Genomic DNA, 72,089 nt, shown 5'->3' with positions numbered 1-72,089 from the left:
AAAGCCTATCAGGGGTGTAGAGATTCTCTTGAGCCGGTCGGCCGACAGTCGCATCCGAGAGAAGGTCGAGTAAAATAAAATATTCGTCGAACTTTCATTATCTACAAAGATCCTTCTTACATCATAATTTGCTATTGTTGCTGAGACAACAACAGCGTCGTCATGGGGAGTTTGGATACCCCGAACATCTTCATCTGTAAAAGTAATTACATCGCCTTGGCGCAGCTTCTTCGTCGGCTCCGCCCCAGCAGTCGTCCCCGGGCTCAGTCGTTTGGAGATCATGTTAATGACCCCGACCGTAGGCTGGTTATTCGTTGCCTCTTCAGTCGGCTGGGGTCGTCGGTCGGCGATGGGTCGAGTCGGCGGGTTCCTCCAGAATTTGTCGAGATACCCTCGGCGTATGAGGGCCTCGATCTCATCCTTGAGTTGGATGCACTGCTCGGTGTTGTGACCATGGCCCCAATGGAATCGACAGTACTTTCGCCGATCGAGGCCCTTTGCCTTCAGAGGCGGAGGCCGTCGCAGATATTCCTCCCCTTCGATCTCCATCAAAATCTGCGCATGAGGAGCAGAGAGAGGAGTATAGGAGTCATACCTGAGATGCGTCGGCCTCGGACTCCGCCGTCGAGGCGACCTCTGGTTCCGTTGCTGGGGTGAGACCTGTTTGCTGGTCGGGGGCCTGCTAGGCTCGGCAGGGTCCCGACCCTTCCTTCGCTTCTCCTTCGGGCCCTTGGCCTCAGTCAGGTACCGATCGGAAGCTCCTTCGTCCGCGCGCATGTACTTGTACGCGCGCTCCAGCAGTTCGGCGTATGTCCGGGGGAGGGTCTTATCCAAGGAGTAGGTAAATCGGGACCCCCTTAGCCCCCTCTTCATGGCTGAGATGGCCATGTCTTCGTTGAGGTCCCGGACCTCGAACGTGGCCGCGTTGAATCGCGTCACGAAGTGTCGGAGCGTCCCATTTTCTCCCTGTTTGAGGAAAAAAAGGCTGTCCGAGGTTCGTGGCGGCTTCCAGCTGGTGTTGAAGTGGACCACAAAAGAATGCTCAAACTGTCCAAAGGAGTGAATACTTCCTGGGCGAAGGTCGGAGTACCAGGCCCTGGCAGCTTTGCGAAGTGTGGCGGAGAAGCCGATGCAAAGAAGGGCATCGATCGCCCCTTGGATTGTCATGAGAGCCTTGTAGCTCTCTATGTGGTCAATTGGGTCAGTAGAGCCGTCATAGGGCTCCACATGGGACATCTTGAACCGACTAGGAATCGGCTCGTCGAGGATGAGTCGGGAGAGAGGTTGGACGGTCTGAAAGTCGACGTCGTTCGAAGACTTCTGTCCGTCCACCTGCAGTTGGGCAAGCCGACGGTCGATCTCTTCGAACCTGCGTTCGTAGTCATCGGCCCGTCGGTGCTGAGAGACCCCGGGGGTGGAGTCTCCCGATGAATCCGAGAGGGAGGCAGACGGTGTTCGCGGCCGCTTCTCCTTCCTTACTTGTTCCAACTGGGAGGGAGACGACCGTCGAGACCGAGGGGTATCAAGCCGCGGCCGCCTCTCCTCCTCTCAATGGGAGTACTGTGACAGCTGCTCCCGAGGAGGAGACGGAGACCGACGCGGGCGCCGGCGGCTGCTCCTAGAGAGCATCAGGTGTGCCGCCGGTTGCTCCGCCGGCGAGTGCAGCAACCGGATTGGTTGTTGTTGAAGACTCTTGACCGCATCCGTCAGCACGATCATCTGCCGCACGATCGTCGCGATCTGTGCCTCCGTGGTCACCACGGGATGCGGAGAGCTAAGTTTTGCCATGGAGGGTGGGGGAGAGGCCTCTTCCCGACGGAAAGAGCGCCTCGCCGATCTGGTGGCCCTCGACCGTTGAGCTCTGATTCTTGTCATCTCGAAAGGATGTTTCGAGTTCTGTGGGGGTCGTAATCCCTGTCGATGCCCCCTACCTGGCGCGCCAAAACCTGTTGCGGCCAATCCCCTCGTCGCCTGGTCGTCGGGAATGAGCGCCTGCAAAAGAAGTCCGCACTGACCGGAGGTGACTCCGATGGGGACCCTCCGACGGTCAAGTCAGAGAAGAGACTAGGCAACAGTAGAAAAGAATCAAAGAGCTCAGCGAGAGAGAGAGAGAGCGAGAGTTAGAGAGGAAGAGTTCAGGGGTTTCGAAAGAAACCTCTCCCAGCACTGTTGCCTTCCCCGTTTTATAGTAGAACGCAGCATGGCGCCGTCATTAATGACGCAGACAATGAAAGAATTGTTAAATCGCCGAAAACTGTCAGAGTCGCCGTGAAGCTGTCAAATCGCCGTGGGGCTGTCAAATCACTAGGATTGACCCATGCCTTAAGTGGGATAATGCCCCAAGGCGGCTGTGCTGCACACCGCTGTCAGGACGGATAATCTCCAACAGTCGTACGGCGTTTGAAGGAGCCGACCGACTGTATGTCGGTGCCTGGTTAAGAAATGTCGGGTGAAAACCCAGGGACCCTTCGATGGTCAGTCGGACGCGTTGCGGGAGTCGAATATCGGGCTCCACAGTTCGACCAGTCGAGAGCGGAGAGAGTCTGCCCGACCGACGTATACTCGATCGATCGGTGTCGGCAGTCGTCAGTCGGCAGAGTCGGACGCTGGTCAGGCGGGCCCGATGGTGAGTCGGCGTGAGAGGGACCGATCGGTATATCCCAATAATGGCTATTGTCTCTGTTAGGCAAATGCCTACAAGGCTTTATCAACCAAACTATACGAAAGAATACTTCAATGAACAGAACTCTTACCGGAAAAGACCATATAAAGCAAACAAAAATCAGCAAGTCACGCGGTATAGTTGGGCATAGAGAGACATTTTCTCAAGAGGTAACCATACTAAATGTTGCATTAATAACATGAAGAAATCAAACACTTGGTACAAGAAACAGTAAAGTCCAGGGAACCTAGCAACCTAGCTGAAGAACCAATGTCAAATTCCTCTCGAATCCTTCACATATGATGTTCAATTTCATTTCAATATATACCCAAGGATCCACTATTAAATTTATGTTAACTATCAACCAAACAACATGGTCCTGCCATGTACATCGTGTTTCTAACGGGAGAATTAAAACAAATCCAAATTCGACAGATTTAATGAGATACAATTTTTGTACCATTACTTCTTTCCTTCCACCTTTTTCTCACTATGATCTATCCACACAAACACAATACTGCAGCTGGTTTTTCCATCTTCACACACTGATATAACACCGGATAAACAATGCAGTTCTTTCATGCCAAAACAACAATTTTGCAGCAATAAATTTATTTCTGGTGATAAAAATAGAACAGTCAAGAAACAATCTACATTTGGTTTAAATTAGTGAAAAATGTAACAGTACACATTGCAAATGTTCAGCCATTTCACAACAAAATTCATAAATACAACTTAGGATGCGTCAAGTTTTCTGGGCATCCTGTTTTTCAGAAAATTGTTGACAAGTTTGAGATGTGCATGATAAGAAGCCCGTGAAATCCCTCAGTATGAATCTTAGTGATTTCTTTCTTCATAATTCAGATATCTTATATTTGCAGATACAGGAAAAAATTGATAATAGATTGTTGCGTATACCTCTAGATTATTTGAAATGGATATAAAGAATATATTTATTAGCTACACATCATGGCTCTGGGTTTCAGAAATCGGCGGAACCAGGAGTTCTGGGGAAAGGAATTGCATCCCGTATGTTCTCAATTCCAGTTGCAAACTGCACAAGTCTTTCAAAACCCAATCCAAATCCAGCATGAGGAACTGAAACAGGCAAAACAGCAGCAAAATTCACTAAGAATTCCATTCATGAACCAGCTAAAATAGTTTTTTACAGCAAACGCAAAGTTCAAAAATCAAAATATGAAATAAAGCACAAGTGGAATGCTACAAGCTACATATTTTTGGCATAATGAGCAGGTTCTCTTACAAGTGCATCAAAAATTGATGCACCAGAAGCAAATAAAGGCAGGTGTGAAGGTGACTTGGTTCAATTGTGGTGCAGAATGTCATGATTGAAGTCATCAACCAAGTTAAGGAATCAAGTCATTAAATATGTTGGACAAAGTCCTTGGCGAATTGAAAGCCATATAAGAAAGCTCCTGATAAGTAGGAATTTTAAGGAAACCATCAAAATCAGAATATCGGATAAATTCCTTAAAATATCAAAAAATGGAAAGTTTGAATTCCTCAGAATCATAGATAATCAAAAGGGTGCAACTATCAATTTCCATAAAAAATTCAACAACATTACTCTAAGCAGATGATTTCCTCATCATTTATGCCTAAATTTTGTCCTGGTTTGCATATAGCTCCACGAAAAATATATAAGCAGATTTGTGCTTTGTAATTGTTCTAAAACATGTTGGCTTATGTAGGGATACCCAAAGTGACTGTAGTTTAGAACCCCACTCACTCTATCCTAGCATAGGTCGATGCTGAGCCTACCTTGGTGCATGCCCGAAGGGATGAATACGAAGCAAGCATCCGACCAAATCTTTGGGGGAAACCAACTACATGCCCACACCTTATGTTCCAATATAGGAATTGGTTTGAAGAAGTCTCCAACCAAATGTCATATAACAGATGTTGGTTAGGCTGGAAAGCATTCTGCACCCAACCTGCTTTCCAGATAATCTACAATTAATTGGAAGCCAATTCTCGTCTCAAGCAACTGTGGTTATTTACCAGAAAAACAAAGCATTAAGACACCTGTTCCAACTCTATAATTCATTCTACTATCATTTTGTTTCTAGTACTTCAATTTGTTAACCTTTTTAAGTTCACCATCTAATTTTTTTAGTACTTAATCTGCAAACCTCTTCTAGGAAATAAAAATTCCACTCAGTTTGAGATACCTTCATGCCAAAGTAATATGCCATAGGACCTGTGTCAGGCATATTAAGATATGAACCATGCTTATTTTGAACTCATCAATTATAGCATAATTGTTTCCCATAGATATTAAATCAACATGAAGGAAACAAATAAATCATTACCATGTTTAATTTGCTTCAACATAAAGAGCAAATTCCAAGGGTGTGTAAGAAACCGTTCAGCATACCATCCTTCTTCAATTTGCACATCTTGTCTTCATGTACTTTCTGTACAAATCCTGACAGTAGTTCTACATACCCTTCTTACAGGGGCCATTGAGGAAAGAAGATTTTCACATCCAACTGATGAATTTTTCACTGATTTTGAGATGGCATTGGTAGTGTAATTAAACAACCATACAGACACCAATTTTGGGCAAACACCTCATGGCAATGGGAGCAAACATGGATTTCATGACAGCTCTGATTGCTTTTGGTATGGAAGTATGGAGAATTGGAAGGTTCACTATTTTCCTCCCCTCTAATCTCTCAATCCTCTTCTATCAAATTACTTCCATTGCTTTACTCAATCTTTATCCCCTTTCTTTGCTTTCTTGCTCTTTTATTTTTGAACACCTGAAATCAAAATGGTTGATAAAATATGATATATGACCCTCGCAACCATAGAATCAACTCCAAAACTTTCATACTTACAGCTACCTATTATTGTCATTCTCCCACAAGCCTAAAGCTTATGGACCTCAGACAACTCTTTATCAACACCAATACTTATGACTTTATAAACATGTCAATGTGCAGGTCTAAGACTAGAAACAAGAGAGAACCGGATATTCTCGAATCTCTCCCATCAGTTTCCAAATATACTAATTTGACATTTCTTAAAAACATTCTGATCAGCCTTGAAATCATAAAACTCTTTCAAATTTGTAACGTGGATTGCCGAACTAACCTGAACCAGATGGTTTGGCCCAACCCAAGCAAGCCTGAGACAGTTCAACCTCTTGAATCAGTTCAATGATGTTTCGTAAACCCCCCACCCGATTGCTTCTATCTGTCCTTGAAATACCTCGTTTGCTCATTTGCTCATGAGGGTTTCATGCTCGTCTCACCCTCACCCACCGCCACCATCGCACCTAGGAAAGCTTAACCAACATATCCCCCTCTCTCCCTCCCTCCCTCCCTTCTAGGTAAGTCCCACCATCTCCCTCCTCTCCCTCCCTCCCACCCACACTATCTCTCCCCCCTCCCTCTCAATTAGGGTTTCCCTCTCTCTCCCCCTTGTCTCTCCATCTGTCTCTATCTCTCTCCCCCCGCATCCATGGTGCCCCTCCTCGAATCCCGACATGCCCCCTCTCTCTTGATCTCAACTGGTCCCCTTTCCTCCCTTCCTCAATCTCCCTGTCACTCTTTCCCTCCCTCTCTTCCTCTCTCCTTTTTCCTCTCCCCCCTCTCTCCCTCTTTTCCATAGACGTCGGAACATTATGGTATGTAACAAACCAATCACCAAGCGATGCAACTTCTGAAAGTGGTTTGGCGAACCTTGATTTATAATGCTGATACAGGACACTAAGCCTGCAAAAGTGCTCCCTTGTTAACAACTCCACCTAAAATCCAACCCTTATAAAATTTCTGCAAACCTTAATTCTTATTTCTACATTTTGCAAACATAAACACTGAAGGGTCATCATGTGAATTATCCTCATTCCTTTCAACAAAAATGAAGCTTCTTTTAGGGCATATAGCTGCATAGTGCCTTGTAATCCTTGCCAATTACTATATCTATATTTTTATGTTATGGAAAATATCCAACTATTGCTTTTGTATTAACTTTAAGCTTAGGCACAAGAATGACCTTGCAAGTGTTCCTTTTTTGTTTGATTACTATTGGCATCTTTCCATTGTTACAATAAAGCATGAACTTTGAAAAGCTAACAAATGGTTGTTTTAATCCGATGGACCATTCCTGATGCCACCAATGAGGTTCCCTTTCCCCATCAACCCACAGAATTATCATCTCTCACCTAAGTTCGGATTCAAGTCGTGCATGAAAGGACTTGCCTATCAGACATTAACCTATTGTGTTGATAAACCATGACCAGCTGATCAGGTACTAAGGACGACACTGGAAATGGACATACAATTTTAGTTGAGGGATGTGAAAGTGGCAAGATAACCAAAGAAAGCTGGAAGAAAATGGTAAGAGATGATTTGAAGAATCTGACTTCTGACAAGCAATCAGGTCCTTAACAGGAAAAAAATAGAGAAGCTCGAATCATATAATTCCAGAAAAAAAAACTAGATGGGAAATTAGTTATTGATGCGCAAATGTCATGAAAATAAAGTGCTGGTCAGTATGCATGATGCGGCATTTTATACATCATTCAAGTGCCTTCTTAGCACATGACAGTAGCATGGCATTGGCTGCATGCCATGGCTTGGCTGCAGCAGCACCATTTTGTGCCCCAGCATTGGCATGACACAGTACTTACCTACCAATTACAAACCACCATGCCACAATGCAACAGTGCAACTTATTGCATGATTTTTTTTTTTTTTTTTTATCTCAAAGATGAGTAAAACCTCTGACCTGACCCAAAACGTCGAAGATCAAGGTACCACCAGTAGCTATCTTTATTGAGATTTAACTCCTCTAGACGACTCCCAAGATATTCAAGGCGTTCTTCTCTTTGGCTTCCACCAATAAGCTCTCCCACCTAAAATGAAAATACCATTATGCTGAAGTTAACAAGAGCACCTTAACAGAGAGCAAAAAAAATATAATGCCTTGAGATGCTATGGAAGAGAATTGATACATCGGGTGCCAAGCTCCTACAATGCATTTAGTTAGATATACTTCACTAAAATTTAGGGCAGGGACTCAAATTTGGAAAAATGCACACTGGCACCATATCGACACATGTTTTTGACCTCTATCTTGCTGTCCTAGCACCAAGACTTGCACTAGTACCATACTGGTCCATATCATACTAGCAAGGTACCGATACGTGTACCAGTGCGGATACTTTAAAGCTTGATTTATGGTATTTATTTCCAATGCAAGTTGATGGTTGTAGCTCACTGAAAGACTTTACAATGGACTACAGCCTCAACTAGGTACTAAAAGCACTGCATCTAGGAGTGTCAAAGGGTCAGGTTTTTGGCCACATCCATATCCAAACTGAAAATATATTTGTGAGGTCCAAACTCAAACCCACACCCAATTGAAACTCTACGCCCACACCTGATATTGGGCACAAAAATATCATGTATCAAGTCGGGTTTAAGGTAAAAGTCAAGTATTTAACAAGTTATTTTGCTACACTTTTGGAATTCTTTTCAATTTTTTAATGCATCCAAGATGCCACTTCATGAATTGCAAAGCACGAAAAAAAATAATGATACAAAAAATAAAAAGTATCTATCTAAAAGCTGTTATCTATTCATCATGATTTGCATCAACAGTCAATGCATGTACAGGGCTTCTATTACACCTACACTTCAAGAAAACCACAAATGCATTTGAATACATAATGAGAAATGAATTTTCTGAAAATTTATTCTCTTACTACTACAAAAATATGCAAATGAGACATATAATGAATGCAAGACATAGAACAACAATTTTTGTGGCTTACCCTAGGAACCAACAAATCCATAGCAGCAACTGTCTTCCCATCATCATTTTGTCGCATATAAAATGCTTTAATTTCCTAAAACAATTTAAACATTACAGATAATGAGCTTATCGGCAACAATGACATGAATAAGGTTAAGCCTTGATGTAGGACATACCTTAGGATAATCACTGATAATTACAGGGCGGCCAGCAAAAGCAATTTCAGTGATATATCGCTCATGTTCACTTTGCAAATCCAACCCCCACTTGACCTATCAAAGTTGCAGCATTCATGTAAAATTTTTCCTCTCTCTCTCCTCTCTGTGTGTGTGTGTGTGCATGTGCGTCCATGTGTTCGGTTTGGGAAGTGGGTTCTTCATAGTTAATTGAGAAACTTCTTGTAGCAAATGTCTACCAGCAAATAGAATGACAGAAGAAAAAAAATGGTTCCTTGACAAAGTCATAGAAAGAAGAAACCTAATTCCAGAAGGAATCCAACACAAAATATCAATTCAGTAAACCATGGTACAATCATTGTGAGCAGTAGAGGCGTTTTGTGGACAAAAGATGAGCACGTGCAAGCAGAGAATGTGCCTACCCATGCCTATAATAGTTGGCTACATGGCTACTTTCTTGTAAATCAAAATAGTAGGATGTAGATCTTTTTAATTGCTTTGGTCAAGCTAACCACAAATAATACCAGAAATAATTATATGAAGAAAACTAGAAGATTCCAATTGTTCAAGTCAAACGACTGTATTTTGTTATCTTCCATATGAGGTACCATATGATATCATTATCAAGTGCTAGCAGGAAATTTTAGTGTATTTGACTCAGTCATCACATGAAGGCACATCCAATTTTATTTTTATGTGCCTCCAGATTGTACTGGCCTACTTTAGTTATGGCCTAAAAGAACTGCATGCATATGAATTTGATGTAGTTAGAAATTTAGAATTAGCACTGAAATAATGGAAAACAAAACAGTTGAGAGGAAGTACATAATTGACTTAGTTCACATCAAAAGGTTTTACAATAATGAAAATTTGGACAGTGTTTTTAAGAATAAAAGTTGAACCTTGTAAATATTCAAACATCAAACTATATCAGAATTGCAATGTTATTCCGCAAGCATGATTGTGGCGATCAGCATGGACTAGCACATTCCAAGCCAGCATCTTACACCAGCACGGTGCTGGCTGCACACCAATGTACAGCATGCCACAGTGCCAGTGCATACCAAACATTAACATTGAACGACACAGAACCATCAGATGATACTTTACGTGATTAGTAGTTACATATACCAGTTATAGTCCAGCAGAAGATGAAAAAAAGTACAGAGCCAGGTGGTATAATAAATGCGTAGTTTAGCCATGTTATGATAGATTATCAGTTACAGTGTTATCGTGAGGAATCATAAGTCAGCCAAAGAATTCCCAGATGAGTTGGTCCGGTCCCAGGTTCATAAAGTAGAGGCTGTGCGCTCAATTTCCTGAGGTGGTTCCATGGAAATGTCTCTGTCACAGGTGGCAAAGAAGGTGGGTTCTAATGCAATCAAGGTAAGATTTGAAAGCATAAATAGGCAAAGATCTAGTGCAGTCAGGCACAGTAAGAGGGAGATGGTTGGGAGCAATTTGTTGGTCTATAAGAGCCAATAGATATGCTTGCTCAAACCAACTGGTGAGTCATATATGGGGGTTTTATCAGGTTGAGCTATATTGTTGTGGTCCACAGGCTAGATAATCATACCCAAACCCAAAAAAGGAAAAGAAAGCAACAAGCTAGAACATTTGTGTATTAAAAGTTTGGCATGCATTACCGGGAACTCAAATTTCCTTTTCGCACCAAGAAGAAGTTCAACAGCATCAGAATAAGTCAACTGAACAAAGTCCTTTTCAACCACATCCTGCCAACAAGGAAAAAAAAAAAGAAATATATATATATATATATATAATGCTTTCCACGATGTTCATCTAAAGCCTTGAGAAGCAACATCAAGAAATACAGCAGAAGATTTATCCAAGAAACCATGATGCATGCTTTTTCCTTTTTGGCAAGTATCAGAGAATGAAAGGTTAGAGAGCATTACGTTCAATCTATTTATAATTCCTTTCTCAATCCATGTATTAAAGAAATCCATGTCTTCTTTGCAGTTTTCAAGAATATACTTTACCTGCAAAACATCGAAACATCATATTAGTCACAAGAAACAAAAAACTAATAAAGGAGTTGTTTATTAAAAAAGAAACACATATTTAACATAGACAGATAGCATATACCAGACGACAATAGATGTGAAGAGGAAACCTACTACATACTGGAGATAGGCAGTTGCACAGGCCATGTCATCATTCAGGTCCGCAAAGGCAAGTTCAGGTTCAATCATCTTTGCAAGAGAAAAGACAATGTAAGAGAAGCAGTTCAAAGTTTTGAAAACAAAAAAATATATGATGCTTGATTAATGAAATGAAATTAACTGAGAAACTTCAAGTACCCAAAATTCAGCTAAATGTCTTGAGGTGTTTGAATTTTCTGCCCTAAAAGTAGGACCAAATGTGTATACCTGGAAGCCAGCATTGTTTAGTCATCATGTCAACCAACTCACAAATTATGTATGAAGAAAGACTAGTCAAATCACTCAAATTTCTACTACATGAAGGCTTAGCAGAGGAATGAGCTCATACATCGCAAAGAGCAGATGCATATGTTTCAGCATTTAGTTGCCCTGATACTGTCAAGAATGCAGGTCTCCCAAAGAAGTCCTAGAAGCAGAGGAGAAGAAATCATTAACAACATAATTCCAATGATTCCAAGGTCTCTACAGCATAAGTTACAAGTAACATAGATTGCACAGTAATAGGCAACAGTTAAATGTCGTCAGCATGCATGCATGTGCAATAAGTATGTAGTGCTCCTTGGGCTCTCATGACTGCCTGACCACAGTTCCCAATATCGCACCCTCAGTTGCAACCAGCATGGCAACCATAAGCTGGATGCATATATAACCCCACCTTCTACTTTTCTGTATCACAATCCAGTGATCATGAAAAGAGTTCTGTTCTCCACTATGACACAATACCCAATCCATTGTGGAAATTCCATTGCCAAAATATCCAAATCAGAATATTGACAGGATTTTCCAGTGAATAAGAAGAGGGTTTTAAACCGGGCACTCCCTGCTGGGAAATAAATACCTCATAAAGTCATAATAGATTGATCTACATAATGCCCAAAAAATATATATGTATATATCATTAAGAACAAGGTATAAAAGTGTGAACACATATTTCAATGCATGGGATATTCAATAATGTTTATGTGACATCAAATGGATTTCAACTAATTCCAAATCAGTAAATCAATACCGCATAGCCTTGATCCAAGTTTACAAAAATTTACAAATTTAATTATGCTGCTTGACAGCACCAACCAATGCAAAGCAATAGAAATTTACCATTGGGTGTGCCATACCATACCAATATTGAATCGAACTGACCCCCATACCAGGTAATGTATCAACACTATACCAGCATGGTGCCGGTATGGGGTCCGATACCGAGATGGTGAATCTTGATGCTATCAATCTACAACTCAACATCACGAAATCATTTTTGTTCTGGTAAATTAGAGGACTCATCTATATCAAGTCTTCTTGTTGTTTGCATTCCTTATTTAGCAAAACATAGAAATGAAAAAATTCACGAACTGAAATTAGCTGAATGGAGCAGTTCCAGCAAGTATGATGCAACTAATCATTCTTTGCATCCTTACTTTGCAGGTTGACAATAAGGCGCAGGGAATTGAATTCTCAGCTCAGTTTTAATGTCTGTCACCATCTTTCTATGTGAATGTGAACTTGTAACACTAGAATACTAACTCCTATCCATCATTATTATCAGGTTGACATGAAGGCACACGGAATTAAATTCTCAGCCAAGTTTTAATGTCTGTCCCATGTTACTATGTGAAAATGAACTTGTAGCACTAGAATACTACAGATCTTAACTCTTATCCACCATTATTATTTATGTTGAACTTGTATTGAGTTGATGAACACCAAACTTGAGGTATTTCATGTAACATATCTGGGATTTGTAATAGATAATTGCAGTGTTAGTGGATTTCAGCATGTCAGAGTATCAACATTGGACCTATATTCAACATTCCCTTTTTATATGATGTGGACATGTGCCTGTGAAAATTAAATTTGCAGCATGGTAGCTGCAATATATGCAAAATTAAATTTTTGCAGTCATAGGATGACATTGACGTGCCTACAACATATTCAAGAAAAGTGAAGTTATGAAGATATATAAGCAGGCCGTCTTCAAAGTACAATTGATAATATTTACCAGAATCTGCCAAATAAACAGTGCAAAGCTTGGCCAGGGTAATAGACTTACCTGTGACCAATCAATTTTCCCATCCTTAGAAGTAGGAATAGTATTGACCAAGGAATCAGTACCTTCTCGAGTGTTAGGAATCTGTCAAGAAAAGAATCGAAGGGTAAACGATGACAAAAAAAAAACTCGCAGTTGACAATACAAAATTAAAAACAGCTTCTTTGTTAATCAATTAAAGTCAAAGAAAGAACTAGATGATCTTTTTCTATGCTGAGTCCAACAAAAGAACAGTGAACAGCATAAACAAAAAACCATATTCGCTACCCTACCATAACCATACATGAGCATAAGATTCCTTTGAGTTCCTGCAGGCGTTTCTCAAACTTCTAGCATGAGAAACTATTCCACTATGATCTAGAAACTCCCCCTCATGAGAAAAAGGTGGGGAAGGGGGGTTGGGAACAACACCAACACAATCCCCACCGCGCCCACAACCCCCCCCCCCGGTGGCACCCACCCCCAACCCCAACTCACAATATATATATCCATTAAATGAGACAAGGGAAATAGCCAGAGGGATAAAAAGGTTCAATCAGAAAACCATAGCAATTAGAACATTTTTTAGAGTACAGATCTATTTTGTTCTCAAAAAATATCTCATCTACAAAATTTGAAACCCATAAGCTTTCAACATCCATATGTTAGCCCTTAAAATTCCTTTCTAAACTCAAACTCTTGGTTGATGGATCAAGTCCTTGCAGCATAAGTACTTCCTCTTAGAATTATGAGAACCTCCTTGAGGGTGTCACATACAGTCCTTGTTCTCCCTCATCATTAATTTCTTAGTTTCCCCTAATTAGTTGGCTTAATGTAGCTCATAAATGCTCTATTTCCTTCTTGTCTTTTTACATCTCTGCATCAGAAAACCATTTCACTAGGCACCAGTCATGGGCAACTTTACATAAGCCCTTATTTAATTGCATATGGCTTACAAGTTTAGCTCTTGCACATCTGTAAGTTCAACTCTTGTGATTTTGGACGTTCTAGTACCATGCTGCACTGTGCTTAATTACATGTAATTAATCATGATCTTTATCCTTCTCTATTTCTAAATATATTCCTTTTCATTTTCTTAATGCTATCTACCAGAATACCTAATAAAAGAGAAACATCTATTAGTAGATAGTTCGGTCTTATTAAGGCAGCAGAGACTACTATCATGGTTGGGATGCAGGGACTGCTTACTCTTTCCCCACACACAAGTTGTGCTCTAGCTGGCCTCACTCCTTCCCATCCCTTCTCCCCCATTGGCCATCTCACCTCCCCCCCCCCCCCCTTCTTCCCCTCCACTTCTTCCAAAAAATGGTCAGTATCTCCTTCCTCCTTATAAACGATGTGCTAGACTGCCAACAGACTGTCAAGCCTCTCATAAGTCCAAACCTCATAGCTTCATCTCCATTTCTTCCCATCCAGAGAAATCAAAAAGGACATCCTTAAGGTTCCAAAACAAAGTTGCCTTTTTTGAGCAATCTCATACATTTTTAAATTTATTCTCTGCAAAGTTGAACTATATTCATTTTTGTTTCTTTCACAGCCATTTCCTGTGCTCTAATATCAACTTATGAATTTTCCATAAAAGCACTCCTTTCATGCTCTTGCTTATGGTCAACTATGAGATGGCTGCTCTATTTGCAAGATAACTAGTACTCTATCCTCCCAATCACGATTCCCCCAACAGATCACATCTTATGCATGAAGGAAAACCATGTACTTGTCCACTATCAGCTCCAGATTCCAAACTCTATGATGTACACTAATACACTATTGTACAATATGCATTCATAGGTAGCTAAAAAATTGACCAACTTAATTGAAAGTAGTATTAGATTAAGCAAGCACATTATGCATAAATATTTAGAATTAGCTATTGGCCATTCTAGGTGCAGCAGACTACAGCTTTAAGACTATATCATCATATTACATACTAATACAAAACACTAAATCTTAATCCTGCCAAGTTCGAAGTACCACTATATAGAGGCATACTGATCACATGCTGCACCATGGTACACCCTTGTACTGGCTCACAGTTTATCGATACGAACAGTACTGAATGGTATGTACTGCAGGACATAACTTGGTACGCCTCAATAGGGGGCAATAAGTAGAGGGGTATGGTCGACTAACGCTTAGCCTCACAAACTCCATATAGATGGGGATAAGACTTGGTCACGGTTGGTTGATTGAGATTTTGTCTGAAACCTCTAGCTATATATGATAGAATTATGCATGTCCCATCCATGGTAACCATACCAATTTTGGTACCTGCATCAGTACCATGCTAGTATGGTGTCGGTACGGGTTGGTTCATGGTACTGGCACTTGGTACACCTAAATCGAGTATCAAGTTGCCACCGGTATGGTACAGTTTGCTCGGTACCAAGTAGCACAGTCCAGTACAGCAAACCATGGATTCCAATCCAAGTTTACCCAATTACGAAATGTAGTTGTTGCCAACCCTATCACACTTTGTCTAGATAAGGTAGAACGATAATTATACATGATGAATAAGTTAAAAAATTTTGGAAATATGCCAAGTTAAGCTATGACATCATTCTCGAAAATATGGCTGGTAAAGGCATCAATATTTATGTGTAAGTTTGCCAAAATAATTAAATGACATTTCACATGTATATGATCGGCAACAAGGCCCTATAGATACACATGCACACATACAAAGAATTGGACTAAAGTCATAGTAGTAGGATTTAAGCCAAAATCATATAAAATGCATGATGAGCCACATTGAGAATCTCCAAGGTCAAGTATGATTTAAAACATGTTAAATGCCTGAACAGAGTTTTTATAAAGGTTTCCATGAGCACATATGAATGGTACAACTAGGGCACCTAAATGGATTAAATGTCGTATAATGGAAAAAGTACAATGTTGATCATCACATGCACACCTTTAGACACAATTGAACAAAAATTCTTCCCAACCATGTTCAAAATAAATATCCTAATGTTGAAATATCCTAATACAAGCCCTCCAAAATATTTGCATTTTGTATTTAAGCATTTTAAATATCATAGGTCATGATCTATGGTATGAATTATCAATTTAGATGTCCATTATGCATTTTTCTCAAGATGAAAAGCTCAGATCCATGGACCAACTTCTTAAACTGAGAACAAGATATAGGAACATGAGGACCACTAAACAGAAATCTAGGAAAGTATGGAGCAATTGTTGCTTAAGGAGAGGTTAGATAGTTCGAATAACCTCAATCAGATATAAGGGCCATGTAGTTAACTGGAAAAACATCTCCTCTATACATTATTGGATGTCCAAGTTGCATTATTCTTTGGCACATGCATGGACTACTCAGATTGGCTCAATGATTGATTTACAAAGTAAGCAGCACATGGATGCTATTATGCCATGATATCAAGGGGGAAAAGGTTAAAATGGTTTTTAAAATATACAATTTTAAGTAAATTATTATAATTATTGAAAGTTTATTGATGATAATTTGATTAAATAACTACTGGAACCAACACCCCTATCCCATCAAATGGGCTAGGGTGTTTGGCTTTACAGATTAAGATTAAGGTATGATTCATCAAAAAGTTTGTGAATATGCTACATCCAACTCTCAATATGATGATGAACTAGTGCTAAATTCCTCACCCATACAACTTCAGATGACACTGACATCTAATAAAATCTCAAAGTCTACTGGCAAGAAAACCTACTCATCAATAATGTAGTTAAAGCTCATGCAACCAGGAAGAAGCTTGCCAAGACTCCATATTCCGGAAACAGCCTTGACAAACAAGGGTTGTCAAGGCTCAAAAAGAAAACGTATGTTCTTTGAAACATGATGAAAGATTATTGAATTTATACTTGAAATTAAAAATATTGAAGAAAATATGTTTAATGTATGAATATGTGCATGTATCTGTGTATACTGAGAAATGAATGTGTATTTATATAAAATATTCTTAATAATGTGAGTATAACCCCAATAAAAATGCATGAATTATTTTAAAATTTTAGTTCAAAGAAAGAAATAGATACCAAAGTAGTCACGCAGAATTGTTCCCCAGCCCCTTCACAATCTGAAGCAGTAATGATTGGGCTTGAGATCCAAACAAAACCATTTTCCTGGAAAAACTTGTGAGTAGCATACGCCAGTGCATTCCTCACTCTTGTAACCTAAATGAGCACCAACAAAACAAAGTTACTGCATTTCCACTGAACTACAATGATCTGCATTATAAAGTCACCTATCATGACGTGCTAGTAAAGTTAGATACATGAATTGAAAGTTTAAAACCTGTCTTTTCACATTATGAAGCAATGAAAAAATTTAGATAAAAAACTGAAGAAGTTTCTGCTTGCTACGTGTTGTAACACCTCAAATGACTGCACATTATGCCTATTGCACTGAACATTGGCCAATATGGCACAATTTTGTTGATAATATGAAACGTTGGCATGGGCATACATAATTATTGTAGTTCTTTAGAGATATACAAAGTTTTGTGCGGTGCATAATTAAAAGAAGAATGCTCCTTGATTGTGATGTCATTCAAATTTCAAACACATTCTTTTGAAAATATATATGAAATTAAACATTGACGAAAACATCAAAAAAACAACAACAGTCAAGGTAACAAAAATATAAACAACTAAGCTAGCAATAGCATCAAATAAGATTTTCAACCATTGCATCTATAAGATAAAAATAGTAACATTAAAATATGGTTCGCAAAGAGTAAGACCATACTGCACCAAATGTATTTGTCCGAGGACGAAGATGAGCTATGGATCTCAAAAATTCTCTGGTTGCTCTTTTCTTCTGGATAGGATATGTCGTGGGGTCGCTTTTCCCAATCTGTGATAAGAAAGAAGGGTGAAACATCTAAACATATTTCATAAAAAAGAAGCAAAATTAGGAAACGATATGTGCATGTGCATGCACTTGTAATTTGTAATATCTCTAATTACCTACACGGCTCAATTTCATTCTTTACAGAATTTCAACTACCAGAAATTTTCTTTACTTTTCTTTAAGAAGTTTATTAAAGATACCAGAGTGTGAAATAGGTTCATTACCGTGACAAGTCTTGCAACTTTCAACTCCACTTTCTGCTTTGATCCTTGGCTACTTACCACAATACCCTCCACAAGTACAGATGCACCAGTTGTGACAGCACCTGATTCCACCTAACGGCAAACCAGCAATGTAAATTTACAAATTTTGTGATTATAGTGAAAGAGATAATGTAACATCTAGAAACAACATGGACCAAGTTAGAGCTCAAAAATAATATCATCATATAAATGAGATATTTTGGAAACAGTGGTATGACTTAGAATGATTAGCCCTTCTACCCCCTCGACGTGTTAGCCTTAAGAATACTTAGTCAAGAATTCCTTGAATCAAGTTTAGCCACACTACCAATTGCATGCGACACCAATTAAAACGTTTCTTCACAAAAATTAACCTATAAAACTAGGTAGCAATTACCCAACATAAACTTCTATACGATCACTCTTCTGGTAGAGCCAAATTCACAAACTCTCAAAGGGACTTGATAGAAAGCCACAATTCCATCAACCAATGAAATGTTCAAGGTCACATTTGTTTTTTGCCAAACTTTTTTATTTATATGTATCATAAATACCCCCACTTTTGGTTGATCTTGTCTCTTATTTTTCTCAATGATGAAATAGAATATAAAAGAGGCATGCATACGAAAATGTAAGCGTATATAAAGGAGTCAAGCATCTAAACAGACAAATAAATACCTGATCATAGCCTTCGGCATCAATATTCATCACGCATTGCAAGTTGGACAGGCAGGAGCCATCATTTACCTGGAAAATCGGGAAGTCACACGATATTAAGTGATTTAGTAAAGTGATTTTGTTCACAGGTTTATTAAAATAAAGAAAAAGAAATACGATAGTTTACGACTAGCTATGTGCAATGCTTGCATGCTTCTGTAACACAGGCTAGGAGTAGATTATTATTTACTTCGGTAATGAAGTGCGGCTGATTATAACATAATTGAACATGTATAAGGCAAAAAAAGATGTATATTTCATCTATTACTCTATCTATTCTATTTGATAAGAAGCTTTTGCAAAACAGCTTAATGAAAATTTGAGTAAACGATATATCATGTCTTTAATGTATGTGTAAAGACATGAAACCTAAGGTACAAAAGACATCCCCAAATGTAGTATGATAACCATTTGAATATAGTAACTGCTGAAACAGTATAAAAATATCTCCATTAGATCAATTGATCAATTAGAAAAATCTTTGCAAAATATATTCAAATAATAATTTCCTAGAAACTAATAATTTGGATCATGTCATGGGACCCATGTAATCACAACCTATATTAAATAATATTTTCACAGCTCCATGTAATCTAAATTCTCTATTTTTGTGGGCCATTGTATGTCATTAAGAAGCTTTATAGACAGTATTGTAGTTATGTCCTCCTCTACTAGCACTCTTCTAATTTCTTAAACCCTGGAACATGTTTTAATTGAGTGTATTGATACCACAAACTATAGTTTCTTCCTTTTCTACTTGTCTTTACAAGTTGTTTTTTGTTGTGGGGATGGGGGTGCTTTTGACTTATGGTTCAAAAAGCAAGAAGTTTGTCGAGTCAAATCAAACCATATACTTAATTTTTCTTGTTTCCCTCACTATTTTTGTCAAACCTATACTTTTTAATCTTGTATCCAAAAGCAAAGATACTAGGATCCCTAGGTCAAAAAGGTAAAGTCTTCGAAGTGCCCAATACTTGAAATCTATTGGCATATTGCACTTTGACAAGACAGTATTATAGTGAAGATACTGAAGATAACATATTACATACGAGCAATAATTTTAACTCTCAAACTCGTGATTGCCCCAATAGATACCAAAAGTTTGAGGTGATTTAAGTCTTCATGTAGAAGAGCTTGAGTTGGTGTGTTTCGTTTGTTCTAAAATATAGATCATTTACTATCTGAATCAACCTAGCTATCAAACTGTAGTGGTGTGCTGGCATCAAAAGGCATCACTAGTTAGAGATACAATAATGAGAAGTCTGGTAACTGACTTGGTGCTCAGCCACAATAACAGTGTGGAAGATAGTATCATATTTCCTGTTTTATATTTTATTCAAGATGTGAGAATCTCCCATGACAATATTAAAGCCAGCAATCATCGGTAAGATCACTGGCTTAATTAGGGTATGTGGAAGCATAGAGCTCTGGTGAGGTGGAAAAGGCAAGGGGAGCAATATGAGATTGGAACTATTAATCCTTGCCTTAACTATCTGGGGTTGGTTTTGTGACTTCCTAAGTTGTTCTGTTAAGCTTAAGATATATTTGGTTTCCGAATCCTTTCTCACAACTTCCATCGGCATAAGCTTAGGCCTCTCCCTTCTTTCTAGACCCTCTGATATAAATTAGAACAAATCTCATTATCAGATCCTCATTAGAACTTTATTAGACATGTCCTTGCCATCTTATTCAGTTCCTCTTCATGTTGCCATCGATAGGCACAACTCTTAGGACTCTACATTTTATCACGACATCCTTCCAAGTTTTATCCCATTCATCTCATCCATCGTTCATCCTGTTTTATTAAGCCCTCTTTCTTGCCCAGGATGCTGAACCACATAACGTTGTTAGCATTATCTTCTTCTTTATAAAATTCCCTTATATATATAGATACAGATATACACATATGCTTCATATCGGTAGATACATAAGTAGGCATATTGAACCTAGTGAAGTAAACCACAGTCCGAATAGAACAAAAAGAAGAAGACTTTACGAGCAATGACAGGCATGAGTTCATTCAATTTATGTTCAATTCTTGAGGTATTACATCCTCACCTCAATGAACGTCACGCTGCTCTGAACCCGACAAGTCCGTACCCAACCTCTGATCGCAAGCGCCTGCCCTAACCGGTCCATCCCTTCGTCAGGTCCGCCCTTCACGTCAACAATCCTCAGACGCTTCCGGAACTCCCGAATCTTTTTGCCGGCCTCTGCCGCCGGCTTCTCGCATGCCTTGGCATCAGCGGGGAGAGTTCTGCTGCAAAAGAGTCTCCATCTTGGAGCGGGAGAGTCGGGAGAAGGAGCGAGGACGAGAGGGCGGTGGAAGAGAGGGGAGGGACCGCGGAGGAGGAGCGGCAGAGTGTCCGGAGAGCCCGCCGGGGTTATTGATTGCCGGACGGTGGGCCTAGGGTTTCCGGTGCGGCAGAGGAGAAGGAGGCGAGCGGCGGAGCGGTGGCGGATGAGGAAAGAAGAGGCGGGGGCGAGAGAAGCCGCGGCGTTGGCGGCGGCCGCTGCCGCTGTCATCTCCTCTCTCCCTCACACAGCCTCTCCGGGGAGTAGTCCTAATCTTCTGTTACAGGCTCTCCCTCGGTTTTATTTTTAGTCTGGGCGTGCACTCCCTTGCACGTGATCTCCCCGTGCAGGATCATGGGGACCGTTGCCATGTAATGTCGGTAAAACGGATGCGAGTTTAGTTTGAAACGGACGTTAGTTATTTTTACATAAAACCCCTTGTCGTGTGTAAACGTTATGCACGATCTCTACGCCGTCTGTTTCTTGTATTGTTTCCTTTTGTATTTCTTTCTCTCTCTTTTTTTTTCCCTCCTTTTTTTCCTTTTGTTTTTCATCTTCTTCAGTTGACTAAGACCTGGTTTACAACTGCCTATTTTTTGTTTTTCCACTTTTGTACAAATATTTCTGCTACAATTTGTAGATCTGTACAGTACATAAATTATTCGTATCACCCAAATACAACCCAAAAGAAGTATATACAGAGCTTGCAATGATGTTTGATTAGTTGAGTCTTCAAAGCAGGTGATGACACAGGAATAAGGCATAAAAGGAGACTCCATCAGTGGTTCAATACAGCAAACATCTTTCCATAAGGAAACCCTATGATGCTTCATGTCAGTATAATATATTTGTACCAACAGTCTTTGATAATATTTGAACTGAAGCACCACAGATATAATCTTCAAAAGCCCTCTTTCCATCCTATTTAACAGCTGCAGATTGAACCTCATAGTGGCTTCCAACAAATACAATTGAAGATCTGATAATATGGTTATTTGAACCCTGGCAGTTGAAAACAGTGGCCAATACAGATTCAGTTGAGGTGATACCCTCGTAGTCACCTGTGCACTCTCTCCCTCAAACCACCAGTTGGTTTTTTGCTGTTGTATAAATTCACCATGTATTATTTCCTCACCCCTCCTTTTTTTCCTTGTCACGCTATGAATCTTTACATACTATGCTCTTGCTGAACCTCTTTTCTTTTTACTACAATAATAAGGACTATGAACCAACATATTAACATCTGCATTCTATCATAAAAGTTTTGAGTAGTAAGTGGAAGAAAGTCCAAAATATCTGTACTCCGGATAGAGTGAAGGGAAAGGAAAGGAAGAATGTAAGAGCAATGATTTGTTTTGAAGCTCAAGTGATGATATTCCTGTGAAAGGAGCATGATGATAAGAAATGATGGCCAAGGTGATTTTGAATGTGAACCTTGTAGCACATAACTCCATGGCTCTATACACATATTCCTGCAAAAAAAAATGATTAGTCCAAGGTAGCAACATAATGTCATAATCATATGTCTACTGAGTAGAAAACTTATGTTATACTTAATACTTCCTTTGGAAAGCAACTCCAAAACTATCCGCTTGAAGAAGGTTTAGACAACATGAATCAACCTCATTTATATTATTTCACTGAAAATCACCATCCTTAACCTTGCTCGCCAAATAGTCTGCTACCTAGTTCCCCTCTCGATATATGTGGTGCAGTGTAAAATCTTCCATTATTACCTTCTAATTCCAAATGTGCTTCAGAAAATGAAAATCATTATATTTTTGGATTTGAAAGTTCTCAATCCAATGTATAATAGTTACAGAATCTCCTTCCAATATAATATAAGTAGCATAAAATTTAGTTATAGCAGCACACATACCTAGCCAGATAGCAATCATTTCAACAAAAAAAATGGTGACATTATATAATTTTTTCTCTCTATTTGTAAAAATTGAGCTGAATGATCCTTAAGCACATAAGCAGCAGAAGCCTTATTGGAATCAAGTAAGCCATCAAAATTAATTTTAATATACACATAGGGAGGAAGTAGCCAAGAGACACAACCATATCCACTCTGTATAGCAGAATTAAGATTAGTACTATCCTAGTACCAAGACGGGTGCCTTTCTGAATTATTAATAAAAGTCATGGTTTTACAATAAACTTAGATTGGAGTCAACAAAGCATGCTCAAAGATATAACTATTTCTCTCATGCCAGGTGTTGGTGCAAAAATTCGCTTGCACCGGAGAAGCTGGAGTCGAGGAAGTCGCGGTCACCGTCGGGACCTGCAAAGGAAGTCTAAACCGGAGGTGGGGTTGCTCCGGCAAGACCCTCCGACGCTCAAGTCAGTTCTCTGCCTCAACAAGAATGGAGTGCTCGAACGGAGAATTTAGCAGAGTTTTTAGATGAAAAATGAGAGCTTAGAGAATAACGTATCTGGGGTCCCCCTTTTATAGACGGAGGGAGCAACAGACTGATAACAATGTTTGTAACCGTCTGGCAGTGGGCTGCCCATGGTCAGGAGGACTTTGTGACGAAGAGTAGTGGGGTGGACTCGTGGCTATCACCGGGATGTGCCACGTGGAGCCTGTCGCAGAGAGTGGAGCGACGTCCGTTGTCGCGACTTGTCAGAGGGTGGAAGAATCGTGCGGTATCCGTCGTAGGAAGTGGAGCAGGATCGTGGCCATTATTGTGGCCTGTCAGGGAGTGATGGAGCCGCGCGGAATCCGTCGCAGGAAGTGGAGCAGTGCCGCGGCCGTTACTGCGGCCTGTCAGGGAGTGATGGTGCCGCGCGGAATCTGTTGCAGGAGGTGGAGCAGAGTCGTGGCTGTTGCTGCGGTCTGCCAGGGGGTCCAGGCCTGTCGGTCGAAGTTCGACTGGAGTGTCTGGCGGAGAGAGGTGGCTAGCCACCCGTCTGAGAGGAGCTCGGAGTCCGGCTCTCGTAGGAGTCCGGATGGAGTCTTCCTTCAGTCAAAGTTGGGGGCGAGGTACGGCTCCCGTGAGAGTCTGGACGGAGTTTTTCCGCAGCCGGAGCCGGAGACGAGATCTGGCTCCCGTAGGAGTCCGGATGGAGTCTGCCTGCAATTGAGGTCGGGGACGGAGTCCGGCTCCCGCAGGAGTTCGGATGAAGTCTACCTGCAATTAATATCAGGGACGAAGTCCGGCTCCCGTAGGAGTCCGGAGAGAGTCTACCAGTAGTCGAAGTCGGGGATGAAGCCCGGATCCCATAGGAGTCCGGGCGGAGTCCACCTGCAGTTAGCGTCGGGGGCGAAGTCCGGCTCCCATAGGAGTCCGGATGAAGTCTTCCTGCAGCCAGAGTTGGAGACGAGATCTGGCTCCCGTGGGAGCCTAGGCGAAGTCCACCTGCAATTAAAGTCAGGGACGGAGTCCGGCTCCCGTAGGAGTCCGGAGAGAGTTTACCAGCAGTCGAAGTAGGGGATGAAGCCCGGCTCCCATAAGAGTCCGGGCGGAGTCCACCTGCAGTTAGCGTCGGGGGCGAAGTCCGGCTCCCGTAGGAGTCCGGATGAAGTCTTCCTGCAGCCGGAGTTGGGGACGAGGTCCGGCTCCCGTGGGAGCCTGGGCGAAGTCCACCTGCAATTAAAGTCAGGGACGGAGTCCGGCTCCCGTAGGAGTCCGGAGATAGTTTACCAGCAGTCGAAGTCGGGGATGAAGCCCGGCTCCCATAGGAGTCCGGGCGGAGTCCACCTGCAGTTGGCGTCGGGGGCGAAGTCCGGCTCCCGTAGGAGTCCGGATGAAGTCTTCCTGCAGCCGGAGTTGGGGACGAGGTCCGGCTCCCGTGGGAGCCTGGGCGAAGTCCACCTGCAATTAAAGTCAGGGACGGAGTCCGGCTCCCGTAGAAGTCCGGAGAGAGTTTACCAGCAGTCGAAGTCGAGGATGAAGCCCGGCTCCCATAGGAGTCCGGGCGGAGTCCACCTGCAGTTGGCGTCGGGGGCGAAGTCCGACTCCCGTAGGAGTCCGGATGAATCTTACCGACGGTTGACGTAGGCGACGAAGCCTGGCTCCCGTAGGAGTCCGGGCGGAGCCCTCCTGGAGTTGATGTTGCGATCGGAGCCCGATTCCCGTAGGAGTCCGGGCGGAGTCCTCCTGCAATTAAAGTCAGATGCGGAGTCCGGCTCCCGTAGGAGCCCGGACGGATCTTACCGGCGGTTGACGTTGGCGACGAAGCCCGGCTCCCGTAGGAGTCCGGGCGGAGTCCCCCTTGGGGTTAGAGTCGTGGGCGGAGCCCGGCTCCCGTAGGAGTCCGGGCAGAGCCCTCCTGGAATTGATGTTGCGATCGGAGCCCGATTCCCATGGGAGTCCGGGCGGAGTCCTCCTGCAATTAAAGTCAGGTGCGGAGTCCGGCTCCCGTAGGAGCCCGGACGGATCTTACCGGCGGTTGACATTGGCGACGAAGCCCGGCTCCCGTAGGAGTCCGGGCGGAGTCCCCCTTGAGGTTGGAGTCGTGGGCGGAGCCCGGCTCCCGTAGGAGTCCGGGCGGAGCCCTCCTGGAGCTGATTCTGCTGAGGACTTCGGCTGTGGGTATTTTATACCCAACACCAGGTAGTCCAAGAAGTGCAAGTAATAAATTTTTTATTTTCAGAATTAGCATCATCATTGGTTATGTAATCAAATAAATCTTTCAACGAATTAAATGAGCATGGTATTTGTTCCATTTTGATAATATAAGACCAAACTTGATGTGTAAAAGAACAAGTGGTAAAAATGTGCTCACAATCTTCAATAGCATTTGGGCATAGACCATAAAAATTTTGATGAGCAGAAATAATGTTACATTGAGCAAGATACTGCTTAGTAGGCAATCGGTCCCAGATTAATTGCCACCAAAAATATCGAACACAAGGCTGGAGGGAAAGTTTCCAAATCAAATTAAATAAATGAGTATGTTCATGTACATGCATTTTAGAAGAAGAAGAAGGCATGTCTTTGAGAGACACATGAGGAAGTTTGGATGAACCCCAGACTAAAATATCATCATATTGCGAATAGAGGAGAGGGCTTGCTTGAATCTGATGCACCAACTCAGTTGAGAATAATTGTGTCAATCTCTCCATGTTCTGATTTCGAGAATTATCAATATAATCAGAGATGGTAGTCTGAGAAACATCTAAGTCTATATGTATCAATGTAGACCACCATTTCAAAAGGCAAGTGAAAATCCAGGGGTCGCTGTAAAGATTAACATAATTTTCAGATCCCACCATATATTGAAAACAGAACTGAACATTTATACTAGCCTTATAAATTTTTTTTCACACGATTAAACTAGATCTACGAATGGAATAGTTTAACCATAAACCCACAAAATGATATTTAGCTCTAATAACCTCAGTCCATAGGGATGCAAAATGTAAAATCAAATAAGCAACCAGTCGATTAAGGCATTGATGTTTATATTGAGTAACCGATTTAAATCCTAAACCCCCATATAATTTGGGAAGACATACCTTTTCCTAAGCACTTCAATGAAATCCACGAGTATCGGAAGAATGACCCCTATAAGAAGGTCTGAAATTCCCTTTCCATTTGATTTAGGGTGGACATAGGAATGTGCATAGCACTTAACACATAAATGGATAAAGCTAATAAAACAGATTGAATGAGAGTAGCTCTGCTAGTCAAAGATAATGTACGCCACTTTCAAGCTGCAATTTTTGAAGATATCTTATTTATGAAATATTTGTATTGATTTTTAGTCAAAGTACGAGAAGACAAAGATAGTCCTAAATAATTTCAAGGAAGAGAACGATAAAGAACCCGTAAAAGATGCAAGATCGTATGCCTCACTTCAAATGAGATAGAAGGAGTAAAACAAATTGATGATTTGTTTTAGTTAACACTTTGACCAAAATATCGACAATAAGCATTAATAACAGTAGCTATAACAACAGCATCCCTGATAATAGCCCGAGCAACAAGAAGACAATCATTCGCATAAAAATATAAGAAATGAAAGGACCCCACCTCGGATGATAAACATGCAATAATTTGTTTGGAACCACCGTATGCAATAGATTTGAAAAGATCTGAGCTACAAAAATAAAAAGATAAGGAGAGAGAGGACAGCCTTGTCTTAGACCACGAGTAATGGTGAACCAATAAGTAGGTGGTCCATTAATAAGCAGAGCAAACCGGAGATATTGAATACAAAGTTTAATTCAATTGATAAACTGATGATGAAAATAAAAAAATTATAAAATATGAAATAAATATGGCCAGTGAATCCTATCATAGGCCTTTTCCATATCTAATTTGATCATCATGAGACCTCGAGATTTACCAACCCTAGCTAAGGAGTGTGCAAATTCCTGAGCAATTAAAATATTAGTATTGTTGGGTATAAAATATCCACAGTCGAAGTCCTCAGCAGAATCAGCTCCAGGAGGGCTCCGCCCGGACTCCTACGGGAGCTGGGCTCCGCCCACGACTCCAACCTCAAGGGGGACTCCGCCCGGACTCCTACGGGAGTCGAGTTTCGTCGCCAACGTCAACCGCCGGTAAGATCCGTCCGGGCTCCTACGGGAGCCGGACTCCGCACCTGACTTTAATTGCAGGAGGACTCCGCCCGGACTCCTACGGGAATCGGGCTCCGATCGCAACATCAACTCCAGGAGGGCTCCGCCCGGACTCCTACGGGAGCCGGGCTCCGCCCACGACTCCAACCCCAAGGGGGACTCCGTCCGGACTCCTACGGGAGCCGGGCTTCATCGCCTACGTCAACCGCCGATAAGATTCATCCGGACTCCTACGGGAGTCGGACTTCGCCTCCGACGCTAACTGCAGGTGGACTCCGCCCGGACTCCTATGGAAGCCGGACTTCATCCCCGACTTCGACTGCTGGTAAACTCTCTCCGGACTCCTACGGGAGCCAGACTCCATCCCTGACTTTAATTGCAAGTGGACTTCGCCCAGGCTCCCACGGGAGCCGGACCTCATCCCCAACTCTGGCTGCAGGAAGACTTCATCCGGACTCCTACGGGAGCCGGACTTCGCCCCCGACGCCAACTGCAGGTGGACTCCGCCCGGACTCCTATGGGAGCCAGGCTTCATCCCCGACTTCGACTGCTGGTAAACTCTCTCCGGACTCCTACGGGAGCCGGACTCCGTCCCTGACTTTAATTGCAGGTGGACTTCGCCCAGGCTCCCACGGGAGCCGGACCTCGTCCCCAACTCCGGCTGCAGGAAGACTTCATCCGGACTCCTACGGGAGCCGGACTTCGCCCCCGACGCTAACTGCAGGTGGACTCCGCCCGGACTCCTATGGGAGCCGGGCTTCATCCCCTACTTCGACTGCTGGTAAACTCTCTCCGGACTCCTACGGGAGCCGGACTCCGTCCCTGACTTTAATTGCAGGTGGACTTCGCCCAGGCTCCCACGGGAGCCGGACCTCGTCCCCAACTCCGGCTGCAGGAAGACTTCATCCGGACTCCTACGGGAGCCGGACTTCGCCCCCGACGCTAACTGCAGGTGGACTCCGCCCGGACTCCTATGGGAGCCGGGCTTCATCTCCGACTTCGACTACTGGTAAACTCTCTCCGGACTCCATCCCTGACATTAATTGCAGGTAGACTTCATCCGGACTCCTGCGGGAGCCGGACTCCGTCCCCGACCTCAATTGCAGGCAGACTCCATCCGGACTCCTACGGGAGCCAGATCTCGTCTCCGGCTCCGGCTGCGGGAAGACTCTGTCCGGACTCCCACGGGAGCCGTACCTCGCCCCCAACTTTGACTGAAGGAAAACTCCATCCGGACTCCTACGAGAGCCGGACTCCGAGCTCCTCTCAGACGGGTGGCTAGCCACCTCTCTCTGTCAGACACTCCAGTCGAACTTCGGCCGACAGGCCTGGACCCCCTGGCAGACCGCAGCAACAGCCACGACTCTGCTCCACCTCCTGCAACAGATTCCGCGCGGCACCATCACTCCCTGACAGGCCGCAGTAACGGCCGCGGCACTGCTCCACTTCCTGCGACGGATTCCGCGCGGCTCCATCACTCCCTGACAGGCCACAATAATGGCCACGATCCTGCTCCACTTCCTACGACGGATACCGCACGATTCTTCCACCCTCTGACAAGTCGCGACAACGGACGCCGCTCCACTCTCTGCGACAGGCTCCACGTGGCACATCCCGGTGATAGCCACGAGTCCACCCCACTACTCTTCGTCACAAAGTCCTCCTGACCATGGGCAGCCCACTGCCAGACGGTTACAAACATTGTTATCAGTCTGTTGCTCCCTCCGTCTATAAAAGGGGGACCCCAGATACGTTATTCTCTAAGCTCTCATCTTTCATCTAAAAACTCTGCTAAATTCTCCGTTCGAGCACTCCATTCTTGTTGAGGCAGAGAACTGACTTGAGCGTCGGAGGGTCTTGCCGGAGCAACCCCATCTCCGGTTTAGACTTCCTTTGCAGGTCCCGGCGGCGACCGCGACTTCCTCGACTCCAGCTTCTCCGGCGCAAGCGGATTTTTGCACCAACAAGTATAAATATGTCGATCAGGAATAAAAGCGTCTTGCTCCTCGAAAATCAAAGTCGAAAGAAAAGGGCTTATTCGATTAACCAAAATTTTTGTCAAAATCTTATATAAAATGTTACATAAACTGATAGGCCTATAATCGTTAGGTGTCTGAGGATTAGATTTTTTTAGTATAAGAACAATAAAAGTTTGATTCCAAGACTCTAGGAAAATTCTAGTGGAGCAAACATAATGAACAGCAGTCAAAACATCAGATTTAATTAAAGACCAAAAGTGTTGAAAAAAGAACGTAGGAAATCTATCAGGTCCTGCAGCTTTGTTAGGATGAATACTCATCATAGCATCTTCAATCTCTTTGTCCAAAACATCCCTAATCAACTCCCTATTCTGATCAGAAGACATAATAGATGATAATAAAGGATAATCTAAATGTAGAATACTATCCTCCTGCTTTCAACAATTTTCAAAATGATCAAGTAACAGATGGTTTATATCTTCAGGATTTGTCAAACAATTATTAGCAGCATCTAAAATTTTCACAATCTTATTTTTTCATATGCGCATATTGTAGAAAGATGAAAATAATTTGTATTTGCATCACCTTCTTGTAATCAAGTTTATCTAGATTTTTGATGCCATATTAGTTTTTGTCCATGTAAATTATCATTATAATCAGCCAACAAACCTAACCTTTTTTCATGTAAATAAGGAGTAAGACCACCCAAGTTAGCTTCTTGCTTCTATAATTCATAAATCTGCCAATTTAATTGCTTCTCTTTCCTAAATAAATTATCCAACCTTCTTTTCCAATTTTGAACGGCAGTACGTACATTTTGCAACAATTGAGACAAACAATGGGTCGGATTAATATGATCATCAACATGTCAAGCTTTATGAATAATATCATTTAGCATATGATATGATAGCCAAAATTTTTCAAATTTAAAAAGAGCCAGACCCCGAATCATATGATTAAACACTGAAATGGATATGGAGCAATGATCAGAAGCAAAATAAGTTAAATGTGTGACCAGTGAGTCAGAAAACAAATTAATTGAATTAGAAAAAACAAAAGCACGATCTATTCTCTCCCAAACTCTTGCCATACCAAAATGATTATTGCATCAAGTGTATCTAGATCCAGTATATGCTAAATCTAGAAGACCGGTTTGTCTTAAACAATCTCTAAACTCCCTAATTTTTCGAACAACCCTAAAATATCTTCATCCTCTTTTATCTTCAGGATTTAAAATACAATTAAAATCTTCAGTTAGAAGGAAAGAAATACCAATAGACACTACAGATTGAACTTGATCTCAAAGATTATGCCACTCAATATAAGAAGTACTCGCATACACCATCCCTAGAATCTAAGTAGATTCATTATGAGTAGAAATAACCCCTAAAGCCATCTGCTTATTGACATGCGTAAAAGATATGTCACCTATACCCTTATGCCCAGCAACGACTCTACCCCCAGACAATCCAACAGCAGGAATCAAATAAATACTCCATCTTTGACCTAAAAATATATTAATTCTTTGATAAGCACCATTACTTAAATGAGTTCCAAGAAAATAAACTATATCAAGATATTCAATACATAAAAGTGCCTTAGCATAATTGGCAAAAGAGGGCTTTGCAGCCCCCTTACAATTCCACATTAATATTTTCATTTGGAAGAAATGTTAGCAAGTGATCCATCTATTATCTTAACTCCCTCATCTGAGAAATCTATGACAGGCAAAGACATATTATCTTATTTTTGTTGAGGTGCTTCTTGATGTGGATGAAGTGTCAGCTGAAGCTATTTTACCACTGATTGATGATCTTATTTCTTCAATTCAATATCCTGCACAGAAGATATTTGAGTATCAGAATGAATGTCAGGTTTGATAGATGTAGATTGTGGTACCATCGATTTTCATATTTTAATCATCTTAAACTTTTGATGTGATATAGAAACTGATGACTCCACAATTTCAACATTTGACTCCACATTTTTAACCAAAATTTTAGCTTTAGATGGAGAAGTTGTACCTGGAGATGAAGGTGAAGACTTAACCTTAGACTAGAAATATTTCCTTTTATCCTTATTATCAGTATCCCATTAATTCTAAGCCGCAAACACTATAGGCTACACATCTTCCATAGGCTGATGTGTAACCAACTCCTCAAAGTGAATACTCATCAATAGAGTATATTTAGAAGATATAACAGAAGCATCAGATTGCACCAACCCTCAATCCTTTGGAGGGGATCTCTTAGTAGCTTTGTTTGGTATTGACCATCCTTCCTTGTGATTAGTAGTAGTCTTAGAACTTTGGAGGTTAAGATTTGGTACCATAGGCACCTGGTTGCTCTGATCCAGGGTCCAAAAATCAAATGGTCATAAGCTCCAACCGAATCAAAGCATTCACAGGATTTCAAAGTGGCATCTATCTTTCCGCAAGCATAACAAATATCAGGAAGATCTTCATAAATAAATTATTGCCATAGTAAAGCATCCTTCACTCTGTCCCTCACTTCTAGACATATCGGTTTTGTTAGGTCCATAAGCACACCACCCTAGCATATCCCATCCTAGAAGAGGTTACTGTCCATTGATCTAAAAATAGAGGTTTACCTGCCTGAGCAACAATCTTACAAATTTTTTCAGAATCCCACAACTCTAATGGTAGTTCAGGTTGACAAACCCAGACTTTAGCTTTGGTAATCACATCACAATCAGGCCTAAATCCTGATCTCCATGATTTTAGGGCCAAAATTTGTCCTGCTGAGGACCAAGATCCTTGATTCAAAATCCTCATTTGCTCTTCAATCAAAGAACAAACAAATAGAAAAAAGCCCTCAGCAAGCACAGAGATATGAAAGTCTCTAGTTACCTGCCATCTAGCTCGCATCTCTCTTTCTACAAAATCAATAGGAAAACCATGACCTAAAATCTTACCTACCAGTACAAACTTCCATCGATCCATGGAGCCTTGAATGTCCTCAGCGAAGAAGATGACCTTCTGAAACAAACTTTCAAGCACAGCCACTTCTAATTCAATTACCTTTGAAGTTTTTCATTGAAATTGATGTTGCCCTTGCACTACCTAGTTCCAGGGCCTTATCATCGACCCTAATGGACCTCTGATCACAGGAGGAGTTGATCGCATGGGGAAGAGTCATCACCCTCCCTCGACAAATCACCAGCCTCCTTCTAATCGATCGATACCTTGCCTTTACAATCTGGTGATTTGCCCATATTCTCCATTGATTTTTTGTCGAGAGAGGAGGAAATCCTAACCCTAGTATTTTCCATCATGGAAGCTGAAGAAGACATCACGAACCAAAATATATTTTTATGCTTCTATGCAGTCTGTTTACGGTATACCTCTATTAACTCTACAGTAACTTGGGTTATAGGCTAAGAGTGCCACGACGAGGGAAAGTGACATGAAAACTTTTGCAAAATCTGACCTTTTTTTTTGATAAAAAAGAGCCATTGGCTATACATTGAGATTATATCGACATTGTTTATATAGTATACATGAAGGAAGGAATACATACAGTACAAACTTAGGTATTATAGAGCAAGTTACATAATTGAAAATAAACAGTGAAAAACTGAGCATCTGAATAGTAATTATAGAGTGGGTGATGATGTAGCCCTTGCAGTAAGGAAAACTAAAAGCCAATGAAGTATGACAACTTTTTATGGGCCTACTTGATCAAAATGAAGTATGACAACTTTTTATGCAAGCTGTATACTTTTTTCTTGATAGTTTGGATTTATTAAACTAATTTAGAATATATATATATATATAGGTATTATAGAGCAAATTACATAATTGAAAATAAACAGTGAAAAGCTGAGCATCTGAATAGTAATTATAGAGTGGGTGATGATGTAGCCCTTGCAGTAAGGAAAACTAAAAGCCAATGAAGTATGACAACTTTTTATGGGCCTACTTGATCAAAATGAAGTATGACAACTTTTTATGCAAGCTATATACTTTTTTCTTGATAGTTTGGATTTATTAAACTAATTTAGAATATATATATATATATATATATTTATATATATCCATGGCCATCAGAATATCCAGCAACTTTAAAAGAATATAGGTTACATCTTGTGTAATTAGCAACTTATGATGTCATTCGATCAGTTACACTGTTAGCTTCTTTGCATATATATTTAATCATGTAAAGATGAAGAGTTGCTCCTATTCTCCAACAATTCTACCTCGATATGGTGAATATTGGTGTTTAAAGTTGTTGATTGAGAAAGCTATTTGATGATTGTCAAAAAAATCTCCTTGCAAAACAATACAAGGGAGAAGGATTTAAAATTTTAGTTGCATACGATATATCTTTCAATGCAGCACGCGATTCTACTATTCAAAGTATAATATCAAATAATTTAACTTCTTCTGCATCTATTGCCGCACAACTCACACTTCTAATAATAAACTTTGCTTCATCTTATTCATCTTTATTTGACACACTATCATTGAAGTTAACTTAAAAAAACATCCATATATGTTCGAGTCAAAAAATATTTTTTCAGTGTTGCCGAACCAGGGAGCCATGATTTTTTCTAGCCATTAAAGGCATTAGGAAATGACATTACATAGTGTTGCCGCTTATTCCGATGGTCGGTAACTATCCGAGCTTTGAATTAGTGATGACACGAGCTTGAAGATTGAAGGGAACCTACAACCAAAAGTTCATTTGCTGAAGATTTTTTGGTGTGAGACATTCCAATACTTAAATTAGCCAGAGTCCTAGAACAGTGAAAAGAGAGAGGTAACAAAAGAGAATTTTTGTATTTTTTTAAGAAAGATCTACCCAAGGGTTCCCCGTGTGAGCCATTACTTGGATTTTAGGGGTATAATTATTGTTTAAGTAGACCTAAATTATGGATAATTACTAGACCCATGATTATGTATCATGGGCAATTATTCCACCCACCATGAGCCACCATGGGCAACTATTTCGCCCATGAAGTCCAATTTATTATCCTTAATCCTAATAATATAGGAAATGACTCGAAAGGTTCTATAAAGATAATTACAAAATATGACATCGATATATATCCAAGCTTGAGATCGGCACTACTCTAAGGAGGACCAAGAATAAAATATGAGAAGAAGGATCAGTATATGACCAAGGCCATAGAACTTTTATATACCTACAGCACAAAGTACCTTGGAATCCCTTTGCAGACGAATTCATCTCACATTGGCTTATAATCCCGTGCCATACACATGATGCAATTTTTTTCTTGAAAAAATATTTTATTTTATTAATTTATTAATATATATTCTATATATATTTTAAAAATAATTAATATATATATATATATATTTTAAAAATAATTAAAAAAAATATATATATATATTTCATGCACTTTACGGATCATAAGCCATTTATAAACTATTTTATTTTTTTCTAAATTTGGGATTCTTCATGAGCCTCTTGCCACATGACTCCTTCTAAAATCCTCGTCCTCTTTCCGTATTAGCATCTATTCTTCTCTTCTTCGCTCTTCGCTTCCCAATCTTTTTTTCTGTTGCCATGGTGGAGTTCTAGAAGCTCTCGAAGAGCCGGGATCTCATCTGGATCAAGCACATCGGTGTCCACTTGCACATTCATGACTTGGGCCTCGACTTCACTTTGGAGGCCCGTGCTATCTCGTAGAGTATGGTCAACCAGCAGTCCGCCCATAAGGTTGCTGGTCTCATCCTCCAACTCATCTATGAGGGCAAGATAATTAGCCGCACCATTCTCCTTGCTGGCCAGCCTGACATCAATAAGATTGCCATTGCCATGGGCCTCATCAATTTCCTTAGGCAGGAGATCCCCTTCGCCACTATCTCCAGTTCTAAGCTTTTCTCCCTTAAGATGTCCAAGATCGAAACCCTCACCTAGGCTTTTCTTCTGCTTTGCTCTTCGTCTCTGGAGCTCACTCACTCTTCTCTGTTTCCATTGTCATGGTAGAGCTCAAGATACTCCTAGAGAGTTGGGACCTCATCCGGATCAAGCATATCAGTGCCAACTCGCATATCCATGGCCTGAACCTCAACTCCGCTTTGGAGGTTTGCACCATCTCTAAAGGCATGGTCGCCAGCAGTCCAACCTCCTCATCGGTCAACCCAGCACCAGCAAGACCGCCATTGCCTCTTTTACCACTGTCTCCGGCTCTGAGCTCTTCTCCCTCGAGATGTCCAAGATCGAGACCTCATCTAGGCTTTCCACCATGCCATCAGCATCTGCATCAAAGAGGAGACCAAAATAGATATACATGTCAAATGGAGGCTCTATTGATATGGAGCCTCCATTTTAAACTAAAAATAAAAAAGGTCCATTTGATTTGTAATTTGTTTAAACTTTTATAAATCATTGAAATATATGCAATTATTTCATGAAATAGGAATGGACCAGGAATGTTAATAACTCTATGTCAAATAAAGCTGGGATTAATTGTAGATTTCGTATATGACTTGGAATGATGTGCCCAGTGCTAGTAGCCTCCACTTCACTTCATTCCTACTAACCAACCAAATGCTCCACTCACTCTCTGATCTGCTCGTCTCCTTCCGTCGGTGCCCATCCTCCTGCCTTCTCCTCCGACCCCTCTCCACTGCCGTCTTGCCGCCACCAGACGGTTAAGGACACCTACTTCGTCGAAATCCACCACATCATCGATCTCGTCCGATGCGATTTCTACCTGGAGTGCACCTTGAACCACCTCTGTCTCCCCCCTTCCCACCCCAAATCTTGTCCTCCACATCATTCGCACCGCCACCCCCCTCCCCACCCCTCGCTTCTTCTCCTAGGCTTGCTCCCGCCACTCCTATCATCCCTCCACCGTTGAATTTGGCGCCCTCCTCCCCTTCACCTGCACCCGCCTTTGATCCTACTTCTTGTCTTTTCCCACCGACATGTAAGCTCTCTTCCTTCTTCTTTCGTCGGACTCGCTTGTCGCTGTCAGCAATGTCTACGGCCGTCATCAATTGCTTCTCCCGCTTCTCATGCCCCTAGACCATCCCCATCTACAACATCTTTCTTTCTGTCCTTTGCCATGCTGGCAACTTCCACGATGTTTACGCCCTCCTCCGTTGTATGGCCCTGTAGCTCTCGATCATTAAACATACATACATACATACATACATACATACATACATACATATATATATATATATATATATATATATATATATATATATATATATATATATATATATATATATTAGAGTAGATGCAGTTCCATGTGTTTGTTATTAGGGAATAAGCAGCACATCATACTAGCTAACAAACACATACGTATTACCCAAAGTCTAGAAACATGTACCACGGGGTCGCACGGAAGATTTCATGAGACCATGAAAGTCACGTGGCAGCCTCCTGTTATCATATTGTTAGATCACGAATCCGAACGGTCATAAGAAACCTGATCCGCACAGAATCCCAACATGCAAGTGGCCCAGATAATGTCCATCACCGGGGCATTTCTGATGTCCCGTCCAAAGCTAATCCCACGAGAAGAGAGAAATTAGGCCGACCAAAAAGCCAAATTAATACAAAGCCCCCCGAAAGGAATCCCCAAAACTATTCCCCTCTTTCCTCTCGCTCTCCCGTCCGTCTTATTCCGACTATGGACTACTCCGCCCTCACCGAAGCTCAGCAGCAGCAGTACCACCAGCAGTATCAGCCCCAAGACCACCAGGCCACCACCCAGCCCTACGAACCCGGCCAGGCCCAGGCTTACGAGGCCTATTACGCCTCTTACCACCACCCCCACTACGACCCAAACGCCTACCACCACCCCCACCACCACTACTACCCCCACGACTACTCCTCGTACCAGCCTCCCCCGCCCGCTGCCCATCCCGATCCCGTCCCTGCCCCCTCCACCGCCGCCGCCGCGCCGCATGACCCCTCCCAAATCCACCCGTCACAACCATATCACCATCCGGCATCCGCCACGGCGGCCGGCGGGCATGCATACCCGCCGCTGCCTCTGGAGCAGCAGGGATCGGGTTCGTCGTCGACGTTGGGGAGGTTGAACCCCCCGGCGGCGGCGGCACTCTCCCAGCTGACGCAGTTCGCGGGGACCATGGACGCGGCCGAGCGAGCGATGGTGGGGATGCAGGAGAGGCCATGGCATGGGAAGAACGGGGGGATGATGGGGCCCGGGGGGCCGCCGCCGGCGCCGCCCCATCATCCTCAACACCCCCACCACCGGCCCCATCACCCGCACCACCACCCGACGCAGCAATGGGCGGTCGCGATTAGGCCAGGGGTATGCGCTATTTGACACACTTTCCCCAATTGCTCCATTAGGATTTTTTTTGGGCCTTTTAAGTTCTGATCGGATTAAGGTTTTTTCTTTTTCCCTCGATTTTTTTGTTCCCCAAAAGAAAATTCCACCACAAAAAAAAAGAAGCTATAATCTTCTCTCTCACTTTTTAAATTATTTACTCATATAATTTGTCTTGCTTTGTCTGTATTTATGCTTTAGGAAGGTTTTTTATTTAATATTCGAGCAGTATATAATCGGATAGAGGTTCTTTCTGATAAACAGTTTTTGAATAATGTATCTCCTTAAATGAATTTGGTTTGAATACATGCAAATTACCATGCATAGGAAAGTTTCGTTGGTTGACCTTAAATTTCATACTTATATGAATGATGTGATGTGCGAGTTCTGAAAGCATCTCTTTGCTTGGAGATGGTGGTTTATCAAAGTTACATGTTTAGACAGTAATTTCATTGTGGAAAAAATGGTGTATTTTTAATCCACCGAACCAATCTCTGTTATTGATTCCACCGCTTTTGGGGAGTAAGGCACCAGTAATTTATTACTTTGATTACCTTAATGTTTGATGACTGATTCCATTGAAGGTTCTACATGTGCTTGCTGCTGGCCACATTCCTTAACCTAGTGTGCCTGGACCTTCTATACGTCTTTGCCGTAAATATTCTAATGACTATAATTCTATAAGTATGTTTACTATGCTCTTGTTCTTGGGTTTCTTGTAGCTTAAGGATGATGAATTGATCTTGATAGGTTCATTACACATAATTCCATAAGGATTGCTTGAAGGCTGTTGTATTATTTATCTCAATGTTTCTACGAGTGATGTGATAGTAAAAAAAATGCGAACAGTTTGTGCTATTTCTGAAGCTTTTGTTTAATAATGATTATCTTGCACTTATTACCCAACAAATAAAGGTACCATAATGTACTGTTCCTTGCTTTAAAATATGCATCATATCAGCTGGATATGGATTACATGCATGATACAGCCATTGATGTGGCCATCTATATCCCCAAATATTGCATGTTGGTCTGTTCCAGTTGACTTGAAGTAGTATGCAGTGCTACCCTTTATATTTCCTCTTCTCTTATTCCTTTTGTTTTTTGGTGAATGGGCTCACTAGTGCATGACTCACATGACATGGTATTTCATCGCATAGCATGTTACCATTACCACACGGGTCAGCAAACTGGCATGAACACACGATATACTTAAATCCTTGGGCATGCCTTGCCTGGTTACTTGGGCATTTCACTGCCTTTTAAGGACCATTTACAACTTTTTTGCTGGCCTTTATAATTTACTAATGCGTACCTCAATTTTTTTGTTTATGTTCAGCTAGAGCATCTTGGCATTTATAGGGTGTTTGGATGCCCTAGCATGCTATCCCTAGACAGCAGGCTCCTGCTTTAGATATTGGTGGAAAAATTTGCCTAGCACGAATAGCTGAGTGTGGGCACAATTGCCAAACCCCAAATTCAAGGAATTATGGGATCTCAGGCTTTCCCTTGTTTCTTGATTCTCCCATTCTGGCTCCTCTCAGTAATTCCCTAAGCTAACAGGCAGTCAGCTTGGTATAATTATATAGCATGGATAGGCATCCAAACACCCTTATTTATATCATAAAAGATGCTAATACTGATTTAATTCTATCATTTTTTGATGTCATTTCACAATGTGGTACACCCTATTTTTAATCATTATGTTCAAATCATAAAACTGTTCTTGGTTCAGTATTCAAATATCTCGACTCCCCTTTGTTGCCTTTCCTCGAATCCCACCCTTCCTTTTCAAGTTCCTGAAGAACTTATCTTAGATGATTGTCTTTAGAAAGATTATCTCTTCTTTGTTTTTTAATTGATTTGAGAAGATCATCTCCTCTCTCTCTCTCTCTCTCTCTCTCTCTTTCTCTCTCTCTCTCTGTCTGTCTATTTCTCTCTAGACCTGGGTCTGCTTCTGCAGATGCTTTGTTTCTTGGATAATGTTGAAGACTTTCACTAGTTGATTTCACCCAATTCCCGTGCATAAAGATAAAGGTGAGGTAAATTGTTGCTTGTCTTGCTTCTGATTTTCCTTTTGTATTCTTGATTTTGTGAATTCTTCCTTTTTTCTACGCAACAGATTATATGAAAGATTACTAGTGCAGTTCTTTTGTGTCAAACAGTGTGGTGCTATGTTTTTGGCATTCGTTTATTTATAGCTTGAAGGCTTAACTATGATTGAACCACATCTTTATCAATGATATTAGTTTTAGCATTCTGCACCACTACCATTCTTTTAAATTAATCCATTTTCTATTCATGCCATTATTAGTTTTCTTCTGCACACTAAATGAACTGTGTACCTTTTTTTTTTGAAATCTTGCATTGGACCAAACCTAAATGAGAGGCAAACAAGACCAGATGGGTTGGGTTGGGTTCGGCTGATGCATGACTTGATCTTGCACGAATGATCCAAAGGGTCAAAAAAGCTTTTACATGGACCCAATGTGACTGGTTAGCTATTGAGCTGGGTAAAGGTTAGCATCATGATCCAAAAGTAAACTGGGTTTTGTCTGGGTCATGCATGAGCCGGTGCAGACGTAGCTTGATTGCATGACCCGGTCCAGACCTAGCTTGATTGCAGGCGTAAATGTGCTCGATCATCCAATTATCGTTGAATCTTGCATTTCTTTATTTTGTGATTTTTTAGATTTCATCTTTTAATTCAACTGGTATTTGGGGAACTATCAGTAAAGTGATGCATCTTGCATTATTTTTAATGCAAGTTGCATCATTTTAAAGGCATGTAATGATAGTTAAAGATATTACAAAAAATACCTATAAGGCAGATCACAGTAATTTTGAAGGAAAAATATAATACCACCAAGCTTTCCAAGTTTAGCTGACACTCGAGTTTCAGTAATATATGTTTTAGTGGAGATATATTCTGTTCAAGATTGGCCTTATCTGATTTTAATTGATGAGAGCAGTAGCAATCATGAATCGGAATTTCATTCATGCAAGTTTTTCATGATGAGTGGAGAACCATATCCTCCTACATTTTTTTGTTTGTATCCTAGGACCTAATATGAGATTTATTTGAGTTTGGAAAAATTGATTTTCTGATGTTAGGCTTGTGTGTTCCTGTAGCATGCCACCATTGGAGTGAATTGGTCAAATTGGTTCAGCTATGATTGATAAGTGAACATGACATCTGCAAATTCATTTAAGCAGAAATGCAGGTGTCAGGTCTACTAGCTGACTCATATTTTGAGAGTTGTTGAAGGGCTGTTTGGTTGCTGGCCTGTAGCGGTGCTATGCTGTTAATATCAGCTCTGTGTAGATGATAGGCAGTAAATGAGGATGGCCGGTGAGAATACCCACTATTAGGTTGTTTACCAATTGTGGGTAATGGATGTAGCAGATTCTCATGATACTAGAAAAACAAATATTGTGAGAATCTTCTCCTTACGTCCCTTCTTCATACCAGAGCCCACTTGATCCTCATTTGGCCTTTGATGCCAGCAATCAAACTTCCACTTTGTGGGTTGACATTGGCTTTGACAAATTGATTATTGTACCTCTTTCTTTTCAGATCATGTCAGACACATCCTTGAAGATTAGATAACAAGAAATGCCTCTTTAGCATTGAAATTTCTAAATCCTGTTACTTCTTACAAAAGGAAAGTTGATTTGGTGCTTCCATCTCGCTTTACTTGCTCAGTGTTTCCCCTTGGCTCGTTGGATTCGCTTCCTGACTGAAGTTCCTTCGTGAAGAATAGGTATGGAAATTTTCCTTCTTCAAATGTTTTATATTGTAGCTCTTTGATTTCGGTGGCCCTAGGTTTCCATCCTGAAAGTTGTTGATGACCATGGATAGGATTAAAATGGTGTTTGGTTCCTATTCATTTTCTCTAAAGGGAATATGCATTCTACCATGGGTTTTCTTGACACACTTTGCGATGGTTTTGCTCCAAGAGTTGCATGCATAAATTGCTGCAAGATTAGAGGAAAAGGGAAAATAAGGATTTCATCATTATCATATGTATAATAAGATTGCAACATGCATATTAATAGAGGTGCAGGAAAAATAGAAGATTGGAAGAGCAAACAGCTAATACATGGTGTAAAACACATTTTGTAATGAGAGATATTTTAATCCCTGGTTATCCATGGTAATATATGACTCTGTTCCGGTATATCTTGAAGGACCTCTGCACTCATTTCTTTTTTTTTCTCTCTCTTATACAATGGCAATTGTGTTCTGGATTTATATTGGGAATATGTAAAGAAATTTTGACCATTCATGCCGTGCTTTAGCAATGGTGTAGTTAAGTTACAAGCTGTGACTATAGTCTTCAGTCTTCACTCATTTCTAGTACGCACCATGGAATTTGATCAGTGCGGGCCCAATTTTTCTCCAAATCTGTTTTTGACAAAATATAAGCTCAGTCTTTGGAAGCATCCTTCTCATGCATACTCTAAAAGTATTATATACTAACTTTTCTTGATCTCTTTTATTTTTCTTCATTTTTTAAAAGTTTTGGACTTTTTTGTAATTTTTTTGATGGAACTTTGAAACTTGGAGTGAAATTTTGAAATCTCTGAAATTGCAACTAAAACTCCATGAAGATGGCTGAAACCAAAACCAGGTTCTTTAACCTTGTCCTCATCCATTTGGGAACTACCAGATAATAAATAAAATTTTAGAGATGTTTTTTGTTGTTTATGTTTTCTGTGTTCCACTATTCTGTGTAACTATGAAAATTATCAAATACAAAAATTATTGCTCTTTATGGTTGGCACGCCTGTGGATTTGATGACATCAAAAAGTCAAGTTGTTGGCTTTTTTCTGCTGCTCCTTCAGTCCATGAACTTCTTTTGAACACTAAAAGGATTTAGAGTCAGAAAGCATAATATCAATTAATTGAAAAAAAAAAAGCAGTTTAAAACCTTATAGTTTTAATTTGTCTGTTGACCCTTGAATAAAGGTTTCCCTCCCTGTAATTTTTAGCTTCAGGTTAAGTCCATTTAACTTATATTGTTGTAAGATTAATGGAAATTGATCCTGGAAGGAATGGAGTTATTGTCATCCTATCGTTGCAAGATCAGTTTCTTCAGTCAAGCTTGACTGGAATATGCCCAGAAGTATTGCTACATGCTGTAGCATTATGATTTTCTATGGGTTATTGCTAGACTTGCATTTGAACCCGAGACTGGTAGGCCCTGTATCACATGGTCAAGTTTATAATATTGTATGTAACTATGTATACTACAATATTGTACCACACATACTGGTAAATTATAACTTGATGAGGTGCACACACAATGATTTATAACATAGTGTATATTGTGGAATTTTCAAGACCGGATTTATGATGAGGTGAATACTATGGATCTTTTTAGATTTCTTTAGAGGACTATAGAAGTTTTGTATGTTGTCAGTTGCAGTTTTTGGTTTTAGCTTGTCATTTGCAGTTTTTGGCTTCAGCTTGTCATGCTGATAATTTTTCATGTGCTTATTCTTAAAAACAGAGTTCACCGTATCGAGCCGAACCGTCCGGTATGAGGCCTACCGAGTCGGACCGGTACATTACCGATCCGGTTCGGATTTTTTTTTCGAAAGACTCTCCGAACCGCACCGAACCGCTCGGTTCGGTCCGATTCATGTCCATACCGCCCAAAATCGGACGGTATGGATCGGTTCGGTACCGGTTCGGCGTGAACCGAACCGTGCCGATATCCCCACATGCAAAAAGTGGGGAGGGGGGAGGGGTGGGATCGGAGAGCTTTTAAATGATTGAGAGGTGTTAGAGTTCTCTGAGAAGTCTCAGAGAACTCCCGAAGCATATGAAGGTCTCAACGATTTCGTTGAGACCTCCGAAAAATTAGAAAAAAAGGAACAAATTCCGTCAAATTGTAGGAGTGGTTCGAGGAGAGGCTGATCTTTGGCCGGAGGTAAGATAATATGTTATTTTTTTAGTAAATATTTTTTTTAATTTATTTTTGTTGTTAAAAATAGGATAAGAATGAGAAAGAATGAAAATAAGAGAAAATCATGCCAAAATATTGTGATTTTGGTATGATTTAATTATATGTAATAGATCTTTGGAAGATTTACACGATGACACCAAAATTATTAATTTTCGTTAATTATATATTTTTTAAATATTTTTAAATATTTATTTATTTAAAAATTTAAAAAAAATTAAATTTTAGGAAAAAAATTAGAGTTTGGGAATTATGTTTAGAATGATTCAAGCTACTTAAATCTAATTTCAAAATTTTTTTTCAAATATTTGAAATTAAAAAATTATTTTTTTAATTATTTAAATAAAAAATTTTAATTATAAAATAAAAAATATATAAAAATAGTGTTATATTTTAGTTAATTTAAAAATATTATTTGAAGCATATAACATATTTATTTTGAATTTATAAGTTTTAAAATAATTATTAAAATTATTTTAAAATTATATATAATTATTTTAATTATCATTAAACTATCGTGTTTTGTTATACTTGCATATATTTATAAGAAAAAAATTTAGAGCATGACGTTCGTTCACTTTAATTAATCAGCTATTTTATAGTATATATTTATTTATATAAAAATTATTAAAAAATTTTAAAATTAAAAAATCAGTGTTAGTTTTGAAATTGAGAATAATGTTTAGAATGATTCAAAACAATTGAAATATTTGAATCTAACTTGAGATTTTTTTGAAATTCTTTTTGTAAATATTTAAATAATAAAAAATGTTATCAAATAAAAAATATATTGAATTAGTGTTATGTTATAGTTAATTCGAAATAATTAGTATTTTGTTATACCTGTAGAAATGAGTAAGAAGAAAGATTCAGAGTGTGACATCGGTTGGGATCATGGCGAGATGCTCTCGGCTCGGCATCATTGGAGATGCAAATGGTGCAACACAGAGTTCAAGGGAGGAGGGGTGACTAGATTGAAGCAGCATCTGGCTGGTGGTTATTCTGATGTGTCCATGTGTCGGAAATATCCGCAAGAGGTCCGACAATTGATGAAAAAATACTTTGCTGATTCGAAAGCAGCGAAGGAAAAGACAAAGCAGAAAAAGATCGAAGTAGACCGTCGAGCTGCAGAGCCACCTTCTTATCACTCTAGAGAGTCAGAGGAGGCTTCTACTCCAGATGAGGAGGAGGCACAGATTGAAGCTGCCATTCTGGCGAGCTTGGCGGATCAGTACCAGCAAGAGGAGATGGTCCGGTATAGAGAGCGATTCGGACCATCATGCTATGAATCAAAATCTGGATCAGCGACTGGTAGGGGAGAATTCGAGTTAAGGAGGACTATCTCAGTTAGAGAGTGGTGGTAGAGGGAGCAGACGCAGTATGTCTTCTTTGTTGGGAGCTTTTGGCAGTAGGAGGAGATCCTCCAGAGATATTCCAGCAGGAACCAGCATTCAGGATTTGGATCCACATGCTTTGCCCAGCAAGGATTCAAAGCAGCAGAGAATTGACAGTATGCTGAAAAAGATAAGAAGAAGGATATATGGCGAGCTATTGGATCATGGTTTTATTTCAGCCATATTCCAGCAAATGTAGCAGCCAATCCTTACTACTGATCTGCTATTTCAGCCATAGAGGCTGTCGGTCAGGGTGTAGATCCTCCAGGACCTAAAGACATCTATGGTCAGCTTCTTGATAGCAACAAAGAGGATCTGCAGAGATGGATTGCTTTTTACAAAAATAAATAGCCTACATACGGTCTGACAGTGATGTGTGATGGTTGGACAGGTCCTACTAGATGGAGCATCATTAATTTTTTGACATACTGTGATTGAAAAATATTTTTTCACAAATCAATTGATGCTTCAGATAAGATGCACGATGCCACATATATCTTTGGTCTGATGGAGGAGGTGATTGATTCAGTGGGTGAGCAGTATGTCGTGCAGGTCATCACCGATAACGGATCACAATATAAGGCTGCCGGAGAGTTGCTGATGGAGCAGCGACCGCAGATATACTGGACTCCATGTGCTGCATATTGCATTGATCTTATATTGATGGATATCGGAAAGATTCGCAGAGTGCAGCAGGTAGTGGAGATTGCCCAGACCATTACTAGATTCATCTACAACCACACATGGGTTCTTTCATTGATGCGGGCGTATACTGAGGGAGAGATCTTACACTCGGATATCACATGGTTTGCTACTAATTACATAGCACTTGATAGTCTTCTTCAGAAGAAAACAGTCCTACGTCAGATGTTTGTCAGTGTCGAGTGGTAAGAGAGCAGATATGCGAGGGCCGATACTGATGGAAGTCATGTGAAGAATTTGGTGACGAGTCAGTCATTTTGGTAGCGGACTGAGAAGGTAGTGAAGGCTATCAAGCCTTTATATGAGGTGCTTCGCGTCATGGACAGCGAGAGATACCTCCAGATGGGCTTTCTATATTACATGATGGAGAGGGCAAAGAAACAAATCAGTGAGAATGATCCCAAGTATGCTCAAGAATTCATTAACATTATTGAGCGCCGTTGGCACAATCAGATGAGCAGAGATTTACATCTAGCTGGTAAGTTTGGATTCAAGAATGTTTAAAATATTTTTTCGAAGTATGAAAATAAAATTATGCTTAATCAGTCTTGAAATTTATCTGCAGGTTATTACTTGAATCCGAGATTTCAGTATACTATTCTGAGGATAGATATGGATAGCGAGCTTCTTGCTGCTCTTCGCAATGTCATATATAAGATAGTGTCTGATCCAGAAATCGCGTCGTTGTGTCTGCAAGAGATATACTAGTTTAAAACAGATGTAATTATTCAATTGAATTCGATCTGATATATTTATAAATAATAAATATATTTTATTTCAGACGAAACAGTTTAGAGAGGGATCAGACAGTTTCTGAGTTCCATCAGTTGTCGTAAGCAAAAAGTAGATGAATCCAGATAAATTATATATCAATAATGAGCAATATAGATTGATATGTAATTTTGCTTAATAATATCATCAAATTTGATATGTAATTTTGCTTTTGTAGCTGAATGGTGGATTTATTTTGGAACGTTAGCAGAAAATTTGAGACATATGGCTGTCCGTATTCTTTCTCAGACGGTCTTTGCCAGTGGCTGTGAGCGTAATTGATCCACTTTCGCCCTTATCCACAACAAACAGAGAAATCGTCTGACACAAAAATACCTCGACGATCTTGTATATGTTCACTACAATCTGAGGTTGAAGCTAAAATGTATTCAGGAGGAAGTTCAGTTGAAGTACACTGATCCGACGCTGGATGATTATGCCGACGAGGATGACGATCCGATCATCGGATGGCTTGCAGGTCAGCAGCAGGAGCCAGAGCTTGATGAGCCAGGATCCCCTCCACGACCAGTCAGTGTGGTGGCGAGGGAGATCAGGGTGGATCCAGGGCAATGGACAGAAAAAAATATTCCACAGGGTCCCAGCTGATCAGCCACAGTCTGAGGGGACACAAGGGACTCATTCATCACATAACTCGCTATCCGATACATCTTCCCAGAGATTCGAGCGAGAGATGTATAGACGATCCTCCCGGCAGCCAGCAAGCAGGCATCCATCCTCCCAATCACAGGAAACTTAGTCACAGAGGGGCACAAGGGGGGAAAGGAAAAGATAGTTGTACGTGCACCACTTTCGAGAGTACAAGAGCTATCTGGTTCAGATACGGACACCAGGGAGAGTGATGATGATACTGGTAGTAGTAGCCATGGATCTGATGATCAGGGAGGAACTGGAGGACAGAAGACCACCGTTTATGAGACACAGCCACAGGATGATATTCGATTCACCGGTGAGTCTCAGTTTACGCATGTCACACAGGATAGGGATCATGGTGGACGAGTCGGTAGAGATTGTGGAGAGTCGATTTCATATAGACGACGGGCTCCTAGAGATCGTCCAGCACATGATGCAGCTGCGGACGATCTTGCACGTGGAGTAGGGTCCATGGATGTATCTGGATCATCCTCGCATTATGGATCCTATTATCCACAGCCACCTTATGATCCATATGCATATGGTGCATCTGAGACATCATCTTCTAGTGGTTACTACCCTATGCAGCCTGGAGCATTTTACGGATCAGATTTTGCTACTGACATATTTGGATGGGCTCCTCCACAACCGTACCATCATCTTGAGGATACTTCTCAGAGTCAGAATTTTAGCGAGAAGTCTGAGATGTCTTACAATCTAGAGATGATGCCTTATGGGATGATGAATATTCGAGAGTACGGTGCAGCTTGACTAGAGGGTTAGACTGATATCCCTTCAGACTATGTTGATGATCCAGACATCTACGAGCGTCACAGACACTCGACAAGAAATTAAATGCAGAGTACATCTTAATGTTCGTGTTGGGTATAAAATATCCCCAGCCGAAGTTTGTAAAGGACCGACCTTTCCAAGACTTTTCCGGCTTCCGACCTTGTGTGGCGTCTCTCTGAACCCCATCGACCGTCTGAGTTTCCATATACCGTTCGGACTTCTCCGACAATGAGCTTCTCCATCCATCTACCGGGTCGCTCCAAAGGCTCTCTGGGCCTCACTATCAGCCGACCTTCTACAGTGATCAACTATTCTCCGAACTTCTTCCGGACTTCGTCAATATCCGAGCTTCTCCGACAACGAGATTTCTACAGTAATCAGACTCCATCCAAGTTTCTACGGCGGTCGACTGCCTTCAGGATTCCAACCGAGCTCCTGCGAGAGCCGAACTTCTACTAAGAGCGGTCTACTCCGAACTCCTACAACGGGCGGTCTACTCCGGATATCTACTGTAAGCAAATTTCATTCGAGCCTCTACTGTAAACAAATTTCTTCCGAACCTCTATTACAGGTAGACTTCAGTCGAGCTTTTTCGTAGTCGGATCTTAGACGAGCTTCTATAATGGGACAGGGTCCACCGGTTAGATCGCTACTCCGAGCTCCCACGACAACCAATCTTCGACCGAGCTTCTACAATAAGCGGTCTCCTTTCAGCCTTCTACAAGAATCAGACTCCATCCGAACTTCCATAGCGGATGGATATCGGACAAGCTTCTACGATGGACGGACTCCGGCAGCTGGATTTCTACAACGGCCAATCGCCTTCGGTGTCTGCCAAACCTCCCCAGCCATCAGCCTTTAATAGCATCAGCCGGACTTCCGCAATGCCATCCAGACTTCTACAGGATCCCCAGACTCTTCCAGCGGACGAACCTCCCCAACGCCATCCGAAGTCCACCGCTGGCCGACCCTCCACCAGATTCTTCATGAAATCGGACTTCTCCGACGAATAATCCCAGACGGACTTCTCTAGCAATCGGATTCCTACCGGACTTCACCAACAGAAAGTCTCCATCCGAGCTTCTACAGCAGATGACTCCCGCCTGTAGCATCAGCACCAACAGAATTTCGAGGCATCCCACAATAGTAGACTCGTCAGCAGCCTCGGAAACATCCGAACTTTTCCTAGATCGACGGGATAGAGAGCCATTTCGCTCCATCAGATATTCCAACCGAGCTCCAGCTGACAAATCCGAACTCTCTGGCAAGTCACGACAATGGCCACTACCCCACTCCACTTTCTGCAACGGATTCCGCGTGGCTCCACCACTCTCTGGCAAGTTCCGACAACGGACACCACTCCACTCTCCGGGCTCTACCACTCTCTGGCAAGTCGCGACAACAGACACCACTCCACTCTCCGTAACAAACTCCACGTGGCCCTGAACGATCTCTGACACCACTATTCTCCGTAACAAACTTCACGTGGCTCTGAACAGCCCACTACCAGGCGGTTACAGACGTCGCTGTCAATCAGTTACGCTTTTCGTCTATAAAAAGGGACCCCCAGATACATTCTTCTCTAAGCTCTAAACTCTATCTCGAAATTCTGCTAAAATTCTCACTCGAGCACTCCATTTCTGTTGAAGCAGAGTACTGACTTGAGCGTCGGAGGATCTTGCCGAAGCACCTCCAACTCTGGTTTAGACTTCCCTTGCAGGTCTCGGCGGTGGCCGCGGTCATCTCAACTCCGGCTTCGGCGGAATTCTGCACCAACAGTTCGTATATCAATTATTGCGCTTTGTACTTAAATATTTAGATACATTTTAATGCGTATTTTATATATTTTTTCTTTAGTTTTAAGATGATATAGTTGAAATATAATGTAAATAAATATATGTTTGAAATTTTGGATCAAGAGTCCTTGTACCGTAACTTAACTCCAAATTGAACCCAAATATGTTAATAATATGCAATATAATGCCATATTGATGTTGTATTTATCAATTATTAACTTCAAAGATCAAAAAAAAAAAATTTGAAAATCGAAAAAAATATTGTGTACCAATATCAGACCGGTACGTTTAGGCATACCATGTGTCGGTACGGTACGGTACCGGCATCATACCGTACCGGTCCGGCACCAGCACGCCGTCCGATACCGGTACAGCGAACCTTGCTTAAAAGCTTAAATGAAAAATTTCTTGCTATGTTCAAAGGAAGATGAAAAATTCAGTTGAATACTAAAATGAAGACTGATCTCAAAGGGATTCCATTAAGACTTCTTCGTTACTCATCTGTATGTTTTTCTGTTTTTATTATTAAATGAATTGGCTTAGTTATATTTGCTTCAAAGATGAAATACCTGTTTCAGGTATTATTATATGTAAATATACCTTTCTGTATATGATCATATAATAAAATACTTAGTTGATAGAAGAAACTGCCTTGTCCTAAGGAATCCTTGGTGAACTATCTTAATGGTTTCCAGTTTCCACCCTTTCCTATTTTCTTATTTGTTTTTGCTGATTCCTTCTTAAATTGTTAAAGAACATGGCCTTTGTAGAAATGCTGATCCTTTGTCCAGTATGGTGCTTATGTATTCACCCATTTCTGCACCTTTTTTTATATTCATGTTTTTCTATTACCTTAGATTTAGTTTTCTTATAACAGGTAATTTCGCTGCACAAAATAGTGGGTTAAGAGTTCTGAAAGGGCAGCCATTGCTATTGCAGCCAGACATACTTGTCATATTCTAAACAAGATGCTAATACTTGATGTGCTTTATTGCATGTGACTGACACTTCGGGTTCATGCCTACTCTGATTCATACTTTGAACATATCATGGTTTTTGCTCCCATTCTCATACTTATTTCCCATTCTGGGTATTGAGTCGGAATACCAGTCTTGTAACAACCTAGGTATTAAATAATGGTTTTGATTCTTTTGAACATCTCTCCCCAGGTGAAATTCCATTTTTGGCTTGGTTTGATGTTTGTACTGTGGAAAAAAGTTTAATATGCATATTGTACTGGTTCTGATTCCGGATCAGAGTTCTAGAAAAAACTAGGTTGATTGCTTGTTGGAAGTACCACGTTATGGGGTTTTAAATACCGTGGTATGGTGGTGCATCACTCATATACTGGCACAGTTTGTGCTGCACTATGCCCCTGCACTGGCCCACCGTTTGTCAATTTGGGGCAGTATGTACCATGATGCGATCGCTCTTCAAACTACGCTTTTTGGTGCCTTTCGAACATATTTAAATTCTCTCATGGTTGATTCCCAGACCTGCTTGTTGATGCCTGTAGCTTAAGGTGTTTGTTAGTTGGAGAGAAGCCATTATGAAGTCCCCTTTTGACCAGTTCTTGTTGCAGTTCTTTTTTTATTTAATAATCTATCTGTCTGTTGTCTAAAATTTTGAAAAATCTTGGAGCCTCGATGCAGCGTGGTGGTAGATCTCCGTACAGGGGTGGTGGTAGAAGGGGTGGTGGGTCTTTAAGAGGAGGGGGTGGTGGCAGAGGTGATTTTGGCCACCACCCTTCAAGGCAAGATGCTGGAGCAGCTGCTTCTTTTCGTGGTAGAGGACGAGGACGGGGTCAGCTGGGTAGGACTGGCAGCAGGAGGTTCCACCAGTTTGCTCCTGACTCACAACAACCTAGTGCTGCACCTGCACCAGGCATCGAACCAACATCAGTACCAGACATAAAGCAGGCACCATCACAGGCATCAGCACCGGCTGCAGCGCCAGCACGCATGCTACCAAAGCATCCTCTCCTCCCTATTGCATGGTGCGATATTTGTAGGGTGGACTGCAACAGCTTGGAAATTCTGGAGCAACACAAGAATGGCAAGCGACATAAGAAAACTGTGCAGAGAATTCAAGAGATACAAGCGCAGCAGAAACTCATGGCTGAATTACAAGCAAATGTTGTTGTGAAGCCTGAGATAGCCCTCCAAAAGGCTGAAGAAAACAAGGCTGCCCAAGTGGTTGAACCGAACAAAGCCTCTGATCGAGTGGGTGAAGTGAAAAAAGCTTCTACTGCATCAAATAACATTCCATCCGCTGTCTTGTCTAATCAGGCTGGTGAAATGAACAAAGCCTTTGCTGTATCAGAAAGCATGACAACTGCAGACTTTTCTGACCATGTTATCGAAGCAAATAAAGCCTCTGCTTCATCGGAAAACTTGCCAGTTGCAACTATGACAATGGAGCATAAATTAGAATTTGAGATGCAAAGCCAAAATGTTGACGGACAGTCCGAGCCTGCAATGGAAGCAGAAGCAGGAAGTTTGGCAGCACTTTCTTATGCGTCACATTCTGAAGCACTGCACATGGAGGGGCCCGCAAGGAGGCCACGGATGGGTGGCCATGATAGGTATGACAGGAGGCGTGGTCCAAAGCGAAAGATGATGAGGTTTGCTCGAGGTGGGAAGCAGTTGAGGAGCTTTGAACCTGTGCGCAGAAAACCTCCTGAGCATCTCAAGGAGCGGCCCAGGGTGTGTACTATGTGCAATGTAATGTGCGACACTTTAGCTGTTTTTGAGTCCCACTTGTCGGGGAAAAAACATCTTTCCCGGATCAAGCGGTTCCAAGGTCAAGATACTGTTTATGGGCCCATCAGTGTCTATATTCCTCCAAATCAACCAACGGCCTATCCTCCTCAAGCTCCAGAACCGTTGTTTTATGGCCTTGGGAGTCATGAGATGCTCCAGCAGGAGGCTCATGAGCTTCAAGGTCCCCCGGTGGAAGGTTGTGGTCCTCAACAGGGTAACCATGCTAACCAAGCTTTAGAAGCTGAACGTTCAGGTCTGGTGTCTCAGGCTGAGGAAAGTTTGGAACATCCGGCCCATGAAATCCCGGCAGGTGAGGCTCAGGAAGCTGTAATCATGAATGCTGAAGGGCAAACTGCCATTTCTGAGTTTAAAGAAAAGCAACCTAGTCAGTCACTTATGGTTTCGGCAGCTGCTACTATGGAAGAGGGTGCTGTTTTCCCAACCACAGAAGATGTAGGTCCTCTTCCGGCATATGGAGCGACCCCTGGTGATAGTGCTGTTCTGCCTGGACTTTGATATCAGACTTCAGGAGTCGAATGCTGAAAATGGAGAACCTGGCAATAGGGTGGATACAACTTCCAAGTGAACTGCTAAGGATGTTTGGGTCCATCAAATTTGTCCATCTGGTCAATCTTTTGTGCTTTATTAGGTTTCTATGGGTAATTATTGGCTGATATTAGGAAGCTTTATCAAATCAATTATGGGATTGTATAATTGGTTAATGAGTCCTGTTCAGGGTATGTATGGACCTGATGATTTTGGAGAATTTTATCAAACTGTATGAGCAGAAACTTATTTCTCGGTTGGTTATCTTACGGAGAATCATAACCTTGCTGAAAAATTGGTGAATGACTTTAATGTGAGATATGACTTTTTTGGGCTGCCTTGCTTTAATGAAAGCATGGGTAAGAAACAAAGTGGCTACCTCGAGCATATTTTAGATTGTTTTCAGATTTTTCCTATATCTATGTGTGAACTGCCTTGGATTTCCTTGACCTGCAGCTTTTGTTTTGTTTATTACTCGTGTTTGCATGAAAGCGACTTACAAAAGGTCCAGCAGTTGTTCGATCTTGTTGCTCTACTGATCCAACTGGTCCCGTAAATTTGGTGATTTACACTATTATCTACCGAAATCTTTCATGCTGACGGGAAGTTTACGTGGTTCGGATGCAAGAAAAAGTTGCAATAGTTTGGTTAAGTGCTTGTCCCCGTCCATTTTTACATTATGAGAACCTCGTTACGGCAGTCAAACTGGTTCTCAGACTCGTACAGGCTTGAAATATTGTCCGGTTTTGGCTTGTGATAAATTTTCCAAGTGTTTCCCGATAAAAGTTACAAGGATTCTTTTAAACGGCAATATGAAAGAAGAAATGGGATTTAGTTACAAGAATTCTCAATTTTTTAAAGTTTTTATTGTTCCAGTTGTAACTATCTTTATCGTTTGTACGGTGTCAGTCTCAAAGGAGGCCATGGAAAAGCCATAAATTGGTTGAACCTTTTCGAGTGATGCTTGAAATTAGACAAACATAAAGATGCCCATGATGTCGGTGCCGATAATTTTTGCTAATAGATGTTTTGCAAATTTTATCAAAAAATAAAGGAGATGTTTTGATGTTTTGCAACAATAACAGAGAGAGAGAGAGAGAATAAAACAATGCCTTATCCTTGTCGCCCATTGTACACACACAAAAAAAAGGCGGGGGGTGGTGGGGGCGGTGGGGTGCGGTTTGTGGGGTGTGGTGGGTCTTGTCATTGCTGACTTTATGGACCGACCAGCTCCCACCCACTCAAACAAGCTTCCCGATTTCTCGCATCTGCCGAACCCTCGTAACCCGTTCCTTTGCATGTCATGATTCTTTGGGCAGCAAATTTTGTACTTCGTCTCAGGAGCTGTGTACGCAATGACTATTACACTGACTCCTCTAACTAAATCTGGTGTTGATATTTCAAAAATAATTCAAAGATGGTTCGCGCGAACAAAATCTTTTCTTAAGATATCTCTTAAAGTTTGCTCACCAGCGCTCTAGCAATCATAGTGAACTGGGTGGTGCTTCATTGTTCATACTCTCCCCGTCCAACGGGCAGTTTTTAATTGATCCGTTTCGTGACATTTTTTTCCCTAAAAGGCATTTGGTGACCCAACTAAAATCATCACGGTAATCTAAAAAATACCATGATCCAAATCATGGTTTGATCCTAATGATCTAAGGTTTATATTTGATCCGCCATAGTGTAGTTTTTAAAAATTTTTGAGTTTATATAAATAATTTATTTTATATATTTAAAATTATTGATTATATAATATCCAAAATAAAATTTATATATCTAAGATGAAAAAAAATAATAATTGGGACAACATAAGAAGAGGAAATGCTTAGATTATCGTGAATGGATCGAAGAAATGAAATCACCACTTTAAATTACTTCTCAATAAAATTTTGAGAGTTGAGATCGTAGATTGAAGCAAAAAAAAAAAATTAATGGTGATTCAAAGACATAGAGCCTCTCCTTCAATAGCAAGGCATTCACAAGGATATTCATAAAAAAAGAGATAGGAAAACCAACTAGCGCAAAAGAAAGGAGACGGGTTAGATACAATCACAAAGGGATCGGCCTGTTCAAAAAGAATAGAATGGTTAACTCATCAAGCAAGTGCCACTATAGGATGGAAAAGAGGAGGGATAACAAGTTTATAAAGAAAAGACTAGGCCAAGCAAGAAGGTAAAGAGTGGTGCTGGGTTGATAAGCCCTTATTAAGTATCCCTCGCTCCTTCATGAATAAGGTTCATCCGAGCAAGATGAACTTTCTAGGATTCTGTGGGCATAGCTTGATGGTCGCATAGTTACAGATGACGGTTTTGATTTGATAGTCAGTCATGGACGTAGAGACCTCATTGCATCGATTTATTCAAAAAAAATATTTAATAAAATTTTTTTCTTTCTAATCACTGTGGTGAGAAAAAAAAAATTCTACAAAGATGATGTCTGTTTTTTCCTTGAGGGCATGTTAGTTAATGTAATCATCATAATTTCATCATCTCCATCCATATTATCTTACATGAATCATCCCATACTAAATACCTCATAAAAAAAAATTAATAATTAATTTTTTTTAAAAAAAATGATTGCTATTTTATTATGTGAAAATAATATTAATTTTTAAACCTAGGGTCGTTACGAGAAATCGGTAAAGATCTGAGCTAGGCAAAGCAACCAGCGGTGACGATATCTCTTACCATACTATCTCTCACCATACCCGCGGTGACGATACCGAAGGAACCAGCGGGCGCTGCATTGGTATTCCCGAGACGATACCCCCGGTCCAAGGGCGGAGTCGCCGCCGCGGCCAAGGGGTACTTCCTCTTCTCTCTCTGCAGGCAAACATCCGTTTCCACTCTCGATAACGTTATCCCAGCTATCCCACCGTGATTCCATGGCCGACCCCTCTAACGACGATCTAGACCAACTCCTTGACAGTATGCTTCTATTCCTTCCCCCCTTTCTTCCCCCTTCTCTCTTAATTCCCGCTCCGTTATCCCATCTCTCTACTTTATTCCAGGTGCTTTGGACGACTTCACCAAGCTTGATCTCGCTCCCTCTCAAAGGTGTTCTTTCTTCACCGCTCTTCCATCCACTTCCAATCTTTAATTGGGTTAATTTCTTTTCTATCCGTCTATAAATAGAAGCGGTGGTGTTGGAGATGGGAAAGGAGGTGGGGAAGAGGGAAGGGCTTCTTTGCCCCCTTCTTCTTCGGTGCAGGGATTGGGGATGGGGCTGCCAGACCTGAAGGCGAGGAGGAAGGGGAAGCAGCGGGCTTCTCCCCAGGGATCTCACGCCTCCGAGGCGCTCGAGAAATTGACTCAGCAGACCCGCGAAGCCGTCCGGGGGCTGGAGTCTGCCACCGCCGCGGCCCCGACAGGCGAGGGTGGTTTGGATAGCGAGGCCATGGTCGAGGATTTTGTCAAGCAGTTCGAGGAGCTCGCTGGGTCTCAGGTCTGTCTGTGTCCCGTTTTATTTGTTCGTTTGTGACTTTGTGCTTCAGAAATTAAGTTCTTAAGGATGTTTGGTTTTTGATATTTGGGATTTAGAGTCGCTTACATGGAGAAGAAGTACATTCTGGGAATCTTTCTTTTATTTAATTCATTTGTTTGTAGTTTATGATTGCGTTCCAGTAGTATATGAAGTGGATTAAATTAGGGGAGCTTCTGGTAGATGTAGAAATGATTTGACTTGCTTTTCTTGTTTTATCATTTGAGTTTATCATTCTACGAGCTTGTTTAGTGTTAGTACTAGATAATTATATACGTTGATCTTTGGCTTATAACCTATATATGATAAGATATCAATTAGAGTTGGAACGGGTTGGTTTTCGGTTTTGAGTTAATTTATGGCCAATTTTAGCATAAATACTTTATGCTCTAGTTGATAATGTTTTCTTTTTGTATTGGAAGGGAAATATTTCCTAGAGGTAGAAAAATGTATCTAGCAAATTTTCCTCTCCTTGCAGCTGAACTAGTTAATATAAATATTGTTTTTCTTTCCCCTGATAAATGATAATCAACAATGGGAGGGCAATAAATTGCAAAGAAGTGTTACTAGGACACCCTACAGTTATGTGGGCTTCGTAAGCTCTTTGTGCCAAGTTGTGGTTTCAAGCAACTCCAATTATCAGGAGTCTCTTTATGCACTTTTGGTTATAGTGCCATAGAAGGACATAGTAGTGAGAAAATTGATAAGCTATATCTAAAACAAGTATGCATCAATGGACTAAAAGGATGTATGGTGAGCAGACATCAAGTGTGCATGATTGAAATTGATCTACCAGAATCTCTGGTCTTTGGGTTTCCAACGACATGCATGACCTTGAGAACAAGGAAGATAAGTGTGTGGATTACTGGCTTGAGTCTAACATGGTGTGAAGTGTGAACATCTACATAGGCCACAATTCATCGAGGAAAAAGTATGCTAACTAGTAGAAATGAAGATCTTGATAGTAATATTGATATTACTCTGACGATTCTTGACATTTTTTATCTAAAAAATAAGCTAATGGCTTTTCTAGGCATCCTTAGAAGTCTTTCAGCATGCAAATGGGGATTGAGCACACCCTAGGGGCACTTGGTAGCAAGTACCTAGGAGCTTCTTCACCAATAAGGATTTTTTGAGGCAAAAAGAGATCATAAACATCAGATATCCTGGATCTTGGGACTTGGTAGTTAATAAAACATTAACTTCATGCAAGCTGAAATCTCCTTCACCCAATTATGTTATCTAATATGATGCCAGTGCTGGTGATGACATCCTTTGATTTGGGCAAGAACTATTATGATGGTTATGAGCACCATGATGAGTCAACACAGACTGGAGGATTGGTTAATTAGGTCCTGTTACTGTGGGTTAAGAGTAGATTTTGAGCATTACCATGACCAGGTATACCCTGACAAGTTCTTTATTTAGTCAAATAATGTCAAGTATTTCTTGAGGTGACAAACTACCACAATGTGAAAGTTTTAACTTTAAATTGGGAAGAAATATATAACCAAATATTTGCATACATAATGTCCAACCAGGCTGGTACTTATATGAGGGTAAATATTACTTTCACATGTATAGAACCTTCAGAGGGCACAAAAAAAAAAGCATTTCTGGAGCTTCATTGTAGGTTTATGAAGTCATTTAAAGATAAATCTTTTCTTAAAGAAAAAAAAGAAGCCATTAGTTCAACTGTTTAGAAATATATCAGAGCAAATGCAAACATAGATCTCATACTCCCTTCTCACCAACACCTTTCTTCTGTTGTTACAGGCATGATGTAGTTTTGATGCCTCCCCAGGATTTTGTCTTGCGCCTTTAAGGAAATTTTGAGGCTTGAATTCTAACTTTATTGTAATGTAATTTTCAAAATGTATGTTTGATTGCTTTTATGTGCTCTGTGACAGCAAACTCCTTTTTGAAGTATTCAAAGAGGTCATGATGTCATAAAACCTATATATATATATATATATATATATATATATATGATTGGTTCTGATTTTCATGAGCTCATTTTTCAGTTTATGTAGAGGCACATGGAACAAACTGCCAATCCTTAAAATTTCCAAATTAGTTACTGGAATATCATTGTACTTCTAATTGCTGTTCATAATTGGCTGAATGCCAGTTAACATCTGGAACTTTTAAAGTGGTCGACAAGAAAGACACTGTTTGCTATAGTGAATACTGCAGTGACAAGTATTCCCTGATGTAGCGAGAATGATGCTACTCATGCATTTAATAGAGCTTCAATCAGGTTCAACCAATAAATCCTAAAGCAGAATGAATTGACAAAAATATCAAGATTTTAGTACCCTTTTCATTATTTGCACAGATAACAGCTCAGGACTTCAAAGGGTTGCACAACCAAATATTTGGTAGCTACAACTTACATGTCCATTAGGATGTATCCATGATTGTCTTATTATTTGACGAAGTACAATACCTTCTGATGGCTTTGATGTTTTCAGGTGCTACTGTGCCAACAAGGATGAGAATTATGTTTGAAGATTAATTAAAGACTTAACCTGTATTTTTTATGATGGTTCTCTACATTTTCAATGAAAATTGGATAGGATACTCTGGAGTCATCGTGGAGATGGAAAAGTCTGTATTCCTCCCCCATTTGTGTTTTTTGACATGGAGACTTGTTCTCACAAATTGTTATTAACTCAGAAATCCTGATTTAATTAACATTCACACTATGGGTTGATAAGAAATAAGCATGGCAAGAGTGATCTCTAGCAACATGATTTGAAATGTTATATTCTGTACCTGAGTTACAGTAATATCATATATGACAAGTAGAGGTTATAGTCTATATAATGAAAACATTATTATCTGAGATATCTCATATGATCATCCAAGTATTCACGTAAATTCTTGTTTAACATCAATAGAAAAGGGAAAATCTTGCTTTTAAATAAAAAATTTGTACTCTATTGCCTCCAATGGAATGGTGTTTACCTGAAGCACTATTTTTCTGTTTGAATGAAATATGCCCTTTTTGGATGTTGAGATTTTTCATTTTGTTCTTTTGCCTGAAGCATTCCTTTGGTTTCTCGAATCTTTCTAATGGTCTATTGGCTTGAAATTATTATGTTTCTAATGCATTGATTTTTCTATTGTATAGGACATGGAATCCATTGTTGAAACTATGATGCAACAACTTTTGTCCAAGGAGATTCTTCATGAACCTATGAAGGAAATTGGAGAAAGATATCCAAAGTGGTTGGAGGAGCACAAAAATGGATTGAACCAGGAAGAATACGATCGCTATTATCGCCAATATGAGCTCATATTGAAGCTGAATGATGTATATGAAAATGAGCCTGAAAATTTCTCTAAGATTGTTGATCTTATGCAGAACATGCAGGAATGTGGCCAACCTCCCAATGATATTGTTCAAGAGCTTGCCCCTGATCTTGATCTAAACAATCTGGGCCAAATGTGAGTCTTCCATTCCATATCTGGCTGCGTAACACTCTAATATACATTTTCTAAGTACTAGAATGTATCTTTTTTGACATTTTACAATTATTGATTATTAGGACTTTTTTAATCAATAACATAGGCCTCTAAGGTACTGGCTAAAGCTTGCTGGTCTTAGGTCCTGGTCTTAAGTTACTGATCATTCGTGGCGTTGACCTCCAAATAGCATATATGGCTTATTTTGTTGTTGGTAACATGACGTTGGTTGATGATGCATCCATGGAAGGGCAAAGTATTAGTTGAAGACCTGAGGTTGTCTGTGAAACTTATGGATGATATTAATTAAAAACTATTTTATGAAACCCCCAATAAACCCATTTCTTATTATTTATTAGCAACTACACTGAGAATGTTTCATAATGAGAATGTTGTTAGAACTAAGGGATGAAGAATCTCGAACAATTTTCACTTTCCTTGTTTCCATTTTATTGAACGATGGACACATCGATGAGAATGTCACAGCAAGGATTAAAGCAAGGCTAGTGCATATTCGCTTAGGCAGAATTATGCTATTATCAACTATTACTTAGATAAACACCTTTGAATTATATGGATCATCACATTAGGTACTGAAAAAGGCATATTAACATAGTTACCTAGACCAATGGCAACTAGTGGACTCATCTTCTTATTGAGATAGAGGTTAAGGCACCCCATACAGCCAATATGTGTGATTTGGAGTTTATGCAGGCAATGAGAAACAAGGTTAAAATTGAACAATATTATCAATGTGTGCTGTAATATGTCAAGGATACCTACTGAATAGAACCCTTCCCAGTGCAATATGTAGTCAATATGCCTTGGGACTGATGAGGCATGCATCGAACTCGTTTTGATAAATATCACTGTGCAGCACATTATGATACATAAACGATGCACAGGAGATAAGTGCTGACAAACTTAGTATTGATTGAAGTCAAACTAATGATGAACTTTAGATTGTGTTAGTGTTATTAAACAAACACAACAGTTAGTATTCATTCATTGCATTAGAAATGTCTATTTGAGTGAAGCATATGATATAAAAATTTAAAGGTCATTAAACAGTTACAGAAATAGTTCATATGAATTAAAGAGAACCTTCTCTTGCATATCACTGTAACTTTAAACTGATTGTTGACTGGGTTGTGTATCTTTCCAAGCTGGTTTATGGCAGGCATTGTCTTGATGGAGATACCATCCTGAGAGATGACTGATACAGGCACAACATGCGAAGACTTGGATCTTGAATATAAAGCCATAGCTTGTACCCCGTTTATCCCAAAATTTTTGTCAACATACTTTCCCTCTGCTAGACGGTAGTGTACATCCTAAAATGTTTTGGTGATCATTTATTTCCATCGAAGATATGATAATAAATTAATTAATAGCCTCCTAATATCACCTAGCAAACTGAGAAATCATGAACCATATGACCAGTTCCACAAATGCAATCATGAAGCCAAATTGGAGTACTAGATAAGTGCAAGATGAGCCAGTAAAGCTTAGGATGTTGAAGTAAATGTTACAGTACAATTAGGAAGAATAGATGCAAGTAATTAGGAGAAGGTTGGAGGAGCACCTTTAACATGGGTTTGAACTTGTGCAGTGCAAGCTAGAAAGACCTCATGAAGAACAGATTGATTCCAATTTGGAAGACTAGAAAAGAATAAAGGTATCCGAGACTACTTATACAGCGCTTGTACTAGGCTGTATGGAGGTAGCTATCATTTCTAAGGACAGCATGTAATAACAACCAATTGTGTATTAGGATTAATAGGTAATTAGATAAGCAAACTGTTATAATTTTAATTCTTAACTAATATTAAATTTTATCAGTGGATTAGAAGTAATGCTAATATCTTAGCTCATGCCATTCATGCATCATTATGACTGAACTTCTGATATCTGGTATAGCTGTTACAGCAGAGGATAGTGTATAGATCGGCATTAGTTTGACAAACTTATATTGCTGCTTTTGTTGGCAAAAACCATTTGAAAGATATAATTTATAATCTGCATCTACCACTGAGCTTTGGCTAATACAGGATTGCTGTAAAAGCACCTGGTTATGCCACCAGTTATGCATGTGCTTGGTAAAATCTCATGCATGCCCGACAGGATTGCTTGAGATGATGTGTATCTTGCCAACAATCTGCTCATAGGATTTTAATGTTTTGCTTTAAAATTGCACATTTGTGAATTTTAACTCCTCTCTCTCTCTCTTCTTCTTCTTCTTTTTGGTTTTCCTGCAGATCACCAGAGCTGCTCCAGTCTACATCCAATTGCTGTGTAATGTGAATTGGGCATTGCCTCTCAGTATAGAAAACTTTTTGCTTCTTTTTCTTCTTTCTGGATGTCGAAAATAAGTTGGTTTCACTTCAATGTTTGTTTCCTCTCTTTGATTTTTTCACATGAAAAATTTTATCAGTGTAGCATAGTTTATTATGTTAATGCTTTTCAGTTTATAGTATTTTTTGGGTTTGTAATGCCCCCATTTGATGACGGCTATAACTATACTGAACTGGTACAGGACTGTTCATCACCAAAAGATGAATGCTGTCAAACCAAATAATAACGTGCCTCTGTCCATTGCATGAGTTAACAACCGTATTACAGGAATCTGTATGCTGTGTTATGCAGTGAAACCATATAAGAAAGTGTATCAGTTGTTTCACTGCATGATTTGACAACAATATTTATTCGATGGATGCGGTTTTTTTTTTTTTTTTCGTAGAAACAACAAGGTTGTGGAGATGGTTGTGCTCTGGCATCTGAGAGGCTGAGCCGGTGTGTTCCATTGACGAAGTAGCGCTCCTTTCAAGCAAGGGTGCGACCTTTCATGAATGTTACTCTATTCATAATTTTCATCATTCCCAGCCTATCAGATCTCTCCAAAGGACGGTTAACACGATCCTTCCCTGAAACAACCAAATGTTGGTTCCAAGTTAAAATCCTTCGAGCTTTGTTATTTTAGTGGCACGAGGTGCTGCTCTTTGGTTAGGATTAGCATTTGAACGTCACCAGAAAAAAAATAGTTTCATATACGGTAATTAAGGAAAACAATTTGGTTTAAATTAAACTATTGCGTAGGCTTTTTCCAAGAAGGTTATTATGAGAGTGAAAAAATTCAGAAAACTTAAAATATTTAAAATATTATAGGGGGGCGGTATTTTGAGAATAGGAAAATTTTAACGTGTGATATTGGAACAGTTGGCTATAGGTTAACCATGTACGAAATATTTCAACTCCTTAACCAGAATTTTGCGTGAACCCTTGAACTAGTAGACTGTTTGTTTGTATCTAAGCAACAATTGATCGTAACGAAATCCTGCTGGTTTTTTGACCATGACAAAGCTACAATATGAGCTTACACGTATAATAATCAATGCACGTTCTTAATAGATCATTAATGAAAGAGCTTTCCCGGAAGAATTTTTTTAAAAAGATATTTAAGTGATGAATTCTATTTAAATAGCCTTCAAATTCCTCGGATAACCATGGATTTTCGACCTGGAAGGGAAAAAAAAAAATCCACAGGTGGAGGAAAATAAATAAATTATAGCAAGATGTTGAGGTTCTGCCACGCCTCCACCATCGAGATCCCACTCTTCTCCCCTAGCTTCGGTCTAAGGGGAACCGTGAACCCAACTCCCCTTGACACCGGCGGGAACGCTTGGAGAGTCTTCTTCTTTTCTTTTCTTTTCTTTTCTTTTTTTTCTTGATTTTTTTTTTTTTGAAATACTTTTCCGTTTTACTTTCTTTTCTCTATTTTTGTTCCTTTGTTATTTTCAGGGGCATCTACGAAGTTACTTGCATGTGTCATAATAAATGCTCGCATGAGGCTGTGAGGATCCCCTGCAAAGATAATTCTTTTTAGTAATCTCTTCTTGATTCTTTCTTTAGATGACATTTTGTAAAATAAAATAAATAATTAACAGCGTAAGTGAATTGTTCTGTAGTAAAAAATAATCACACAAAATCCTCTTCCTTGAAAACATTTTGTCTGGTGGGATCGGAGTCATGAATCCATTAGATGCTGCCTCTTTAATCGCATGTGCTACTGATTAACTATTTGAAAGCAATGCCCCTCAAGATATCTTTGCTTTAAACAGGTAATGAGGACCAATGAAAAAACTCCAATTTTACAGCACGAATACAGATTTAATTTTCATTGGAAACACAGGCTGTAACGCTGTTTGGTTTGGGTCCTTTGGGAACGACGAAAGAATAAGCCCTGGAATAAGGAAGGAATAGCTGTTCCAGTCATACCAGCTTAGTCCTAGAATAGCTATTTGAAAGAAGGGTGAAATAATTTTATTTCTTATAAAGTAACGCCCTCTTCTATTCCATCTCCTTTTATATGAATAATACCATCAAATACTTAATCTAGAGTTTATATGTCATGATTTAAAAAAAAAAATCAGCCAAACAGTGCAATGTTCTATAAATTCTGGAATTGTAGTCGAGTGGTATGCCCCAATTATAAAGTGATTTGGAGAGAACGGGTACCTGAAAAATTGAGGATTTTTGTTTGGTTGGCCTTGAAGATTAGCAGAGAAAGAAGGGCTGTAAGCTCTGCATGTTCCCTCTGTGGTAAGGATTCCGAATCGGTGGCATATTTCTCCGGTGCCCTTTCTCAAAAAGTATTTGGGTTACTTTAAGAACTTTGTTTGAAGTTTAGAAGTTGGCTGTTGAACCTGCATGAACTATGGACCACCTGGTGGGAAGGAAACTTGCAGCCTTTTTTGGGTCGCTCAGGGTTACTGCCCACTATGGCATAGAGCACTTCATCAATTTGACTGTTTATTCTTTACCCAAAAAAAAAAAATATTGAGTATAAAATACCCCCAGCCGAAGTTCGTACCAGGAGTGATCCTTCCAGGACTCTGCCGACGTCCAACCTTGGGCGACATATTTTCGAACCTCTCCGACGGTCGAGCTTCCGCAACATTCTCAAGTTCTGCCGACGGACGAACTCCTGCCGCATCTTCCGGGCTTCTCCGATGATAAGCTTCTTCGGTTATCCATCAGACTGCTCCTAGCGCTCTCTGGATCCTACCTTCGGTCGATCTCCTACAAGGGTCAACCGTCTGTCGGACCCCTTCCAGATCTTTTCCGACAGGATTCGATTGACTCCAATCCGAATTTCTTCCAGAGCTACGTCAGTTCGTCAGTGGCCGAACTTTTCCAACAGCAGATCTCCACGACGGACGGGCTCCATCCAAGTTTCTACGGCGGTCGACCACCTTCTGGGTTTCATCCGGGCTCCTACAGGAGCTAGACTTCTTCCTCGAACTCCTACTGCAGGTAGACTTCAGCCCTGAGCTCCCATTGCAGGTAGACCTCATCCGAATTCTTACAAGGGCTGGACTCCGAGCTTCTGCTACAAGCAATCTACTCCGAGCTACTACTACAAGCGGTCTACTTTAAACTTCTACTACGAGCGGTTCGCGTTGGATTTCTACTGTAAGCCTCCACCCGAGCTTCCCTTGTGAACGAATTCCTTCCGGACCTCTATTGCAGGCAGGCTTCGACCGAGCTTCCTCAATAAATGATCTCCATCCGCACTTCTACGGGAACCAGACTCCAACCGAACTTCTGTAGCAGACAGATTCCGAATGAACTCCCACGATGCACGGGCTTCAGCAGTCGAACCTCTCCAGCGAGTGAACCTCCTAGCGCCATCCGACATCCACTGCCGGTCGACCTTCTGACGGATTCTGCGTGAAACTGAACTTCGTCCACAGAAAGTCCCTGACCGAGCTTCTACAGCAGATGACCTTCGCCTGCAGTATTAACGCCCAAGGCACCCAATGGTAGAAAGCTCGCCAGCAACATCCGAGCTCCTCTCAGATGGAGAGGTACCCCTCTCCGTCAGACCCCCCAACCGAGCTTCAGCCGACAGGCTTGGACTTCCTGGCAGGCCACAGTAATGGCCGCGACTCTGCTCCACTTTTTATAACGGATCCCACGCGGCTCCATCATGCTCTGGCAAGTCACGACAATGGACATTACTCCACTCTCCACAACAGGCTCCACGTGGCAGGCCACGACGATGGCCACGACTCCACTCCACTACTCTCTGTAACAAACTCCTCATGGCTCCAAACGGCCCACTACCGGGCGATTACAGACGTCGCTGTCAATCTGTTATGCCCACCGCCTATAAAAAGGGGACCCCAGATATGTTATTCTCTAAGCTTTAATCTCTATCTAAAAAATTCTGCTAGAATTTTCGTTCGAGCACTCCATTCTTGTTGAGACAGAGAACTGACTTGAGCATCGGAGGGTCTTGCCGGAGCACCCCCACCTCCGGTTTAGACTTTGTTTGCAGATCCCGACGGCGACCGCAACTCCCTCGACTCTAGCTTCTCCGACGTCGGTGGATTTTTGCATCAATAGGATTGGCGCTAGAAGAAGGGTACTGTGTCTTCGCAGTACTCTTGTTCTTAAAGGAGCGCTCAACGGGACCACCTCCGGTCATCTTCTCCGACATCTCCTCCTCCGGTTGCCTGCCTGATCTCCACCTGATGCCTCCCCAAAGGGCATCCACCAGGCGGTCAACGGCCTCCGCGGCCAGATCTCAGCGAGCTCCGCAAGCCCCGACCTCATCTCCGATTTTCCAGACTCCTCCTCCTCCGACGACGGCGGTCGGCATGGAGCAGTTTGACTTACTGGTTCAATAGGTCAGAGGCCTCACCGAAGCAGTGCAGGCCATGCAGCAGCAGCCGCATCAGCCGCAAGCATTGGTGCGGCTGAAAAGAGCATCGCTGGAGTTCCAGAATTCGACGACCGGATGGGCCACATGGGCCTACCGCCCTGTCTTTCCCAGAAAAGAAAAACAGAAGGCGGAGAGTCCTCCGTCCGATCATGATTCAACCCCCGGAGAGTCCCTGCCTCCGCTCCACCAGAAGACCCTCGAGGCCCGCGATCGAGAGGACCTCCTGGATCAGAGATTTCAGGAGATGAACCGGCAGATCGAAGAGCTCCGCCGTGCTCCCACTGCTTACGGTGAGGACATCTGCACTGACCCTCCTTTCTCCCAAATGATCATGCAGGAATCAATCCCGCCGAACTTCAAGCTCCCCCAATTCGAGAGCTACGACGGGACCTCGGATCCGGTCGACCACTTGGAGGCCTTTCGGACCATGATGCTGCTCCATGGCGTGCCAGACGCCATTTTGTGTCGAGCTTTTCCGTCTACCTTGAAGGGAGCAGCAAGGAATTGGTACTTGGCACTGAAGTCGGGTACAATCTTCTCCTTCGACCAGATGAGTCACCAGTTCGCGGCTCATTTCGTCAGCAGCCGGCATCCTCGACGAGGTTCGGAGTCCCTCATCTACATCAAGCAAAAGGAGGGAGAATCCATCCGAGCTTACGTCAACCGCTTCAACACCGTCGCTCTGGAGATCCGGAACCTGGACCAATCGGTTGCAATGGCTGCCTTAAAGAGCGGCCTTCAAAAGAATGACCTCCTCTTCTTCCTAGAAAAGAAGTATCCTAGAGATTTTGTCGATCTGCTGGCTCAGGCCGAAGGATATGCCCGAGCGGAAGAAGCCTTCAAGCTGAAGGACGAGGAAGCTGCGAAGGAGCGGTAGGCGGGCGACTCCAGCAAGCCCGCAGTTGAAAGAGGGCCGAGTGAGGCTCGGCCATGTTCTCGGACTCCTCCCGGGCACAAGCATGCCCAGACTCCTCCCCGAGCACGCAGGCAGAGAAGCCCGGACTGCAGGATTCGATGGGGCTCTCCCCCAAGAAGATTCCGCAGTTATGCCCCCCTCAACGCATCGAAAACTCAAGTACTGATGGAGGTCAGGGAGTAGCTCCCAAGGCCAGAAAGGATGTGCACACACCTCGGGAAGCGCAATCCTAACAAGTTCTGCCTCTACCATCGTGACCACGACCATGACACGGAGGAATGCATTCAACTCCGAGATGAGATCGAAGAGCTCATCAGAAGAGGTCGGCTCGACAGGTTCATTCGGCGCCGGCCTGAGGGTAGAGAGGATTGGCCAAAGGCCCTACCATAACCTGAGCCGTCGAGGAGGGAAGAGCAGCCCGAAGATCGGCCTCCAATTGGGATCATTAACTCCATTTCTGGAGGACCTCGACGAGGGACGAACCTTCTACGACCATGGGATTTGAAAAATCTGTAAATGTATTACTAACGATTTTGCTTTAAATCAAGATTCCTTTCAGATTTGCATATCTTTCCCTTTTGGCATGGACCCGTAACGACAGGGGATAACCCTAGACAATGAAAGTAAATCCATGTTAGGAACAGGAAGAGAACCTTATCCTAACATGGGCAAAATTGGAAGTCCGATTATTTCAAGACCGGGTGGGGGGAGAGGCTCATATAACGGCCCTTATGTGCCCCTACGGCCATGTTAAGAACAGGAAAAGAACCTTGTCCTAACATGGGCAAAGTTGAAAGTCTGGTTATTTTAAGGCCGGACGGGGGGAGAGGCCCATACAACGACCCTTATGTGCCCCCACGACTATGTTAGGGACAGGAGGAGAACCTCGTCCTAACATGAACAAAGTCAAAGATCCGGTTCTCCTTAAATTGGATGGGGGGAGAGGCCCTGCAACGTCCTTATGTGCCCCCACAGCCCTGTTAGGGACAGGAGGAGAACCTTGTCCTAACATGAGCAAAGTCGAAGGCCCGGTTCTCCTTAGATCGGATGGGGGGAGAGGCCCTGCAATGCCCTTACGTGCCCCCACAGCCCTGTTAGGGACACGAGGAGAACCTCGCCCTAACATGAGCAAAGTCGAAGGCCCGATTCTCCTTAAATCGGATGGGGGGAGAGGCCCTGCAACACTCATATGTGCCCCCACAGCCCTGTTAGGGACAGGAGGAGAACCTCGTCCTAACATGAGCAAAGTCGAAGGCCCGGTTACTTTTAGATCGGAGGGGGAGAGAGGCCCTGCAACGCCCATATGTGCCCCCACAGCCCTATTAGGGACAGGAGGAGAACCTCGCCCTAATATGAGCAAAGTCGAAGGCCCAGTTACTTTTAGATCGGAGGGGAGAGAGGCCCTGCAACGCCCATATGTGCCCCCACAGCCCTGTTAGGGACAGGAGGAGAACCTCGTCCTAACATGAGCAAAGTCGAAGGCCCGGTTACTTTTAGACCGGAGGGAGGAAGAGGTCCTGCGACGCCCATAGGTGCCCCCACAGCCCTATTAGGAACAAGAGGAGAATCTCGTCCTAACTCGAGCTGAAATCGACTACATCAGGGATAGGAGGGGAACCTCGTTCTGACGCCAACTAAGATCCGGTCATTCAGGATCTGATAAGAAAAAAGAGAACCTTCTCGACGGCCCCTCTACGCTCCCGCGACCCCGTAAAAAATTGGGGAGAACCTTTACTTAAAAAGAGGAGGAAGATGCGAAGGAAAAGCGATGGACTACACCAGTGAAAAATGGAAGCTAAACTATACCAAAGACACAAAGGACCTCGTTTCAATGAAGAAGAAGAAAGAGAAAGAGAGATCTACGGTCATGAATGAAAAGGCAGATCAACACGACAATGGCTAGGAACCTTCAAACTATGTCGACGTCGAACAAACCAAAAGGCGAAAGAAATTCGGTAACGATGACCTAATGCAAAAATGAACAAGGAACCTTCGGACAACATCGACATCGAGCGAGACAAAAAATGAAAGAAGTCCGACAGACGACAATTCAACACAACGCACGGACAAGGTAATAAAAAATTTCCTTTTCATTTTGTTAACAAAGTATACGATACAGAGCCCAGAAGGCCCAAAAAAAAAAGAGAAGAGAAAAATGATAAGAACAGAGAAAGAGGACACATAGAAGGACGGAAGGCAAAAAGAGCCCTAAGGGGGCCCGGCTTCTTCCGACTTCGAACTTTCAGCTTCGATCCTCATCAGGGAATGCCTTAAGCTTTCGACTTCTTCTTCTAATTCTTTCTCCCTTATTAGTATCTCCAGATACATTCGACGAGACCATTGGCTTTCGTTCTCTGCCTCTCGAAGCCTTTTTCTCAGGACCTCGGACTCCACCTCCGCATCCTTGACCGCCTGCTGCTTGTATACCAGCTGGATCTTCAACTGCTGCAGCTCGGTCTTCCCCTCCCCAAGGGCGATGGATAACTCTTCTATGATTCCTCTCAGGGATTGGAGTTCGTCGGGATCCCGAACAGGGACGAACTGGGCCCGTTCAGATAACTGTCTTTGAAGGCGGGCAACCTCATCGTTCGTCATCCTGAGCTTCCTCCTGTAGTCGTCCATCTGCTTGCACCAGTCGGCCCGGTATGCATTGTAGTTCGCCTCGGCATCCTGGAGCTATTGCTGAAGGTCGGAGAACTTTGACTATTCTCGGTCATGGTTGGCCCGAGTCGAAAGCCAGGACGAGCTTCCTTCCAACTGGCCGATCTTCTCCCGTGCAGCTGACAGCTCTGCTCCAAGAGAGCTGATATTGGAAGCCTGAGCCCAAGATCGATCGTTGGCGCGCTTCTTATGTTCCTCGAGCTCATTCTCGAAGTTCGCCTTCCTCCGACTGTAATCCATGATCTCTTTCATGTGGAGGTTCTGGAAGTAGGTGGCCTCCGCAGTGGCCTCTGAGTGGCTCTCCCTCAGCCTGCGAAGTTCGTCCTCCATCTCCCTTGATTTTTTTGTTAAATGATGGAATTTCTTCCTCAGATGTCGGATCGTGGACCTCAGCGGAACTCCTTGTGGCAAGGGAAGCGCTTCGGCAGGACACTACTATCGGGAGACAAAAGCGTCAAGGCGCGGCTCATTGCAGAAAGAAAAAAAAAAAGAGAAGAGAAATTTCCCATAAGGAGGAGCCCAATTTTATTGATTGAATGTCTCTTAAAGACAAAAGAAAAAAAAATCACAGTGAAAGAAAAATACAAAGTCAGAGGTCTCAGACCTCCGAAGCAGGAGTTGGGGAGCCCGGTGTTCTTGGAAGGGGGGCTGCAGTGGCAGCGGTAGTAGGAGAGGGCCCGACTTCGTCTTCAGACGTCTCATCCAAAAAGCTGAAGTTGAGCTCGAAAAATTTCTTGACCATCTTCTCTTGGCAAAGCTCGAATCCTTTGATGAATGCATCTTGGCCGAACTTGACGTTCAGGTCCCTCATTTCAGCAGAGGCCTTGAACTCCTCCACCGCTTGGACCCTGGCCACCGAGATCAGAACCGAAATCTGCTCTGTCAAATTTGCGACCTCGGCCTCTGCCTTCCTCACCATCTCCTCTGAGGCCTGCTTTTCTTTCTCAAGTGCCTCTTGGAGGTTGGCTACCTCGGCAGCCTTTTCCTTGAGGCAGGCGGCCTCAGCCCGACGATCTTCCTCCTCCTAGATAGCGTCCCTCTTCGCCTTGTTCATCGCCTCGATGTTGGCAAGAAGCTGGTGCCCGATCTGCAAGGGCGGCCAGAAGGTCGGAATGAAAGCTGAGAAGTTAATTGAATGAAGGAGCGAGGGGAAGGAGGAAAGTGAATCTGCTTACCTCGAGAAAGGACCCCAGAGAGTCCCAAACCCGCTGTTCGGGATCGACGCGAATGATCCTCTAGATGATTTCGGGCAGGACGCACCCGTCGACTAGTCGCTTTATCAAGTCCCTGTCATTAAAAAGATTCTCTACTGGCTCTTCCTCGGAGCCGTGGGATTCTTCGATGGCAGCTCGACGGCCGCTGACCCTGCGGGCCACCGTCTTCTTTCTCCTCCCCCTCTCAACCCCTGGCACCTCCTCGGAGCGGGCCCCTGAAGCGGAAACCTCGACGGGAGAACTCCTCGAAGAGGCTCGGAGAACTGGGGGCTCGGCGTCTGAAGGAACATCGACAGTGAGGGCCACCTGGACGGGCGTGACCGAGCTCATCTCCTCCGTTCTGGCCTTCTTTGCCGACCCGGAGGCCGCAGCGTCTTTTCTTTTGTGAACCTTGAGGCCCCTGGCAAGCATCCGTGCTGCTTCGACGTCCATTCCTGAAAAAAAAAAAAAAAAGAAAAAAAAAAAAGAT

General features: G+C 41.8%; 3 protein-coding genes and 2 pseudogenes across 3 annotated transcripts; 4 read left to right on the top strand and 1 right to left on the bottom strand.

Annotated features, from left to right (window-relative positions):
• Window positions 1-3,299: 3,299 nt before the first annotated feature.
• LOC105054002 (asparagine--tRNA ligase, chloroplastic/mitochondrial) lies at window positions 3,300-21,242 on the bottom strand. The gene is made up of 15 exons (XM_010935369.4): window positions 20,713-21,242; window positions 18,616-18,684; window positions 17,920-18,030; window positions 17,591-17,698; window positions 16,879-17,016; window positions 12,856-12,936; window positions 11,137-11,214; window positions 10,947-11,015; window positions 10,764-10,838; window positions 10,542-10,625; window positions 10,272-10,358; window positions 8,626-8,721; window positions 8,469-8,543; window positions 7,421-7,547; window positions 3,300-3,760 (listed from the first exon to the last, which is right to left on the bottom strand). The coding sequence occupies exons 1-15, from the start codon at window positions 21,178-21,180 to the stop codon at window positions 3,645-3,647; spliced, it is 1,782 nt and encodes a 593-aa protein (XP_010933671.1). The 5' UTR covers window positions 21,181-21,242; the 3' UTR covers window positions 3,300-3,644.
• Window positions 21,243-36,989: 15,747 nt separating this feature from the next.
• On the top strand, window positions 36,990-53,412 carry LOC109505310 (uncharacterized). The gene is made up of 2 exons (XM_073245384.1): window positions 36,990-37,743; window positions 51,493-53,412. Exons 1-2 carry the CDS (start codon window positions 37,096-37,098, stop codon window positions 53,116-53,118), a joined length of 2,274 nt encoding a protein of 757 aa, XP_073101485.1. The 5' UTR covers window positions 36,990-37,095; the 3' UTR covers window positions 53,119-53,412.
• On the top strand, window positions 44,371-50,490 carry LOC140852441 (uncharacterized; annotated as a pseudogene).
• On the top strand, window positions 46,743-50,490 carry LOC114913839 (uncharacterized; annotated as a pseudogene).
• Window positions 53,413-55,868: 2,456 nt separating the features above from the next.
• On the top strand, window positions 55,869-62,578 carry LOC105054005 (peroxisome biogenesis protein 19-2). Its single transcript, XM_010935371.3, has 5 exons — window positions 55,869-56,078; window positions 56,162-56,207; window positions 56,286-56,595; window positions 59,768-60,084; window positions 62,361-62,578. The coding sequence occupies exons 1-5, from the start codon at window positions 56,036-56,038 to the stop codon at window positions 62,404-62,406; spliced, it is 762 nt and encodes a 253-aa protein (XP_010933673.1). The 5' UTR covers window positions 55,869-56,035; the 3' UTR covers window positions 62,407-62,578.
• The last annotated feature ends 9,511 nt before the right edge of the window (window positions 62,579-72,089 follow it).

This window comes from Elaeis guineensis, chromosome 11 (genome assembly GCF_000442705.2).
Source record: "Elaeis guineensis isolate ETL-2024a chromosome 11, EG11, whole genome shotgun sequence".
In the NCBI taxonomy this organism is placed as follows: domain Eukaryota; kingdom Viridiplantae; phylum Streptophyta; class Magnoliopsida; order Arecales; family Arecaceae; genus Elaeis; species Elaeis guineensis.
This window is presented reverse-complemented; position numbering and strand designations above follow the sequence as displayed.

Bases quoted from the DNA above. Each gene is read 5' to 3' on its own strand.
- LOC105054002 (XM_010935369.4), bottom strand. From the start codon at position 21,180: ATGACAGCGGCAGCGGCCGCCGCCAACGCCGCGGCTTCTCTCGCCCCC. The intron at 12,937-16,878 runs GTATCTATTTCT...TTTTCTTGACAG, and splicing joins AATTCTGCGTGACTACTTTG to ATTCCTAACACTCGAGAAGG. The intron at 10,626-10,763 runs GTAGGTTTCCTC...GATGTTTTGCAG, and splicing joins CTGCCTATCTCCAGTATGTA to GTAAAGTATATTCTTGAAAA.
- LOC105054005 (XM_010935371.3), top strand. From the start codon at position 56,036: ATGGCCGACCCCTCTAACGACGATCTAGACCAACTCCTTGACA. The intron at 56,079-56,161 runs GTATGCTTCTAT...ACTTTATTCCAG, and splicing joins TCTAGACCAACTCCTTGACA to GTGCTTTGGACGACTTCACC. The intron at 60,085-62,360 runs GTGAGTCTTCCA...GTTTTCCTGCAG, and splicing joins CTAAACAATCTGGGCCAAAT to ATCACCAGAGCTGCTCCAGT.
- LOC109505310 (XM_073245384.1), top strand. From the start codon at position 37,096: ATGGACTACTCCGCCCTCACCGAAGCTCAGCAGCAGCAGTACCACCAG. The intron at 37,744-51,492 runs GTATGCGCTATT...GCCTCGATGCAG, and splicing joins CGGTCGCGATTAGGCCAGGG to CGTGGTGGTAGATCTCCGTA.